The sequence below is a fragment of the Homarus americanus genome, unplaced genomic scaffold, assembly GCF_018991925.1.
Source record: "Homarus americanus isolate GMGI-L3 unplaced genomic scaffold, GMGI_Hamer_2.0 scaffold54443, whole genome shotgun sequence".
NCBI classification, from domain to species: domain Eukaryota; kingdom Metazoa; phylum Arthropoda; class Malacostraca; order Decapoda; family Nephropidae; genus Homarus; species Homarus americanus.
In genome coordinates this window covers 4,915,322-4,978,308 of record NW_024750852.1, presented here as the reverse complement: position 1 = coordinate 4,978,308, position 62,987 = coordinate 4,915,322, and the positions used below count along the sequence as shown (strand labels likewise).

At 38.6% G+C, this 62,987-nt stretch overlaps 1 protein-coding gene across 1 annotated transcript; it reads right to left on the bottom strand.

The window, feature by feature from the left end:
- Positions 1-5,310: 5,310 nt before the first annotated feature.
- Positions 5,311-49,123, bottom strand: LOC121854349. The gene is made up of 5 exons (XM_042348955.1): positions 48,691-49,123; positions 35,687-35,813; positions 19,604-19,746; positions 8,884-9,022; positions 5,311-7,665 (listed from the first exon to the last, which is right to left on the bottom strand). Exons 1-5 carry the CDS (start codon positions 48,722-48,724, stop codon positions 7,419-7,421), a joined length of 690 nt encoding a protein of 229 aa, XP_042204889.1. The 5' UTR covers positions 48,725-49,123; the 3' UTR covers positions 5,311-7,418.
- Between the last annotated feature and the right edge of the window lie 13,864 nt (positions 49,124-62,987).

Genomic DNA, 62,987 nt, shown 5'->3' with positions numbered 1-62,987 from the left:
CCATACTAACATAAAACATAACGGGCTATAATCAATTACTCGTTCCAACAGAGAAAATAATCACACAAATTAATAACACAATTATACATTCATCAGATTATACATGACACAGGAGAAATTAAACGTCATTCAGCTAATCATTATGTATAATTTATAAATATAGGATCATTGTTACTGATACATATTTCCATCAAGAAAAATATTCAACAAGATCTACTTATATAGCTGATCATCTACTCACACATACAGTAATCTATTTCGGCTGGATACAACAGGAAAGAGACAGACAATACAATAACATGTTTACAGTTTGTGTCTTAAGGATATTTTGTAAACACGACGTGAGATTATATGTTAAGAAAATACACATTAAATATATACTAGCTAACTATCTGATCAATTACCTCGTCGTGAAGGTGACTGTAACATGTTCGTGACATGTATCCCAGCTGGTGATAATGTCCCAGTTGATGATATTGTTCCAGCTGGTGATACTATCCCAATAAACCAAACTCAATGAATGGCCACTGAATCAAGCTTTATGTGTGGCCACTAAATCAAACTGTTTGTGGCCACAAACTCTGTGCGGCGAATAAACCAAGTTCTCAGAATATCCACTACACCAAACTCTCTTCTAATTCAAAACAAAACCAACTCTAAAGATGAATGGAAGGCCTCAAGTACTTCATTTTCTAAACCACAAAATAACTTCGACAAACATTTCCTATAGACAAATTCCTCGTTACAATTAGTTGTATGTTGTTGTCAGATCAAAACTTTAATGTGAATTGAAACTCCTTGAAACTGTGTGTGTGTGTGTGTGTGTGTGTGTGTGTGTGTGTGTGTGTGTGTGTGTGTGTGTGTGTCTAGTTAGTTGGTTGTTGTAATACCTTCCTGATGGTTAAACTTGGGACACACTTGTAAAATGTTAATTGCGTTGTGTGTGTGTGTGTGGGGGGGGCACATACTCCTCTTCCACCACACACACTCCTCTTCTACCACACACCTTTATCACCACACACCTCTATCACCACACACCTTTATCACCACGCACCTCTATCACCACACACCTTTATCACACTCTTCTACCACACATCTCCCCCATCTCTAAAGGAAACATTCCAACTCGCCTCTCAGCCACCTCCAAGCAATTCAGTTTCCTCACAACTTGATGTAGATGTTTATTTATTTATTTTTTATTATATGAAGAAACGAAGGTGAATTCCTAACTCAGTGGTGACGTTTTATTCATGAATTTCTCGTGTCGGAATAATATATTTTTTTTTATTTCAATTCGGTGTCGAGACAAGTTTGACAGGAGGAAGAAATCGCTCAATTTTGCTTAAAGAGGAAAAAAATACATAAGCTTGAATGCAAAAACTCTGATATAAAACTCTCGGTGAAGCTAAACTCTGATATAAAACTCTCGGTGAAGCTAAGTCTGGTTGTCGTGTTTACACTACCATACGTGAGGCCTCTATACAGTCTGTCGACACGTATTTGTAAGTTAAATCACTGGCTGGGAACTCGTCGCTGTATCTCTTGTTATTGTAATTGATTTAGGTGGATATTTTTTACGTCAGCGCAGAGAGGAGGAGGAGAAAGAGACGGAAGAGGAGACGGAGGAGGAGAAGGAGACGGAGGAGGAGGAGGAGGAGGAAGAAGACCCGGTAATGGAGAATATTCTTAAAGTAAAGTTTTCCTTAACTCTCCAAGTGGCTCAGGTAAGCTACGACATAATAATAACCTCCGAGATGGAAATGGAATTGAGGGATCTGGAGTCTCGGATCGCTAACTCAGTAGCCAATCATATTGCTCTATATCGACACACCCCAGTGACTCGCCCACACTGATTCTGCTTGATTGACACAGACTCGTCCTGAATTATCAATCAATTCAGCACTTCTGCCTTTGAAAACTAAAACATTTTCAGTGTGATTTGATTTTTAGGACACATGTGTCTTCTGGCGCTGTTTTAGCGTCCAATTTAAGTGTATAAACATTTCTGATAATAGAATGGTAACCCATTCAGCCACAGAGTCCCAATGCATTCATTTACATACTGTAGTTGTCGGAGTGAGGGGAACCTGCCACTACTCTAGGGATCTACCGCAGCTAGAGGGCGTTCATCCATTCTCCATATACGGAATAGAAAAAACATCAACAACTCCTCAGCATTTCACAATCTCGGACCCTGCCCGATACTACAAACAGAGTGCGTCATAAAGCCTCTATAATGATCAATATATTAAATATATTTTTGAGCAAAACTGACAAAAAGAAAAGAAAATTACGCTGATTTTTTTCTTCTTCCTTTAATGAGGATATTTGTTGAAAGGTCACGCTCACATATTTTGTATATTCTTATAAAGAATATTAGATGATTAAGTTTTTTCTCGAATATATCTTTTGATCAAAGTCATTAGTTCGCTAATTAAAAGCTCTAACAATGACGGGAAAATATTGTTTTTTAAGGCGTGGAAATTGGTGGGAAGTTTTTCATTAAGTAAAAAGCCAGGAACATAATTTTAACCCATTGTATCACCACTATTACAATATGTTGCATTATACAGACACTGCTCCACCACACCCCTCCGGTGAACCTTGACCTTACAACCTGGTGTACGTCGGAGTGGGATCTTGCAAGACGTTGTTGTCGCCCCAGGAAGACAGGTCATCAGGAACCTCATCAGGAGGGCGTCAAGTTAGCTCGTAAAGGTCTCTGATTCTGATGGGTTGTGGAGGGAGTCGACTGGTGGGAGGCTGAATGGTCGCGGCTCTCAGCACATGATACTGGCCTGGAGGAGCCTTTTGATCCAGGTGGTAAAGGTGTTTAGTATGGAGGAGAGGCTCACTTATCCCTGGAGGGTGTCGGCTGAACACAATATTGGGCTAGGAACACAACCGCCGAGGGTATCTCAATGGTTGTGTTGGATAAGGTTACGTTAGGTTACTTTAGTTTAGATTTAGGTTAGGTCTGGGTGAAGCCGATAGTGACAGAGAGCAGATAACTATTACAAGGTCCTCTTTAATACAATGGACGTTAGACGGTGTTGGAACTCTTGGGTCGTCTTCCAGATGTAATGGATGACGCCTCCTCTCCTCCTCCTCCCATGAAGCGGCCCAAACTCACGCCCGACCTTCGTGAACTTGTTGGAAATAGTGTGGAAAAATATTAGGGGATTGGACTTAATGCATAGCTGCGGTCTTCTTCTTTTTTCTCCTTTCTTAAATGTTGGAGGTCGAAAGGATAACATTAGTCCGAGTCTGTCTGTCTGTCTGTCTGTCTGTCTGTCTCCTGGCACAAGCAACCAGCGGCGGCCACGAGAAATAATATGATGACATTTCCAGATTTTTTTATTTTTATTTAATTTTTTTGGTATTTACTATTTTTTATTTTTTTTTGAGCAGCTTTGATCATCGTAAGAGGTGAATTGCTCTCTCGTAGATGGACAAATATTTTCACGTTTAGCAACTTCAGTCACCAAATTTTTCGAGTTAAGTAAAGAACTAAACAAACTCGGGAACACATGTAGGTTGGGGCCATGTTAAAGTGTTTACTTCACCAATGGCTGAGTAGTGAACTAAACTCTTCACCTCAATAAAGTTGCCGATCGTTGCGGTTTGTTTGTGTCAACTTTTGGTCTCTGTGAGGAAGTTATCGCTGGTAAAGATCGAAAGAGACTACGGGGGAGGAGAACTGCTGGAATAAGACCAAGTGAAGAAAAGGTAAAGGAAATTTGGACGATAAAAGGGAAGAGATACAGGAAAATTTTAATTAGAGACATATATTAGGAAAAATAAAACGAAAACGGCAATGATTGACATAAATTCAAATAACAATACTGAAAAGGTGAAATGAAGAGCAAAAAAAAAAATAAAACATTAAATGTCAATCGACTAGAAAAACAAAATAAAATAAGAAGATAGAAAAAAAAACGATTCACTGTAAAAAAAAATGAAAAATCAATTAAAAAATGTATTGTCGGGCTTTGTAACCATAACAGTATAACAGTACAGCAATTTAGAAAGGAATTTGGACCAAAATATTTAGGTATTTTATGTAATTGGAATACACAAAAAAGATTGTCTTTTTTTTTACGTAAATATAAATTGTGAAAGAGAAATTGACTGGCTGACTGACTGACTGACTGACTGACTGACTGTAAAGATTATTAGACAGGTGAAGTGAGTGTATTAAAGAGTGTTGTAATAGATGATAAAAGCAAACAATAGAAAAATTGTGTTTATTAGATTTTCGTAACAATATACTTGGTGATAAAAAAACAATAACTTGAAATATAACAGGAAATAAACTAATAATTAAAACAAACTAATTAAAAAAAATAGATGTAAAAATCACAGAGTTTAAGAAATTAGAATAAGTGATGAAATAAAGACGTTCTTAAAAATAACAAATTTGAAAGTGAAATACGTGATGGTGTTTAGATAATGGTGATGTATTTTATTCAAAGCACCAAGACTGGGATCACCATCATATCACACTAAGATTTACTGACTGAGATGGTGATTATTATCGAGAATCTGGCATCTAAGTGACTATTTTTTTAATCTGAATTCCGAAAAAAAAATATTTATTGAAATTCCACGTACAGTACCTCTTCCACCCCTCACCCCTCATCACCTTCCCCTCACCTCTCATCCCTTTTCTCTCACCTCATGTCTCCCTTTCATCCCTTTCTCCTCCCCCTCAAAATTACAACTCACCCGCCCCCTCACTTCTTGCTCTTCCTCCCTGCCCTCTCTGCCTCCCTCCCTTCTTCCCACCTCTCCCCCTCCCCTCTCATCACCTCTCCCCCTCCCCCCTTCTTCCCACCTCTCCCTCCCCTCTCATCACCTCTTCCCAAACCAATAAAAAAGAGGCGGAAATTAGACCTTGATGGGAGGGGACAAAAGCCCAGATAAAAGACTTGACACGAGATGGAATTATTATTATTTTTTTATTAATTTCGATGAATATTTCCCCCATCTCTCACCTCGCGTTTCATCAACATTTTTCACGAGGCGTGTAGAAAGAGAGGGGTGAGGCGTGTAGAGAGAGAGGCGAGGCGTGTAGAAAGAGAGGGGTGAGGCGTGTAGAGAGAAAGGTGAGGCGTGTTGAGAGAGAGGCGAGGCGTGTAGAGAGAGGCGAGGCGTTTAGAGAGAGCCGAGGCGTTTAGAGAGAGAGGCGTGTAGAGAAAGGCGCGGCGTGAAGAGAGAGAGGCGTGACGTGTAGAGAGAGAGCTGAGGCGTGTAGAGAGAGAGCCGAGGCGTGTAGAGAGAGAGGCGTGTAGAGAAAGGCGCGGCGTGTAGAGAGAGAGGCGTGGCGTGTAGAGAGTGGGGCGAGGCGTGTAGAGAGAGCCGAGGCGGAGGATGTTTGTGAATGAAGGTTTGATTTTTACAGCGAAAAAAATCACTGAGGAAAAAAATAAATTTCTTTGTAATGATGATGGAATCCCTGACAAGTATGTTACGCTAAAACATGAAGTGATAATTGTGAAGTAGCGATAACCTCTATGTATGTTTTTGGAAACTTTTGAGTGGTCATAGACGTTCATGTAGATGATTTATTAAGTATATAAATGAATAGATGAATAACCTAACCTAACCTAACTTACTTTAGGTCAATTTAGGCTACCTTATGATGGTAAATGACGTATTATATAAAACCGTTTTTTTTACCATAGCGAATTAATATCCATTAAGTTGTTGTAATTAAAAAAGTTTCCCTTTGTGACAAAAACGTCAGTTGCGTTTTAAAGCTTAATTGGCGATTATCAATTTAGCGACACACACACACACACACACACACACACACACACACACACACACACACACACACACACACACAGGCTTGGTGCACCATTGTGTAATGGTTCTTAATTGTGCCATTTGTCAGCGTTTTACAAATCGGTGGAGTATAGCGGTCAAGTGGATAATGCACTCACCTTCTGCTTTATGGTGGTTCGATATGGGGCAGCTGTAAACTGGTGCCTAACTTTACAAGTTGGGGATTTGAAAGCAGTGTAGTGCCGGTCACGTCGCCTCCCGAAGGTTAAGTGTCCAGTGTACTGTATCCACACTGTCCGTAACGGCCAGGCATGCCTATGAGACTCACAAAACAGTAGTAACAAATTTAGTTATATTTTTCGTTTGGTTTTTACCGTTTCATCAGCTGGAGTCTTATACAGTAAAATATCCTTCAAACATCTCTACAGCAAGATATCAACAGTACGTCTCATTACACACCCTACTTAATAATACAATATCTAGTCTCTTAACATTTACTGGAATAGCATCTCAACCCGGTCTTAATAACTGACTAACACTCTAAGACTACATAATATATCACATATTAATTGTAAAGCAGTTGTCAGAATGTGTGCTCACTGACTGTAAAGTGGTGAGATACACAGTAAAGTATAAAGAGAATGGATGCTCTCCACCGTGTATTTCATCAACACGGTTTCACATTTTCCAATAGCGTGTCTAAAAGATTTTATTCATACCTGGGAACTCAGACACCTTTATATCTTTTCACAGTATATAAACATCAGTAAAATATAGGTGTAATTTCTAAAAATCTTTACTAAATTACACCTTCATGTTCTCTAGTATTTCCTCATGAAATTAATATTCACTCTGCACTTAATTACATAATTCTCTTACCAACTCCCTTAAACTATATTGATTTAGATTAAGATAAATAAGTGACTGATTCTTGTTGATTAAAAATAGAAAACACTTTATTCTCAAACCTTTCTTGGTGATAGTCTGAAGAAATTGAAACCTAAGTAATAATGTAAGGCTTGGACTCCTGTAATTTTGCTGAATTATCTGAACTAAGGCACATATACAGGTACATATATGCCTTAGTTCAGATAATTCAGCAAAGTAAATTAAAAGACAAATGTTACTGAACTTGTTATGAAGTTTTCTGGGTATTTTTTTTTCTTTCTCTATATTGGAATTAACAATCTCTCTAACTTTTATTTTTCTCCATTATTTTAAATTCTTACTCAACAACATTTATTTTAAACCCAGTGTTTTTTAAACTCCTTTTTTTATGCTCTGAAATGATATTATTTTAGAATTAAGCCTCAATAAACACTACAAGCAGACGGTGTACCAGTACTATGCACAGGTCATCTACCTAGCAGAACAGGCTGTAAATAAACAGTGTATGAATACTAATGTTATGGTGGGGTCCCATTAGGCAACAGATAACTTTCATTTAGTCTTTATGTACGGATCTCCAGCATAGTCCCCCGCCTCTCCCTCAAGAGAAGTAGTGATAGCGAGGATCAACTCAATGTGGATAAAACTATGCAGTGGCTTCATCCTCCTGACCTGACCTGACCTGACCTGACCTCCTCGTAGCAAAAACAGCAGAAACATAAAAAGTAACATGAAACAGCCTAGGCAACAGCACCACCTTCCCGAAGTGTAAGCAGCAGTAGCAGCAGCAACAGCAGCAGGCAGCAGGAGGACCTGAGATCTGGAGGAGCAGAGGAACAATGTCGGAGCTTGACCTTGCTGCATTTCTCCTGTTGGACGTCGCTGTAGGAGAGCGTCGCTGTTACCTTCTTCAGGAACACCGCCTGAGTCTTGCCACACTTGAGGTAACTCAGACCGTACACACACGACAGGAAACCCGCCCGGATGCTGTCAGGGAGAGAGGGAGAGAGTATGAGAGATGAGGGAGAGTATGAGGAGTGAGGGAGAGTATGAAGGGTGAGGGAGAGTATGAGGGGTGAGGGAGAGTATGAGGAGTGAGGGAGAGTATGAAGGGTGAGGGAGAGTATGAGGAGTGAGGGAGAGTATGAAGGGTGAGGGAGAGTATGAGGAGTGAGGGAGAGTATGAAGGGTGAGGGAGAGTATGAGGGGTGAGGGAGAGTATGAAGGGTGAGGGAGAGTATGAGGGGTGAGGGAGAGTAGGAAGGGTTAAGGGGAGTAGGAAGGATTAGGGAGACTGGTGGGAATGGAAGGGAAGTGTTGGATGGCATGAGAAAGATTAATTGAATTTTGAGAGAGAGAGAGAGAGAGAGAGAGAGAGCTGAGTACTAGTTATGAGTAACACACACACACACACACACACACACACGTCAGTCACTATTCATCATTATCTTCAGTATATTTTATCTGGAGTTAATGTGGTTCCTACACTGTCTTAATTACACCTGAAAACAGATCACTCACACTGACCACACCTCATCACTAAACATCTCTAATAACATAGCATAACATAGCATAACATAACATAACATAACATAAGTCAGTTTAATCCACAAGAAAGATGAGAATAAAAATGAAGAGATAAAACACAAGTTATTATATATATGTGTAGAACGTTGTTGTGTTCACCTGGTAGTTGATGTAAATTAAACATTGTTGATTTTTATTCAATATTGTTCATGGTATTTAAGTAAACACACTGACAGACCAAATCCTTTTCACCTCCTCACTATTGGAGAAATATTATACTTTATTCAATCGAATTTATCCTCGGAGTCAAAAAAATAGCAAAAATATAATAACTAATAATCTTAAAGATGTATGTAATAAATGATGTGTAAATCAGCTTGACGTGTACGTGTAAGTGTGTACGAATACTGCAGGGAGAGTGAAGGTTTACACTACAGCGCCATCTGTGTGTGTGTGTACGAGTAGGTATGCGCCAGGTGTGTTCAGGTATACGCCAGGTGTGTTCAGGTATACGCCAGGTGTGTTGAGGAATACGCCAGGTGTGTTGAGGAGGTATACGCCAGGTGTGTTCAGGTATACGCCAGGTGTGTTCAGGTATACGCCAGGTGTGTTGAGGTATACGCCAGGTGTGTTCAGGCCAGGTGTGTTCAGGTATAGGCCAGGTGTAGTGCCACTTACCAGCATATGTTATGGTCTCTCTTGGCGTCGGAGAGGTTGAGTCTTATATGCTCTTGGTTGATGAGATATTTGAAGTGTAGGTGGCAGCGATCCCAGTCCTCCTGCATGTCCTTGATACACACCCCGTGAGACAGGTACTCTGTGGACAGGTCATCATAGGTCATCATCTCCAACCCATGTCCAAAAAATCTCCCAATAATTCCTAAGTCGATGTATTTCTCATAACTGGTGAATAGGTAAGTACATTATTTATCTGCCTCTTTTTTTTATACACGAGACAAAGATGGCAGCCAAATTACACAGAGACTCGTACTATATTGGGTAGTTTCAGGGGAGACGTAAAGGGAAAAAAACGAACGAATTTTTGTGAAGAAGAGGATCGGTATCACTTTCGTGTGCCTTGTAAAACGACCCCAAATAACTTTATCTCCTCCTCCGCCTCCTCCTGTAGTGACGGCTCCTCCTTCGGGATTACTTAAGCCCTGACAGCATCCTTCACTCTCACTGCCACCAGGATTATGATAACACTGTCAGAGGCTTTTCCTTTAGGATTGTATTTATTATTTTTTTGCTGACCGACCATACTGAGGGGCTGTGACTTTAATGTCTGAGTGGTGCTTTAGTGTGTGTGTGTGTGTGTGTGTGTGTGTGTGTGTGTGTGTGTGTGTGTGTGTGTTGATAATACTACAAATTCTAATGCTTCCTCTTACATCTTCAGGTTATATAGTTAAGACACCCAAAGTTATATTACCCACATAGTTCATCATGGCAGGTGAGCTGAGTGTGCAGTAATGGATGAAGATTGCGGAGTGGAATTCAGACATATAAGCTTCGGTGTAGAGTCAACGTAATTATAAACGAGAATATCATATAACCAAAGGACCCAAACCCAAACTACTGTTGTACGAGTAAAAGGCAGATGGTAAATAAGAGGCAGTGTTAAAATTCTCGGTGTAGACCATAGTGGGCTGCCAAACACATCAGGTGTGAGGAAAACATTGATCGAGTCAGGAGAAGTTTCTGACGCTCTCCACAGAATTCATAAAGGTAATTGTCACAAGAGTTGGGAACCTACGTGCAAGATATTAATTTCTGTACATACAAAGTTCAGATACTTAGAAAGCCAACACAACAAAATTAAAATACCAGACTGAGATTTAGCAGAGAAATGAGAACGAGGCTTGAAAATGACGAGACATTCCTGCATAATGTCATGTTGAGTAATGCGTCCCACTCTCGGCTTTGTGGTCTGGCTAATAAGCAAGACGTGAGGTTGTGAGCCAGTGAGAACACCCACAGAGAAACTACTGAGTGTAGAGAAAGGTACAGTGTGGTGAGCTGTGGACCAAAAGAACATCGTAGAGCTCTTATGCTTCGAGGAATAGCTTGGAAATCTTCTTTCCCTCACTTTTCAACACTACCAAAATTTAATCCGAGATAAATTTTTGCCAGTATTGAAGAAAAACAGAAGAGAGCGGATGAGGGAAGATGGAGCATCATCCCACACGTCAAATTCCACACTAGAAGACCTACAAGGGGGATTACCAGGTGTTCGTCTCGTGATTACTTTCCCTGGGGCTATTATCATGGATCACGTGTACCAGAACCCTCCACACATCATTAGAATCTTCAAACAGAAATTAACGGAAATGTCAGGTGGTAAATGGACAGGAAGGATCATAGCACATTATGAATTATCTGCCTTGACTGTTTACGTTTTTAACTATGTAGTCACGAGACAGTATAATGATTGTTAATACCATGCATACCTACAAAGCGGAACATCTTATCACCGAATAAAAGGCTGAACACCGTACACTTGAACAATGAACTCTTACACAATAAACAGTTAGTAACACTCAAACACAAAACACTGTATACATCTCAACACTTTAACATCTGCAACTGAGCATTAGACCTTAAACTCCATGTGGTGGATGACATGACACATAAACTCTGTGTTTTTGGGTGACAGGTCCGAACCCTCCTCAGGACTGACGCCTCATTTACCCTGGGCTAAAACTTTTTTCCTTATCGTAAATCGTAAACTCAGCTCAAAGTTATATATTTAACAACTGCTGTAACTTTATTTTGTTATCTATCACCTTTATGAAGAGATGACCAGCACCTGCTTAGCACTACTGTAGACACAAGCTGGGCAGTAACTATGGTACACTTGTTAGACACCCCAGTTTTGTTTGCCTGAGGATTAACCACCTTAACGCTAGCTGGAGGGTTTGGTTAGATTAGATTATCGTTGGGTAGATTAGGTTAGGTTAGGCTTGGTTAGGTAGGGTCAGGTTAGGTTAGATTAGGTTTGGGTAGGGTAGGTTCAGTTACGTTAGGTTAGCGTTCGGGGGGTTTAAGTCTTCAGGTAAATTAAGCTAGGGTGTTTGGTCTTCAGGTGATCCCATTCTACACACAGAGGCTTACTAGAAATGAAACAGACCGTAACCTCTCATACAATACCTGAGGATATATTTCTTTAGAACCTGTAGAGCGATGTTGAGGAAGAAATGTCAAAGTGTCATGAAGATTGATGTTGGTGTTTACAAAATCTGAATAACTTTTTCCAAGGTTATGAAAAAAATCCAAAAGGAAATTCAATGCTATATTTTTGTGTGCATCATCGTCAAAAATACACAAACGTACAGTCTAATAAACAAGTGTCGCCTCAGTCTTCTACTTTTTTTTCTCTCACAATACTGCTCCTGATCTTATTGGTTCTGAGTGTTAATGTCGTTCGGTTTTCTGGTTCATTTTGGTAACGTCCTCTGGGGGTTTTCCTTGCTTTGTGACGGTACTTGGTTCCCCCTCGATCCCTGGAAAGATGATATTGCAGCTTATCCCTCTTAGGACGAGGAGGTTTAGCTTCTCAGGTGGGGTGGATGGTGGAGGAAAAATCCTAAACACCTTAACGTGTTCCACTTGCATGGTTGTTCTTGGTGTGTCAGACGTGCTGATAAAGGAGACTTCGTTATTTTTTTTATTTCTAACAATTCTGTTTTTCCAGTGTTTCTTCGTTCAATTATCCATTCGTCTTTTTTCTGTTTCGTTATCTATTTTCATCTATGTCTCTCTCTACGTACGGACGTTTATAAGAGGTCTCTCAGTCTCTTTTACTCTAATTGGGACGAGCTGTTGATGTCTTTTCATTAACACAGAAGGCGATAACCTCAGGCATAGAAAGACAACTGAGAAAACATAAAAATAAAACACCAGGCCAGAAAAAGTCATCAAACTGTATAGCCTGTGACCTTGAAGTACAAAGACAATATTTGTTTTCCATTTGATATTTTTTTTGTTTTCAGTACAAGTAAACACACCAGGATATAAAGCTACGGAGGATGTAGCTTTTGTCTTGTTTGCTCCAGGGTCTTTTGTTTACATTGAGCTAGGTAGAAATAATCTTTTATAGTTTTTTCGTGTTATTTTTCCATGTGTGCAGTTATGGTCACTGTTAATTGTTTAAGGTTGTTGTAGTTTACTAACGATTGGTAAGGTAATGCACGAATCGTTTGAATATTAGTTGATGGATAATTATATTCTTCTCAGGGATTCTGTCTGTTTGTCCTTTTTTTACATTTCTTTGTCCTCACTTGATGATGTGTTAAGTCTTCCACGGGTGAGGACAATATTGCTGTATATATGAGGCACGGTGAGGTACAGGTGAGGCTCCTCTGTGCACACGGTACATCATCACTCGTGTTAATTAATGATATAGAGTCACTGTGATGGGTTGCAGTATAGTTATTACCATCATCATCGTGTCATTTACCCGAGGCTCCATAAATCTCGTGAAGCCCTGCAATAATATCCGGCCTACAGAGTGGAGGTGATTTAGGTAACAAAAGACTAAGGAAAAGACGCTGAATCACCTGCACTCTGAAGGCCGGATATTATTGCAGGGCTTCACGGGATTAATGGAGCCTCATCTGGATAATTATACTAAAAGATGTTCCATAAGACGATTAAGGTCAAAGGTCCAGGTCGTGTTACTTTATTGTAGCAAAAGTAACATGTAACGTGACGTCCTGTACTGTAATGATTTCTAGGTGTGATTCTTGTACTCCTAGATGGTGGTGTGTTCTAGGGACAGACAGAAAAGCTGATACAAAGAGAGACAGAGAGAAAGGGTAAGCGGTGAGGACGTGGTGTGGGCGTGGCTCTCCCTCACCTCAGGCTGGCGGCCAACACGATTACATTCCAAAACTTGCTTAAATTTTCGATGAGTTGTGGAAGTTGCAAAAGCGGCTCTTCCCAGAGGACGGCCGGGGGACTAACCTAATCTTCACAGGCGATGGGATTTCAAAAACTAACATCATCTTTATTTTGTTTATTTTAATATTCATTCTGTTTACGTATTAAATCAGTAATATAACGCTCTAATGGTTTGTTACATTAGAGTAGTGCTTTTATTCTGCATTACTACATGAAACTGATATTTTTAAGCAGAGGACAACCCCAGAAAGCTCTTGTGGTTGAGGAGGTTGGGGCGGTAAGAGGAGACAAGAAACACGCTACAATAGAATCTTTTGATCATATTGACTGTTATGTCGTTCAACATTCAATATCTGTCCCCACACCCAACATAAATTCATAAACTTAACACCTGTCTATAAATTCAGACTGTGAAATACCCAGCAACCTGTTTATAACTCACTTTTATAAGCCGTATTTAATCCTCGCGTAAATGATATTACACCAATTATATTATGAAATATATTCATCACACTAGAAATACTAATGCTATAGGTTGCAGGTTACTCATTATAATTGCAAAGGTAATCTACACGTTTATATACAAGGCTCCACCAGACAAGACCTTATTAAGGAAGCCAAGGGAAGAACGAAGTGTTGTGAGGACAATTATAAGGTAAATCAAGAAAAATTAAAGAAAACAACGATTTACGATTATTTATACATTCACCAAAATCCATCGAGAACTGTAGTGTACATTCCCTCTTTGTGCTGTACCAGGATAAATGAATTAAACATTTAGAATTTTAGATCGTGAAAATTTCAGCTATTTAACGCTTCCTGTTAAACGAATAACGCCACGATTAAAAAAATGCACGTTTACAATTTAATGAAAGAAATGGGAATAATAGTGTCTTGTTACTGATATTTTTTATTTATAGAGACGAATTATTATTTTTTTCTCTCCCTCGTCTCACTGGTGAAAAGGTTAAAGGTGCAACAAAATTGGTGATGGGGAAAAATACCGGAGTGGGGGAAACCTGTAAGAGAATTTCATTAAAAATTCCGTTTTAGTATTATGTAACGCGATAACGGATATATAAGCCTTTCCTTCTACCTTGACTAATTAACAGGTTTTTTTTTACATGAATAACATCTGAAAATCGTTCTTACGTGAAATAATACATAAATGGACGATATAATACTAGTGTGTTATGTGAACTCTGAATACATGTTGACTAAGAACTAGTTAGGTGGGTTTTTTTTATCATATATCCAATGGGGGAATATATTATCTTAGGGTCCTTTAATATTCTGGTATTTAGGGTATGTGCTTTGAACCTTACTCTTGCTGGTCAGGGAGGTGGATAGTTCCCCCTTTAAGTAGAAAATGCCCTAAACTGTACACCTCTATGAATAATGTATTGTGTTGGGGGTATGCAAGGCTGGTGATGATGGTGATTGTGATGATGGTGATGATGATGGTGATAGTGGTGGTGAAGGTATAGCAATATTGACCCCTTGTTTGTTTATAGTTTGGCAGAAAGGATTAAAAGTTAAACTAGAAAATAAAAGTTGTGAAAGTAAACAAATGAAAGAATGAGAGACAATAGAGATAAAGAAAGAAAGAAAGAAGAAGATATAATTTTACCGTTGAATAAAATGCAAAAAAGGAATACGAATTATAACAAAGAATATAGAGCCAATTATATTCATTCCCTGTAGCGTATTCTAGTTAGTGATATCTAACTGTTAAATATCCACATCTGCCGGTAACAAGCTATCGTGTACCTTGGTTACAGCCAGACCGAGGTGATATTATTCCTGGGTATAGGGCTACACTCCCACCCGCCCATTCTTCAGTACTAAATAGTCATGGATTTACAGCAGCAGCAGTTGTTATGATACAGACCAGGTAAACACAGACCCAACCTTGTTAAATACTGTTCCTGGAGGTGTTATTAACGTGTGTGGCGCTAATGATGTTGATTAGGAGAGGAGGAGGAGTGCGAGGAGGAAGAAAAGTGGGGATGTAAAGGAAATAAGTACGAGGGCGTGATGTGGGGAGGAAGGAGAGGAAGGATGAATGGTAGGATAGAAGAGGGAGGAAGAGAAGTTGATGTAAAATTAAAATATTCAAGGAGAGGGAGGAGAAAAGGAGAAGGGGAGGGGGGTGGAGAGAAAGGAAAGTCAAAGAAGAAAAGGAGGCATAAGAGAGTATAAGAATGGAGGAGGATGTAAAGTTGGGAGAGAAGTGAGAAAATAAAGAGGGAAGGGAGACTCATTGAGGAGGGGGAAGTCGAGGAAGAGGAGGAGCAGGAAGAGGAGGAGGAGGAGGTAATCTTATATGTTTATCGTCAAGGTACAGGAACATAAACATACATCAGGTAAGAGATAACACCTTCCCACACCTGCCCACACCCACCCACACTTGCCCACACCCACCCACACCTACCCACACCCACCCACATCTGTCCACACCCACCCCTACCTGCCCACACTTTCCCACACCTGCTCACACCCGCCCACACCTGACCACACCCGCCTGCCCACACCCGCCTACACCCTCCCACACCCGTCCCCACCCGTCGCCACATCCGCTCAACCACCGCACTATTATACCCCGTTAATGACCATGACCTTTGACCTTCCACGCTATGACCTTGACCTATGTTATGGGGAATGATGTTGACGTTGTGTTTTGTACAGTTTATTTAATGATGTTTATAAGGATGTCTGTATCGAGGGAAGCGGTTATGAGTGAGTTGGCTAACACAGGTATAGATTCAGACAACGAGATATTTGGACATCAAGACACTGGGACATCAGACAACCAGACACTCGAACACCAGATAACAAAAACAATTCCTAATTTTTACCACAACCACCACACCACAACCACCACACCACCACCACCACCACCACCACCACCACCACCACCACCACCACCACCACCAACAACCTTACCCAAATTACACTTTAGAGTAACCATGAGTGGTCATCCATTCCTCTCTCTTCCTCTTCCTGCTACCGTATACCTCTTCCTACTTCCCTGCCTCTCATTCCTCTTTTATACACTTACTGAGACAATCCCTTCTCCCCTGTCTCTTATTATGTCTCTTATTCCTTATATAAATAACCATTCCCTCTTGTCTCTCTAGCTCCCTCCTGTGTAAACATGCTCACACAACCCTAAGTAATTTTTCTAATATCTGTGTTTATTCTGAAGGGGAATTAACATCTTCCCCTTCCATGATAATCGATTAGTGTGTAGTGACCTGAAGCAAGTATCAATAGACTGTGGTCAAGTCATCCCTGTGTTGAGCTGGTCACTGACTTGGAATGTTTGGTTGGAATTTTTTAATCCAAATTTATATTCATGCTGTTTAGGGTCGTAAGAGTTTTATGTGATGTGAATAGGAAATTTGATTTCGTTTACCCAGAGTAATTTTACTTTACAAGATCGTGGTATTATTATTATTATTATTATTATTATTATTATTATTATTATTATTATTATTATTATTATTATTATTATTATTATTATTATTATTATTATTATTATTATTATTATTATTATCATTATCATTATCATTATCATTATCATTATCATTATTATTATTATTATTATTATTATTATTATTATTATTGTTATTATTATTATTATTATTATTATTATTATTATTATTATTATTATTATTATTATTATTATTATTATTATTATTATTATCATTATCATTATCATTATTATTATTATTATTATTATTATTATTATTATTGTTGTTGTTGTGTTGGTGTGAGGGCTGGCGATCGGGAATGAGGTGAGGGCGAGTTGTCAGGAGTGGGGTGAGGGCTGGTTGTTCGAGATCAAGCTAGTAATCCCTCTTTGTGCTCAATTAAAACAATACTGTGTGTGTGTGTGTGTGTGTGTGTGTGTGTGTGTGTGTGTGTATGTGATCCCTGTCACAATGAAGATATAAGTTTTATTTAAAAATTCAATTAACAACAACAACAGAAACCTTGGGAAGACGTAAAAATAATAATTAACACCTGGAGGAGAACTGAGGTAAGGTGAACTAAGCTCTACAAACCTCAAAAGTTTCTGAAAAAAAGACAAAAGCTGATTTTATATAAAAGGTAAGTAATGAGATTTTTGGAATTGAATAAACAAGTTACTGGATATTTTAGATTTTAATAGAAGTAGTGTGTATAAGAGTTGGTATATAATAAAGAACGTGTATTCATTGAGGTGTGGGATTGAGAGAGATGGAAAAAAAAAGAGAAATTCTGAGAAGATCTGAATAACTGCTTTAAAAAAAAATTAGTATATAGCCAGGGGGTTGTGGAGAGGGTTGTGGAGAGGGTTGTGGAGAGGGTTTGAAGAGGGTTTGAAGAGGATTTAAAGAGGATTGTGGAGAGGATTGCGTAGGAAATACATACAGGCAGAAACAAACAGGTACAGGGAGAATCTAATGAGGGAGATATTGCCAGGTGAAGGGTTGACAGTGAGTAAATATTGTCTCCTTTTTTTATCAACTCTGTAGTATAATGAAAGAGGAGCAAATAGCAGTTAACAAATAAAAGTTGAATAGAAAAGAGAGGATATTGTAGTGGTAGGGGAATTATTATTATTGTGAGGGGGTGAGTAGGAGGTGGTTGTGTGAAGTGTTAGAAGTAAACCAGAGAGTTATTTGAGGGCTTTGGTGTGACAGAGAAGGAGGATCATAGCTAAATGTAGTGAAGAAATAATGAGGTTGAGAAGAAGGCGGTGAGTGTAGAGTGTGAGTGTGTGTGTGTGTGTGTGTGTGTGTGTGTGTGTGTGTGTGTGTGTGTGGAAGAGATATTGCTCTCTTACTAGATTTAACAGTTAATGATAGAAATATATATATATAAACACGATTCAAACAAATGTATATAGTGTGTGTACTGACATGTAATTTCTTTCCCCCTCCTCTCTCTCTCTCTCTCTCTCATTATCCCCTAGTTATCTTCTTTCTCTGTATTTTTATCACCTTTGTCTCCTCTTCTTCCTGCTGTCACTCTCCACGTCCTCGCCCCCTTTCTTCACTTCACTTTTCTCGATCCTTTACCATTTCAAAAGGAAACTCACCAATTAGCCTTTTCAAGTTCTTTTTAATGAGAATCATCCGTCTGAGCAAACCTTTCAGCGTTTTACTCGGGTTAAACTTACATCTCTACATTTTCTGCCCCCAATTTTTTTTTTGTAAACAAACTTGTACAGGTCTACTAATTAGTGGCTATTGATCCCATAAGTTTAACCTTCTGCAAATTTGAGAATTATGTAACTTCCTGGATTTTTTTGGTCTGGGTTTTCTTGTTATTATTATTATTATTATTATTATTATTATTATTATTATTATTATTATTATTATTATTAACTTTGATTCCATTTGTAAGTGACGTTTGTACCTGTCCAACAACCAAGATATTTTTTTAATCTTCGTTAATCCATATCTATCAACATTGATGTGATCTTAGTGCAGTACAATATATAAGAACGGGATGACTGGCAGTTCTCTGGAGCTCTTCCCTCTCTCCCTCCCTCTCTTTCTCCCTCCTTCCCTTTCTCCCTCCCTCCCTTTCTCCCTCCCTCCCTCACACGACTCATAGCTGACTGTGGTGGCGGGTGTACGATATGGCGTTGATTTTCTCTTAAGGCTAAACCCATAAGATCAACCTCGAGGAAGTATCGACCCACATATCACACATTAACAAGAGCTCGACTTTAAGCTCACTCACTCACACCGGGCGAACAGATACTTTGAATGGATTAATAATTATGGTTATTAGTATTATAGAAATATTAATTACCAATGCTGTATTACAAACTTTATTATATCATTATTACTTTTATCATTAGTGTAGAGAGAAGGCAGAAAGACAAGATTAATTATTACTTTCATTAAAAACAGATTCTATAAACTTCATCACTAGATCTGAAATACGAAGAGAGAGAGAGAGAGAGAGAGAGAGAGAGAGAGAGAGAGAGAGAGAGAGAGAGAGAGACCATTTCCTCTGTCCATTACACCTGGCTGGTTCTGGCAGCAGTCTCCCCGTGGATATTATTTCCTCCGGCTTTCACACTTTCCTGGTTCTGGCAATAGTGTCTCCGTGGGTATTATTTCCCATCCCACGCACACTTGCCTCGCTCTGGTAACACTGTCCCCCATCGAGTGTGTTTCTGATAACTGTGTCGACTCCGCCTTGCTAAGAATAATAATATCTCTCTTTACCAGAAACTAAAGACTAACTTATGGAGGCACAGTGATGGAGAACAAGACAGCTGATGGGTAAAGGAGTCCATATTGGTAGAGTATTGGCGAGTTAATAAAGTAACACAGAAAACGCAAATTATATCTGAACATTAATATGGGTGACTTTAACACCATGATAGTATGGCAGGTGTCTCATACCAGGTGTCTCATGGCAGGTGTCTCATGGAGGGTGTCTCATGGCAGGTGGATCATAACAGGTGGTTCATGACAGGTGTAGGACTGACCTTTCTGGAAGACGGGGTCATCACAGAGGAAGGCCAGGGTGCTGCGGGCTCCCTTCAGGTGTTCCTCCAGTCCCGCTCGCTCCACTTCAGAGAGACATTGTGCCGTGTAGCCGTCGACACACTGCATGCCTTTCTTGAACGCTCTGTAGGGGGAAGAGAAGATGGAGGTGAGGTTAAGTGCTGTGAGGTAGAGAAGGGGGTGTGGAGGTGAAGGAGGCGTGGAGGTGAAGGGGGCGTGGAGGTGTGGGGGCGTGGAGGTGTGGGGGTGTGGAGGTGTGGGGGCGTGGAGGTGTGGGGGATGTGGAGGTGTAGGGCGTGGGGTGTGGGGGCGTGGAGGGTGTGAGGGGTGTGGAGGTGTGGGGGGCTGGTGGGGTGTGGAGGTGTAGGGGTTGTGGGTGGGGGCATGGGGTGCAGGGGTGTGGGTGTGGGGGCGTGGAGGTGTGGGGGTGTGGAGGTGTGGGGGCGTGGAGGTGTGGGGGCGTGGGTGTGCTGGGGGGATGTGGAGTGTGGGGCGTGGAGTGTGGGGGGCGTGGGTGTGGGGGGTGTGGGGGGTGTGTGGGGGTGTGGAGGTGTGGGGGTGTGGAGGTGTAGGGCGTGGAGGTGTGGGGTGTGGGGTGTGGGGATGTGGAGGTGTAGGGGGGGTGTGGAGGTGAAGGCGTGGAGGTGAAGGGGGTGTGGAGGTGTAAGGATGTGGAGGTGGGGGGTGTGGGGTGTGGGGGTGTGGAGGGTGTGGGGGGGTGTGGAGGTGTAGGGGGTGTGGAGGGTGAAGGAGGCGTGGAGGTGTGGGGGGCGTGGAGGGTGTGCAGGGGGCGTGGAGGGTGTGGGGGGGTGTGTGTGGGGTGCTGGGGATGTGGAGGTGTAGGGGGGGGGTGTGGGTGTGGGGCGTGGAGGTGTGGGGGCGTGGAGTGTGAGGGGGCGTGGAGGTGTGGGGGTGTGGAGGTGTAAGGGATGTGGGTGTGGGGGTGTGGAGGTGTGGGGGCGTGGAGGTGTGGGGACGTGGAGGTGTGAGGGGCGTGGAGGTGTAGGGGGTGTGGAGGTGTGGGGATGTGGAGGTGCAAGGGGGTGTGGAGGTGTGAGGGGTGTGGAGTAGAGTTGGGGGAAAGATACAACAAAGGGAAGGCTGAAGGGGAAGACAATAAAGATAATAATTAATAGAAACTTGGATAATAATCAGCGAATGGAGAAACATCATATGTGGTAGTACTAACTGCATATTGCAATAGCTAGACCCTTTAGAAGTAGCAATATTACTTCACTTTGTTAAGTCAGATGTATGATATTACACCCTTTAGAATTACCGGTAATGAGGCGGGTATAGTGTAGGTAATTAGAGGTGCTCAATTTAACACAGTAATAGTTGTACCCTAAGTTGTTGTTATTATTATTATTATTATTATTATTATTATTATTATTATTATTATTATTATTATTATTATTTACAATCCATCCATAATATATATTCATGATATTTCTACGTTCTATAAATACTTTTCCCTGAACTATATCAATTATAAGTCCATTTTCATAATTTCACACAACAACCATTTAAATTATGATCCCTGCAGAGCTAAACAGCATTTATTCCGCTTCTGATTTCACATTGTAATTTTCCTCGCACGTGTATGTAAACTTTTCTGTGTATTTTACGCATAATAATAATAATGGATTTGGAGCTTATGTTCTTTTGACCCTCTAAACCAGATTAAATTTCATTTTCGTTTCAACATTTTATTTCCCGGGTTTGAGTATTAATGTGGTTTTTTATAGTGAAGTATTTGTGGAATGTTTTTTATATACGACTCTTCATTACTGCGGCTACTATTACTACTATTACTGTAATATCTTATACAGTATATTAAATACCAATATTATTACTATTATACTACTACTACTACTACTAATAATAATAATAATACAACCATCATTACTACTACATCACTACTAATACTACTTCTACCATTACTACTAAGAACACTACTGCAAATACTATTAACACTAACTCCTCATAATTTCTACTTATATTTTACAGTCACACCCTCCACTTATATTTACACCCCTCTATACTTACACTCCCTCCACTTATATTTGCACACTCCCTCCACTTATATTTGCACACTCCCTCCACTTATATTTGCACACCCCTCCACTTATATTTGCACACTCCCTCCACTTATATTTGCACACTCCCTCCACTTATATTTGCACACTCCCTCCACTTATCAACATTTTTCTCTCTCTGTTATTTCTATTTTATTATTTTTTCCACCTCCAAATATCTTTTATCACTGCCCATGCATCAGGTAATTCTCTCTCCCTGTGACGTCTTATGCGCCCACTCCCTGTGTTGTCTCGCCTCCCACTCTCACTCAATAATTCATTACGGTAATAAATGTGTCCTTGTATTTTGTCATTATTTGTCTGTGTCTGTTTGTCCTTTTTTTTATGTTTTTGTATTGTGTGTGTTTGTTTGTTTTTGTATTTCTAGAATTTTTTATTTTATTTTATTATTTTTTTGTTTTTTCTCTTTTTGTTTCTCAGCCTTATAAATTCTTTCTTCTCATTCCTTTTTTGCTCAGCTTCCTCTCTCTCTCTCTCTCTCTCTCTCTCTCTCTCTCTCTCTCTCTCTCTCTCTCTCTCTCTCTCTCTCTCTCTCTCTCTCTCTCTCTTTTCCCAAGGTCTCTTCTCTTTGTCAACTCTACACATTAGTTTTCCTGTAATATCATGAAATAATTAACCAGATCTTCCCAGGTTGTTTATAAAGTCCTATGATGTGTGTGTACAGTCTAAGAAAAAACTATCTTCCTAATTTTTGGTGAATACATCCGCGTAAAGGTTGAACCATCAGTGTACAGTCGGGGTCAAAATTTAGCTTCCGCTCAAAATGAAGCAGTGTCGACCCCAATGAGATGAAACAGTCAGGGTAATACTGTACTTCGTAAACTGTTAGCAGACCTGTGGAACCTTTAAGGGAGCTCAGGCTATACCAGTGATTCACATAATGACTTACTTTCTCAGATGATCAATCATTATTATCATTATACAGTAATAGTATTCGAACCATCATTCGTTGACCAACTCGAAGCTTTTATCTCGTCAGACATACCAACTGGCCAGATGTAGTCACGTTTTCAGTATAATCCGCCAGGTTTCAATATTCCCCGGCCAAGGCTCAACCAACACTTGTTCCTTATACTGTGCACAATCCCCTTGAACACACTACACATCTAAAGCCTCGGTGTGTTCCATCATTTGGTTCACCATGTCCACTACATTGGATTATTGGATGTGTAAGTTTTACGCTAGTTTGAATGGTTACCCAGACTCTGTTTCTCTGACCTACAATACAGTGATAGTTAACCTCTGGCCACATGAGGTTGGAAATGTTTAGTTAGTGTTTTTTTTCACTAAAACCTGCCCAAAATTTTTTGTTGTCCTGATAAAAGCGAGTTATGTGTTGATACAAACTATTACCTTAATTAATCCGGTCATGAATACGATTTGCATAAAAAAACGTGTCTATTAGCCAGTCAAGGTTAGGGGAGTGTATGTAGCTTTAGTAAATTACATAATAAAATAACCTGACCTGCCCCCTAGTTAACATATTCAATTACAAATTTAGATTTAATACAACAGGCTTACAACCCTTACCAAATACTGCAATTTACACATCACTATGGGATAACATTACTCACATACTGGTGAAATTTACTAACTCTAAAACTGCGAGTTACAGTTCAACATTACAGAACACAAATTCTCCAATATTTTTTTTGGTGTGTGTGGGTTATGTATTGTGTATACAAAGAGTAACACGTATAGTACTCGATGATCACATGAGTAATCTGGAGAATAAATATAAAGAGGAAATAAATTTCTTGTGGGAATGTTAACAGTAATATCAGTCACCAGCAATGAGTTACGACGCAGCGCATCAAGCAAAAAAAAAATCATTAATTCCTTAAAGTTAATGTTTGTGGGTCGAAACAATACTAACTTTTTAAAATAAACTCCAGACAGTAAGCCAGAGGTAGGAAAATAACTCCAAGTCTCAGTGGGGCTCTGGGTCGTGTGGTCTGATATGAACAATACTTTCCTTCGTCTCGGCCTACTACATTACCGCCACTCCCTCAAGCTACACCCACTACCCTACACACCGAGGTTCTCCCAAGTGAATAATGGAATTTACAAACCTGACTTTAGATATTTGTTTTAAGATGATACGAAAAATTTGTCTTCTTATATAATCTAGGCTAAGTTAATATGCCTTGGTGGGTTAATAGTAGTGGTAGTGGTGAGTGAATACGGCTGACTTGCATGGTAGTATTTTCGGTTCACTGTAGCAAATTGTGGTGACTGTTACTCTTCCTGTGTAGAGAAACGATGATTAGTGAATTATTATCGTTTGTGTTGCGGAGCTGGTTATTGTACACACATACAATTAAATCCTACGATATTTATTAGTTTTATGTAAGTCGCCATGTAGATCTACAGTGGTGGGCCAAACGTTCAACTATCCACCTTATAAGTCATTATTATTGTGTGTGTATATATATATAGTTACAGTCAGTCAACCTGTGTTAATGTGTTATTTTACCAAATGACCGACAACAATTAATTTCTTTGCGAAATAATTGTTCCTAAGCTAACCTAACCTAACCTAAATTGAGTCCAAATTTTAATGTTCACTTTGGTGATTAATTAAAAAATTCCGGTTATTTCACTAAATAACTGATTACACAGGTTGACTGTAACAGATATACCAGGTTTTGTTATACACGACCTGGATTATTATTATAAAATGTTGGTTAAGCCTTTGTTTTATTAATATGTTCATTGTTCCGAATTCTAATTTCTCATTGTGTTCATTTAATTTTTGGCTCTAGTTTAAGCAGCTTTCCCACAGTAGAGTATCATTATATAAATGGGCAGCATTTCACTGTTAACATGAAAGAGGAGCTTCCAAGAACCCAATTAGGGTAATGCATATACGCGGTTACATGATGCCGCCCAGGGTAATGGCGGGTGTTTGTTGCCTGGCTTCATCGACCAGAAAATCAACTTATTATCTTTTGTGTAATATGAAATAGGGACATATTGATCGTCATTAACTTTATCAATAAAACATGGCGTCGTCTGTTTCTTAAGCACACACACACACACACACACACACACACACACACACACACACACACACACACACACACACACACACACACACACACTCACACACACACTCACACACACACACACACGAATACCTCTCCTCTACGATGATGGTGTCTGTAACATTCACCATCATCGTCCTGTTAACTTATTGTTTTTACATTATAACATTTAGGTGAGCCGTTCAGCCGCCATCACCAGACACTCGTGGTTGGAACTCCAGGTAACATGACGTCGCCCAGGAGGGTTCACTCGAGCTCTCATACCCCCTGCTGTTAACTGTTAATACACTAACCAGTAACTGTAAGCTGTCGGCTATCAACTTCTGGTGTGTGTGTGTGTGTGTGTGTGTGTGTGTGTCTGTCAGATCTAGTCTATCTGCATTTAACCGAGCCTTCACAAGAGCCACATCATCAGTTAAGACTATTAATTGACAGAACGAACTGCAGCTGGTTTAGATTAACGAGATGTAACTAATTTCAGTATAGTTTACGTGTATTTAGGATAACTTTTAAATGAGCCAGGTCAAGTAGTCAATAGAAGCCAGCTGTTACCGAGGTTTACCAATAACACTCTCATAACAGTAAGTCATTTCATCAACGCTGGCCAGTCCATTTCTCTCCACCCTGTCTAGAGCAGATGGTTGAGTATGCAAATCGAATTCATTTTAGCCCTTTGACGCGAGCAGTGAGAGCGATACCCAGGCGTCGAGTGGACTTGCACGTCGGTACCTGTCAGCTCAAAGGCGAGCTGCGTCTATCATGCTGTTGACGACCGATGAATATAAAGGTAATTCCTTATTGCTGATACAGTAACTCAGTGTCTTTTGAATTTTACACTACCAGTAAAGTGCCTCAGTAACCATATAACTCCTCGTACGAGACTATTAGAGGATTAGATAGTAAAAAAAGTTCATAAACCAGATCATATAATTCAGAGTGGATGGGAAAGGACTTTGATTACCTGCCATTGAGAATTACGTGTGATTACTGTGCCACGAGAAGATGTTATTTATATCGTGATAGCCAAATGAGTATTTTAGTTCTAGGGATTTAATGCTTCATTTTTTTTTATTATTATTAATGTAACGTGATATAGTTTTCCTTGATGCTGAGTCCCATTTCCTTGATTCCCGTGTCTCCCGAGTCCCTTTTTCTGATTTGTTGTGTTTTTCTTGAGGCTGAGTCCATTTTCCTGGATTCCTGTGTGTTATCTGAGTCATTTTACTTGAGTTTTTATGTGTTTTCCTCGAGCATGACTCCAATTTCATGTTTTTATTTGTTTTTCCACGATCCGGAGTCCATTTTCCTAGATTCCTCTGTTTTTACCGTATCCCGAGTCCATTTTTCTCTTGAGTTTTGCGTTTTCCTCGAATTTGAGTCTATTTTCCCGTTTTCCTTTGTTTTTTCCTCGATGAGTTCATTTTCCTGGGTCGTAATTTTTTATTAAAATTCATGAGTAAGTTCCGGTCATGACGGGGTAATGTAAGGCGGTAGTTCGTTATTCTTGTCTCCCGTAACGACCAAAGCTCCTCCGGGTTACTCCTCGTCAATGCATCATCTGTAACTACCCCATCTTACTGTCCACGTCAGTAAGGGTCAGTAATCTGCCACAGTCAACCATTATCACGTTCTTAACTCTTCTCGCTTCACCCACAAGAACATTAAGTAAGCGACGTGACATCACAAATCCCTGTCGTGCTGAATCCACTAACTTCAACACTTATTGTATTATCTTTACTGTGATAGTTTTCCCCTGACCCTCCATAGTATCACCTGACTCGTTATTAAGTAATTATCTGCCTTGCTGATGGTCGCATTCAGTGGGACTTACTGTGTGGGTTGGTTCCTACTGGTTGGGTCATTGTTCGCGGCTCTACACATTCACAAAGAAAAATTTTTGTGCCTCAGCGGCTTTGAAAGAAATCTTTTTCCACCGTGTGTGATAATAACGGACTGGTTGAATGAAAACTATATATCCTTTCAACGAAAAATAGGGAATATCCCACATTTCAATGTGGTGACCAAACTTTAAATGGAAAATCCACCAGAGACTTTTTTACTCCCTAAACCAATTTGTTCTCGTTCGCAGAGTATCACGGTATGATGTGCACAGTACTGTACATTTTGATACTGATAAAACCTCGCTTTCTTCTTAAAAACGGTTATATATATATATATATATATATATATATATATATATATATATATATATATATATATATATATATATATATATATATATATATATATATATATATATATATATATATATAAGGTAATATTGTGTATAGCCTCAGAGGGTAAAATATTTAGAATATTTTTAATATTGGATAATTTATGTTTAATTTGTTTTTGATACTGCATACTGCTGAAGTGTGTTTGTACTTAATAGTGATGTACTACTGTTATTATTACTACAATAACCAATAATACTACTTTTATTACTACTACTACTACTACTACTACTACTACTACTACTACTACTACTATTAATAATAATAATAATAATAATAATAATAATAGTTTAACTTTATCTGAAAATTAAGTACAGATACTATACCACCAGACCTCAGGAGAACACTATGTATAAGATAATGGTTTAGGAAATTAAACTCACAAGATCACACATCACAAGAATTTACGACATAAATAATGAAGTCAACACACACACACACACCCAACGAGTCAATATTTATCTTTAACGCTCCTCTGTAGTACAACTAGACCTCAGTGATAACATGAGCGACTCTGCAGCTGGTTGGTGGGAGCAGAGATTGTGAGCCTTGTAAACTGCGTCTATGAGTGGCAATTCAAGTGTGTAGGAGGTGTTTGTGTCTCTAATTAGCTGAAACTTCTCTGAGAACACAAAGCTTGTCTAACGATCGTACCTTCAGAACATTAAGAGGATTTTTACCAACTTGTATGTGTATTCTTTAGTATACTTATACGTGTTTGTACCTTCATAGATAGTGTGTTTAGTTCTCGTATGAGCTCGTCAGTGTCGTACAATAACTACACACTCTAATCCTGGCTTAATATACCACATAAATAATACCAGACTTGTTGTGTGTGATATTTTCCCCAGGTAACTCCACGTAATCTTCTGAAGGTGGGGAGTTTATCGTTCAGGGCTAAACATGTGTGGGTCTGCTGGTCCTTGTGATGATTAGATAAAAAGAACGAAACATTTCTGAGGGTTCTGGATCATGTTTAATAACTTGGTCTTGTGTCCTGGGTGGTCAAGAGTTGTGCTGAGGTCTGGAAGATTTCTGGTGACGGCAACTATAACAAAGTTCTCTGTAAATTTAATAAAGATGGGTAAACAATTCTGGAGAGCTCGCTGACCAGAACTAGGAGGAAAACTGGACCTAATTTGGTCGTTTGTGACATTCCAAATCACTCCAAAGTTACTCCAAAAGCACTGCAATGGTACTCCAGAAGCACTGCAATGGTAATCCATTGTCAATGTGGAGCCAACCTGAGAGGAAACTTTGAGTGAACTAGAATAACGATGGACGACGCCTCAGTAAACATAGTCCCTAGAGAGCAAAAATTTGGTCCAATTAAACAAATATTTCCCTCACTTCTCGTTGAATCTTAAGCATGTAGAGTAATTTCCCCCTCTCCCAGCCACCAACCTCCCTGTAGTGATGTTGAGAGTGTAAAGTGAATACCCATTATCATTCTCAAACATATAAAATTATAAACATTCAGCATTCTATTTCCACCCCACCTTTCCACGTACTCTACTTCACCGACATAAAATTCCTTCCTAACCAACAACACAACTTGACACACATCCAACACCCACAAACTCCAGAATTTTTCACTCGTCTGGATTAATTCCTGATATCCATTTACCGTCTATGATGTTGTTCCCTTTTCTTTTGTTAACCACAACAATTCAGAAAGTTTTGCTCCACGTAATTTTTATTTTCAGCAACAATCATATTGTAATCTCAAACATCCCTGAAGCGTTAATTGCGCGGGGTGGGTGGAGGTCCTCTTATGCTTGGCTGTCCTCACAAAGGTGTTATTTACCTCAGCAGAATTTGTCATTGAGAACATTCCTGGGGGAGATGGGCGGAGGCTAGAGCGTGGCGGAGGTATGAAGAGAACAGGGTGAGAATAATGAGGGTGGAGGGACTAAAGATGAAGAGAGAGAGAGAGAGAGTAGATAAAAATAAAAACGGATGACCATCAACCAGCGTACTGTGTGGCGACGGGTCAAAGAGAACTGTGTGAGGAGAACCACTGGAGTTACACACACACACACACACACACACACACACACACTGTGTCTGTCTGTCTACACACCATCAATAATGACCTCAAATAACCTCCCTCGTAATCTGGTCATCGACTAGTTGGACACCTGAGCCGTGTACAGGAAGGTGCCTCCCACTATCACACAACACAACTTTTATACCAGGAGCTACGACACATGGGACAGAGAAGCAAGTCAGTGTTACGACAAAGACACATTTGTTATTGCTGTAACTATGTTGATTGTTCGTCTTTAACAAACTAACAATAAGTTAGTTTTTTTAATGTTACAACCCTTATTACATTGTTACAACTCTTAGTAACATTGGCTTTGTTGTAACTACTAAACGACACAATGTTACAACTATACCACATATGTTTTGTTTGTAACTCTGACAGTTGTTATACACTGTTTTAACTCTCAACAAAATAATATGGTTTTCTATTATGAAATTCTCCTCCTCACCTGTATTAAAAATATATTTATAAAAATTAACACCTGTTATTAATTTGTTCATGCAAGTTTATTGTTAATTCCAGTTTACTTTTCAAATAAAACAGCAGGAATAATATGTCTACATCAGTGAGTGCCCCTGTGTCTACCTGTAACAATAACAATAAATTCCATGAACAGGGAAGGTGTTTTATAATCTGGCTGAGGATTACGTTCAGGGAAACACCTACGTCCGTCTCACTGCTGAACAACGAGGGCAACTGTATCTTGGCTGAACCCGAGGACACAGTGCAACGATGGAGAGTGTAACTTGAAACATTACTAAACGTGCGGGAAGAACATGGCTGCATTAGTATAGAGGGAGATGAAATGGAGGGAAGTGAAGACCCATATATAAAAAAGTAAGTTTGGGAATTGAAAAGTTACTCTGAAAAATAATCAAATGGAAAGGTTACAGATGATGTGCTACAAGTGGAGACTTTCAAAGCAACATGTGGCAATTGTATCTCATAGCTGAAGCGTATATTTTTAACATTTCCCTGGAGAAGGAAATGTCTCACTTGATTGGCGGAGAACAGTTATCTGCCCAGTATTCAAGGTGGAAGTTAGTACAGACTGCCCAGATTATCGAGAGAGTTTTGAATTGGTGTACTTGAGGGTGATGGGCCATTGGATGTAAAAATTACATTGGACGTAAGAAGAGGAGAAGGCCGAACTTTATCGACATCAAATGGAGGAAACTGACTCCGGCCGACGACTGACAGATCTACCTGGCGTCTGGGTGAGAAAAAACAACCACTTGAGACTTCCACTATTTCACATCAATTAAGTAAGGTGTCTTCTTCAATGGAATATCGTATAGTTTATCTTTCTGGGCAACGGTATGAAATAAGGAGAGTTACATGATTATTTTCTCTTTATATAAACCCGCTACAGACGTGTGGGGTTGACTGCTGTGCTGGTAATACGTGTGCTGATGTCTGGCCATTTAGGGAGAGTAGGCTGATACTTACTTTTAGTCAGTACTGCTGTGAGAAAAATAGTGTGTTTGTAGAGAATATGAAGTGGAATTCAAAGCGACATGAAATCCTGGTAATGTGTTCAGTTTACAAGTTCTATCGTTTGGTAATAATCGAAACAGATAGATTAAATTAGTTGTGAGTGCATGCTTCTCCTAGCTACGTATTCAGGTATTGTTAAGTACAAATTAATATTCTCTTGATGTTACTAGAGATCCGTAAGTGAGATTCATTTTATGTTGAGTAAAATTAATACTTTTCGTGACTCCTGGTCCAAGATACAACTGTCAAGGATCCGATAGGAACTTTTTAACAAGGTCTCTGTAAAAAAAATTGAGAAAACTTTGTTGTGACATGAGGAGAGGGGAGCGGGGTGATGAGGGGGTGAGTGGGGAGGAGAAGGCGGAGAGACAGGTGAAGGGGTGAGAGGGAGGAGCGAAAAGTGTGAGGGGGTAGGAGAGGGGAAGGTGAGAGGAACAGGAGGAGGAGCAGGGTGATGAGATAGAACGAGAAGGAGGGGGGAAGCCTGATGTGGTTGCCTCCCTCGGTTATATAAATATTGTATCCGGCTTAAATACTTCTCATCCCTCAGGAACAATAAACCTAAAATAGAATGTTATTAACAGTGAGTGAAATTGGTGTTATTTGTTCAGCTCATGTTCTTCCAATGCTGTTTACTGTAGTCAATCACTTGTTGACTACAAATTCGAGTATCTACAGAAGTATCACCATCACCCACCCTCTCCTCCCCACCCATACTCACCATCACCCCACCCTCTCCTCCCCACCCACACTCACCATCACCCACCCTCTCCTCCACACCCAGACTCACCATCACCCCACCCCTCTCCCCCACCCACACTCACCATCACCCCACCTCTTCTCCACACCCACACTCACCATCACCCCACCCTCTCCTCCCCACCCACACTCACCATCCCCCTCTCCTCCCCACCCACACACCATCACCCCACCCTCTCCTCCCCCACCCACCTCACCATCACCCACCCTTTCCTCCCCACCCACACTCACCATCACCCACCCTCTCCTCCCCACCCACACTCACCATCACCCACCCTCTCCTCCCCACCCACACTCACCATCACCCCACCCTCTCCTCCCCACTCACCATCCCACATACGCCACATACGGCTCACACGTGGATTTTCATGAATGGGTGAGAGCAATTAAGGCTACAGGTAGAACGAAAGGTAACAAATCCCATGATATATAATATTACTGTTGGAAGGTTATATAATGGAGCCAATCCTATGACTATAACTTGGAATATAGCCGCTGTATATAGTCTTACGAAAACAACCCGGAAATATTGTTTGTTTTTTAGTTTCTACATCCAATATATGTGGAGCGTATAACATGTAGGTGTAGGTGACTTTGTATGTAAAGATTGATATATACGAGAAACAATATTGCGTTTTGTATGACAGTTTGGTCAGCGTGTCATGTGTGCATTTTCTATACCTTCCATCACCGAGAACAATAGAAAACTATTATTTTTCTTGATCATACAGTATCGAGGTATTTTGTAGACACACACACACACACACACACACACACACACACACACACACACACACACACACACAGTGTGGATTGTATTATTCTCGCTGTCAACTCAATTTCATTTCTGCACAACAATTTGTACACGTTAGAGCGACGAAAAGTGCCCCCCAAAAATATGAAACCAACGAGAAAACTTTACAATAGTCTACGTCATTATAGTGTTTACGAAAACTTTCCAAGCGTAAGACACAAGCTGGTGGGTCTTAGAAGCACTCCTAATATCTACAGCAATAGCAGCAATAACACAGCAGTCTATATTACATTTGTTTAGTAACATTCACATGATTCACTTCTTTCTCTCTTGTACTGTAGGATGTTGAGCACTTCACAACCACTACAACGTGATCCAGCTGTGCGTCACACTCAACCAACCGGGTCTGGCAACGGCTTAAGCGTTTATCGTAGTTGACCCCAAACGTGACCAGGGACGAGATTCTCAGAGACTCAGACGTTAATGATAATGACGGTAGAGGGTGATAGACCAAAACTCAATGGGAGTCAAAAATTTAATTCGGACTCGCTTGTAACGAAATTTACCTCATATAACACAATAACTCATCTTCACCTGATGGGACGTTGTCAAGTGATTTAGTTCCGTGTGTTGCAGGAAACCTCATCGACTATAATGCGGCGACCAAAAAACAGCAACAAGCTTTAAAATCTTTTCAAAATTTACCATTGTGATTTATGTCAGCCTTAGTAAGAGATGATGACAAATTGCATCGAAGTTTGACATTGACTTATTACGTGACAATAAACACTGTGATGTATCATTATATCAATTTCAAACATAACTCAGAGCTTTAAAACAACATGAAAAAAAAACATCATCATAATTGGATTTAAACAGTGAGTATTTTAGAAATTATTAACAGGTTATCTCCGTGAGTATTGACAGTCTGGGGCAACATATTGATTGGTTGTCTTTATCAGTTAAATGGAGTAAAAAGCTGACTGTGTTTGATGTTGTTCGTTTTACTTCTTGGAACATCACTACCCCGTTATCTAAGGTTTATGTTGCTGTGATGATCAAACCTTATTGAAAACAGATACATCACCTTTCTATGTCCTCTGCTCTCTCTTCTACACTACAACCTATCATCATCCACCCTCTCCACATCATCCTACACCCACTCCACCCCACTCCACTCCGCTCCACTCATCCTATACCCGCTCTCTACACCCTACACATACACACCACCCCACACACACCCTCTCCACACCCCACACCACCCTACACACACCCTCTCCACACCACCCTACACACGCCCTCTCCACACCCCACACCACCCTACACACACCCTCTCCACACACCCACACCCTCTCCACACCCCACACCCTTCCTACACCCAGCCAGTAAAGTAGGATTTGGGTAAAGAAAACAAGATTTATGGTTGGAGAAAGAGGCCTGTGAGAGTGGGAGGTCGATCACATTATACCGCGTCAGGAGCTATACTCTGACTGATGACCATACTTACTGTCGCCATAAGAGCACCTGTTATGGGGTCTGCTGGGGGTCAGGAAGAAAAACACGAATATTTATTTTGGTTTTAGTTACAGGAGCTTTGAGTGTTAGATTTGTTTCGTTTACAGTAAATACAAAACAAAGCAAAATATTGCATTTATTAGGTTTTAGACACCAATATTTATAAGGGATTGGTATTTGCTATTCTTTTCCTCCCTCCATATTCATTCCCGTATGATTTTAATGAACTTTGACCCTAACAAAAGGTTATGGAATTATTAAAATGTTATTTGGCAGCTGTAACAAGGCCTCTTTGTACTGAATCCCAGGTAAATTGGTTTAAGTACAGCGGAAATTATGGGTCAAAACTGCCAAAGACTTTTTTTATCGTGATTTAGAGTTAATTATAAAGTCTCATGTACAGTAAGCTGGTTAGGTTAGGTTAATGGATACAACCCCCTAAAATTAAGACGATTTTTCACTTCAACAAAATACACAAGTTCACACCTTTAAAAGAATCACTGTTTACATCTAGAAAAAAGTGAACTTATATTTGCGTCAAGTTTCAACGTTATTGTTCGATATATGACCCAAAAACGTCTCAGAATATACGTTTTATGATGTTTGACTTTCGAATTAATGGAGTTTTCAAACTGCTTGAACTTTGACCTTATATGGTTCGTATAAAGTCAGACTAAAAATATTAATAATCATACAAAAAAATAGATTGAGTGTGGAGGAATTCTGGACCAAAGTTGGAGTCTGGAAAGTTTCATATTAATTAACCTGGAAATAAAGGATTTTCGATCGAGATTTAATTGTTCCCGACAAGAAAGAAAGAAAGAAAGAAGAAGTGTAGGAAGACGATTTTATTTCTCTGCTTCTCAAGATAATAATAAACCAAGAATGAAAATTAGACACAAAAGAAGAAAATAACACTTGTCATTCACTCAGAAAAGTAATATATGGAATTGCGTAACGAAGCTTAAAACAAAATAAAGAAAGAGAGAGAACGAGAAAAAAAATATTGAACGTGGGAGGTCGCTGTCCTGTCACTGATTTGTTGAGAATGAAAAATGGTATTTGGTGACGTGTTAACTGACGGTCCTAACATGTCAGGCCAGGGTATCGTGGGTGGTTGTGTGGTGATGGTGGTGGTGATGGTGCTAGTAGTACTGGTGGTGGTGGTGATGGTGCTAGTAGTAGTGGTGGTGGTGATGGTGGTAGCAGACAGTGAAGATGGTGCCGAGATACCGAGGCTTGTCTTCCCTATATAGCGACCTGGTTGCCCTGTCTGGCTCTGACGTTACATCAAGGAAAATTGGATTTAGAGAACCAGGTTAGGGAGGGGTAACGAGCCTTGGTCAAGATTCTCAAAAAGCTTCGTATTGTATGAATCTCTTCAAAGGGTATCTGTAAAACAAGTGTACAAATCCCAGTAAAGATTCGTTTTAGGACCAACACGGAAACTACTAACAAAAATAGGTTTTCCTGGTGCATTGTGTGTTGTTTCAAACGAATCTGACCTTCATTTCCGTCGCAAGTCAGCCGTTATGGAGATATGACCCCCCCCCCCCAATTACCAACAATCACGGATGTTCAAAGAGGGCAGGGCTTTGAAGTAGAGGGAAGTTGCTTCGGGTTAAAATATTAAAAAGAACGCCAAACAGACCTTTGAAAATATTACCTAACCTTTTGTATCCCATAAAAACCCTAAAACTATGTAAAGCTTACCTCATTCGTCTTTTCGGTGTTTAGTATGTGATGGTGGTTTTGTTTTTGGTGTTCAGATTAGGGGGGGATCCATAAACTCGAGAGCAATTCTTAAAATTTTTACAAGCTAGGAAATGTTAGGTAAGGTTTTCAAAGGTTTGTTTAGTGTTCCTTTTAGTATTTTTAACACAAAACAACTTCCCTCTACTTCAAAGACCTGCCCACTTTGAACACATATCCTCCCCTCCCACTCACCACCACCCATCCAACCTCCCACTCACCACCACCCATCCACCCTCCCACTCACCACCACCCATCCACCCTCCCACTCACCACCACCCATTCACCCTCCCCCTCCTACTCACCACTAGTAATCTATCCTCTCCTCCCACTCACCACCCACACGCATACACTTACTTGCACATGGTAACAAGTTCCTTCATGTCGAACGGGAGGCCTCTCTTGGGCATGAGAGGAACGATCCGCTGCAAACAAATGTCCAGCTCCGTCTTGTTGGGACACTGTGTGAAGCCGTGACCCGCCCCTGGGGAAAGGAGAAAGGATCATATGAGAGCAGAAATAGATAACATGTTCGTAAAGGTTAATGAAGATAAACTTATGGTGACATAGACTGAGTGACGGTAATATACAGTCAGGGAAACTCGACCCAATGAAAAGGAAACAACAATTTGGAGGAAGTGAAACAATGTGGGGAAAATTAAGAAAACAGACACATTGATTAGTAGAGAGAATAATTTGGGTGTAAATTAGTGTGACTTCCCATTACAGTTGGATGATGGGTGAAACGTTTGAGTTTGTTTGAGATAATTATAGATTTTAGGCGACCTTGGACCAAAGATCACAGACTCTATTATAAGGTCAGAACACACTAACTGGCTCATACTTAAGGTTACACAGATTGTTGTTTAAATGTCGTCAGAATTGTTCGGAGACTGTAGATTAAAATATGTGTTTTTGTATGACCTAATTATGTATGGAATATAATATTAACTCATAATTTTAATTCGTGACTAGTAACGCAAAATAATTCATAGAAATATTCATTATAATTATAAAAGTAGCACTGATCGCTAAACACCTGACAGTTAATCAACGCTGTTCATAAATTTAGAAGAAAAAATAAATACTATAAATGAAAATGAGCATCAAAACAACAAAAACAATTATTGTAAAACACCAAATACAAAGTAAATATTTCAGATAATTTTATTTTTAATTTCTTGAAAGAATGTCATCAGAATTTCAATTGTTATGTCAGCACTTAAAACAGATCAGTCAACAAGTTCCCAGTCAGCGTGAGGGAGTGGAGTGGAGGGGGGAGAGACTGTCACTAACTTTAGAAACTTTATAACATTCTGTCATGATGTTTTTTATTGTTGGCGGAGTTTGGCGTCTGTCACGGGAAGTTGTTGGGCCTCTGGACACTGGAAGCTCTTCAACATGTCTTGCATTCGAGTGGTTATTTCACTGCACCGGGAGAGGCATTGGTGGGGAGTTATACAGGACAATGCCATTAAGACACACACACACACACACACACACACACACACACACACACACACACACACACACACACACACACACACACACACACACACACACACACACACATGTTCGCATCTTAGACGGCACTCAGAAGACACTGATGTGTTCGATGGTCGGCGTAACTTATCTGGAAGAACTAATTAGTAATCTTGTGTGGGAAATATTCAGGTCATACACAGCGTTATGACGTTACCTCTGACACACCATACTAGACCTCGCCACAGTGAGCGTCACACTTCTGAAATATCACCTGATTATGAAAGTAGGTCGACCATTGTTTGTTGACGTAGAGAACTGATTAATGAATAAACAAGTAAGATATTAGTTACCTGTAGTTCAATGTGTTTAACTGTGTTAAAGTGGATAATTGTATCAAGAGTTCATCACTGTATATGTGTCAAAATAAATTACACATCAGTTAATACTTTAATTTTATCGAGTCTAATTGTCAATAAAACCCACTAAGAAAATATCCTCACTTATTTTTCTTATCTGTTCGCCACCACAAACGATAATCTTTTTTTTTCTCACCAGATAAGTTTTTGCCTAATCTTCCTCGCCTTAACTCTGGTAATGTTTGAGTTACGACAAGTTAAGGCTAATGAGGGTGAGTTACCAAGTTGTGATGGGAACCTCAAGTTGATGCTGTGTGGATAGTCATTGTTATAAGTTATCTCGTTGACTTCAGTATATATCTTGTTTTCGTTTCCTTCTTTATTTCATTTTTCAACTCCTCCTGCTCACACCACCACCTAAACCTGATTCTGTTTTTACTCTACACAACCTAACCTACACCCACCGCTACACCTTATATTATCTACACGATAGTATACCTACACACCACACCACCTATATACGCCAGACCACCTAAACGCCACACCAATTACTCGCCAGACCTACACGAAGCCACCTCCTTTCTACCCATTTCTTCTAAGAAAAACGAAAAAAACAATTTCTTTTTTGTAATGAAACCAGAAAAGTTTTTGACCATCCAATTCTACAGGATATTTATTTGACCTTTGAAGATGAAACTGGATAAAATGTGTTCGTCTTTTTTTGACTTCTGAAGTGAAAACGAAGGTTGAAGTTACACACACACACACACACACACACACACACACACACACACACACACACACACACACACACACACACACACACACACACATGTACCCCAAGTCGATTATCAGGGTTGATTTACTTTAGATATTAAGTTAGTAATTACACCAGGCGCCAGGTAATGGACATGAAATTAGCGAAATTAAGAGAGGAGAAAAAAAGGCACCGAAATTCCTGTCCAGTCTTCTCTCGCTTAGTAGCTGATGAGGGTCACTAAATCCCACCAAAATTACACTTATTATTATTATTATTATTATTATTATTATTATTATTATTATTATTATTATTATTATTATTATTATTATTATTATTATTATTATTATTATTATTATTATTATTATTATTATTATTATTATTATTATTAACTCACTTTCTCTTCCTATTTCTTTTTTAATTATATTTTATCCTCTGTCTCTCTCGTCCGTTATACCTCATCTTCATTTTCTTTCTCTCGTTCTCTCTTCCTGTATTCATATATATATCATTCTCTTTTTCCTGTCTCTCATTCTAGTCTCTGTCCTTGCTTCCTTCTCTCAATCTCGCCCATCCCATTATTCTTCATCCACTATATCACACTCTGCCCTCACACTCTGCCCTCACACTCTGCCCTCACACTCTTCATTCACAGCTTCCCCTCTCTGCTCTCCATCATCACTCAGCAAGGGATCAACCGCTTCATAACACATGAAAGGAATGCCTCTACCCCTGTCTCCTCCTCAGCTACAGGTGGGGAGGGTGAGGGTGAGGGTGAGGGGAGGAGGGGAGGAGGGGAGGCCAAGGAAGGGTGTCAGGGCAGGGCGTTCCTTTTAGACTTAAAATGTGTCGCTCTTTCACTCAATTATGTTTGTCAGGAAAAGAAAAACATTAATCGTTGACGCTGATTCAGAAGAAACTGTAAATTTAATATTGTAATTGTAACACGAAAGAGTGTGTTGTTAGTGTTTTTTTCTGATAGTTTCTTGATGTGTATTTTCACTTTGATGAGAGTTTAGAGTAATTATATAAATTTATCTTTTTTTTATCTCACTTCTCAAAGGATATATTTGATACGGATTTTTTTTAGATAAAATTGTTTCTTTGTGAGAGATATATGAATAAAGAAACAATAAACAAAGAATAATACTGACAACAACAACAATAAAGTGAGACAAGAACTAAGAGGCAATAGTGTTAGGATGATTGATTGTCTGGAAAATAATTTAGGGTGCCTAATATTCAGGTGATCCCTAACAAGTGATTAATATATATATATATATATATATATATATATATATATATATATATATATATATATATATATATATATATATATATATATATATATATATATATATATATATGATAATACAAGGAAAGAAGAAAACACGAAGTTCCAAGCGCTTTTGTGTAATTCACATCTTCAGGGTGAGTACAGACTAAAGAGAAATACATATACCTAGATCACGCGCTCACAGTGATTTGCATATATATATATATATATATATATATATATATATATATATATATATATATATATATATATATATATATATACACTGTATATAAACTAGTTTGTGTATGTTCGGGCTGTTTCGCTGTAATGGGAAGACCCAATTTGTTCTCTCAACTGTTGCTTGTTTCCTGGTGGATTACACTAAACGAGGAGATCCTGTGGAAGTGTTCATATCTCACATGTTCTCGTTGTCAAGAGAGCTTTGTCTGCTTCCTGAAGCTTTCAGAGCACTTGTAAGATTATATAAACTCAAGTTCTTACTTAAATATGAATAAAATAATCTCGTGAAAACACGTCCTTAAGGGATGACACAGACAAACATAACCATACAGTTTGTTCGATCAATCAAACTCAGGTTTTTTCATTACATGTAGACTGTTCATAAGTCCTTTAATATCCCCGTTGTGTTATTTTGGTGCTATGATTAATAGTTTTTTCTTGCTGTAATATGAGCTTAATAAAAAGATTTCGAACATGATATTTAATACCTTGTCGACCTGAAAAGGCAGGCAGTAATCCCAGGTAAGTTGGATGGTAGTAGTCTGTGCCGGGACTAGTTTCAGAGAGGCTTATATTGGCTGACATTATATTGATTGAAAATGTCTATCATAGGCAGTGTTTGGCATAGCGTGAAGTGTATTGAGTCGGCCGAGTGTTGTTGGTGTAATGGTGTAAGTTTAGTTGTGTGGGTGTAGTGATATGTGTAGTGGTTTGGGTGTAGCAATGCAGGTGTAGTGGTGTGGATATAGTGATCTGTGTAGTGGCGTGAGTGTAGTGACGTAGATGTAGTTAGTGTTGTTGGTATAATGGTATAGATATATTGGGTGGGTATAGGAGTATTGGAGTCGTGGTTTATGTAAGGGTGTAGCTAAGACAGTTTTGCCCAGTCACTATCCATTCTTCTCCTCTTTGAAAACTCACCTGAATTCCTCGTTATAGAAAATCCTACAGGTAAAAGTTGTGGTAAAGAAGGAGTCATCTCACAGTGGCGGAAGTCAAAATCTCTCGTGATTATACAACAAATCCCCGACAAATTGACCAGATAAATCTTTGGGAAGGCAAACTACGTTGTTGCAAGTTACGATCGCGTATTGGGAACTGGGATTCATAATTCTGTTGCATATAGATATCCTTTCAGAGACTTTTTTTAATGGGTTAATGTATTTCGTTTCTAATATGGATATTTTATTTTTATTTTTTATGGTTAATTATTTATTATTTTCAATGGATAATGTATTGTATTTTTCCAAGGCATTCACCACATAACATATTGAAGTCACTGAGAGGATGTGGCTCGCTACCCCTTCCTCCTCCCTACCTGTTCTCCCATACGTGTTACGGTGACGTGTGTGTGTGTGTGTGTGTGTGTGTGTGTGTGTGTGTGTGTGTGTGTGTGTGTGTGTGTGTGTGTCCCACCTCTTAGTGTATTTACGGTCTTCTACCCCTCTCCCTCTCTCCCTCCCTTCCTTCCTTCCTTAGTTTATTTTTCTTTCCCCTTATTCCTCTTTCCTTCCTTTCCTGTCTTATTCTCTCCCCCACCTTCCCTTCCTTCCTTTCTTCTTTCCTTCCCTTTATTCCAGCTTCTCTCCCTTCCTTACTTTATTAATTCTCCCTTATTCTCTCTCCGTCCCTTCCCCTTTTATCAGTGTCAATCCTTTCTTCATTTCTTTTCCTGAATTTCCATTACTTAATCCCACAGGTAAGATCTCAGCGGTAGAACTCCCCAGGTAAACTTAATATCCACCTGCCCCTTCACCTGCCCCTTGTTAACTCAATACCTTTATAAGCTTTGTTCAAGGTCCTGTGTAATCCCTCCCTCCCCCCTATACCTTCCATCCTCCTCTTTCCCCTTCCTACTGTAATTTAACGCCCCTCCCCCTTCACCCCCTCCCTTCACGATCATCCTTCTCCCTTCCTCCATTTTTACCCTCCCTGTTTATTTTTTATTCTCCCTTTAATTAATAGCATTAATGTATGCATCATCCTTCCCTCTTACTCATCTGTCTGTGTGTGATTTTATTTAACCTTTATTATTCATTCAACGTAAGTTAACCTAACACCAACCTAACATAACACCAACCTAACCTAACACCAACCTAACCTAACCTAACACCAACGATATCAACCAGGTTCCGAATACTTGTTCGATTGAATAGAGAGTATAATGGAGTTGGTCCCGACACGTCTAAACATGTTATGTACGCTGTTATTCACATTGTTATTCACGCTGTTTTTCACATTGTTATTCACGCTGTTATTTACGTTCTCACCTCCTATCCCGTCGTCTGGAGTTCAGTGGTTGAAACTGCTCAATTATGTCTTTGTCCTGTTCTTTTATGCTTCAATGATTTTATTTATTTTTTGTTTCCTCTTTTACGTATTTTTTGACTTCTCTTATTTTTCTTCTTTTTTATCCTTTCCTTCTGATATCCTTTTACTTCTTACGCTTTTTCCCTCTCCTCTCTTTTTCCTTCTTCTACTTGTTACTCTCATCTCCTCTTCTCTTTCTCCTCTCCGTTTCCTCTCCATTCCGTCACTAATATTATATCTCACCTTTATCCTTTCCTATTTCTCCCTACTAATTCACTGGACTTAATTATCTTTATATTCTCCCCTTCTATGTATTCTCCCCTTCCTTCTCCCTTCTCTTATATATCTCTCACATTACTTTACTTCTTCCCATTATCATTTTTTTTAAGCTTTCCCATCCCCCCTCCCACTTTCTTCTCTTCTCTCAACTTTGTATGATCTCTCTCTCTCTCTCTCTCTCTCTCTCTCTCTCTCTCTCTCTCTCTCTCTCTCTCTCTCTCTCTTTTGTCTTATTCCTCTCAGATTTACACCAATTTTAGGACATTTCTCTCAGATTTACACCAATTTTAGGACATTTCTCTCAGATTTACACCAATTTTAGGACATTTCTCTCAGATTTACACCAATTTTAGGACATTTCTCTCAGGTTTACACTAATTTTAAGACATTTCTCTTAGATTTACACCAGTTTTCGGTAATTTCTCTCAGATTTAGACTATTGTTCCAGTTGTCTTGATAGGTGAGGGGTGGACGCTGACAATATGGTTTGGCAGATTTCATGTCCAGCCACTCACAGAATATGACTTGGTTAGAAATCTAATTACTCATGGTGAGAGTTGGGGTGAGTATGTATGTATGTATGTATGTATGTATGTATGTAGACAGACACAGACGAGAGAGTTGAGTGTTGTAAGCATGTTAATGTATGTGAATATTCGTTACTTATACAAAAATAGTGTGAGTAAAGTGTATGTAGAGTGTGCCAAGGAGGAGTGTGTGTGTGTGTGTGTGTATGTGTTATTCTTTACATATATTGCCGACGTAAAGTGGATCTGATGGGGTTCCAGAGTGAGGTGAGAAACCCAAATAAACTCAATTATCTCACAAAGCCTCCACCTCATATGGGCCCTCGTCATGGTGAAGTCCTAGCTACATTAAGCAATTATGATGTACAGTATATTAAATAGTTCTTCCTATATTTTGTGTGTAATATGCAAATTAATAAAGGCAACGTGTGTATCTCGGTAAGTAAATATTATTTGGTTTATTATTATTATTATTATTATTATTATTATTATTATTATTATTATTATTATTATTATTATTATTATTATTATTATTATTATTATTATTATCGAGAGTGATGACTAAGGGTTCGTCGACGATTTTAAACTCTTTACCGAATAGGATTATGATAACAACCATTCTGTATTTCGTGGTTAGATTTATCGTCCTGAATATAAAAGCGTAACCTAACTCCGCTTTCTTTACCTCTTATGAATGTTTTGAGGTGTTGATCGACGTAGTTTGTTTCCTGGCTACAGAAATTCTTATAAGATGGTATGTAGATGGGACCAGGGGTTACTTCTGAGCCTGAGACCAACATGAATTAAATAACGACTACACAAAGTTATAGACGTGTACTATTAGGTATTGTCACTGTATAAATGTAACCTGTTGTTGTTGAGAATTGAAATATTTTTTTCTTCTACGATGTTACCTTGTTCACCTCTCCCCTCCCTCTTCTCCCTCTCCCCTCCCTCTTCTCCCTCTCCCTTACTCACCAACAGTGTTTATCTCCCCTCCATCACCCTCCAACACAGTATCTATCTCCCCACTGTAGCTCCGTCCTCCATCACCCTCCAACACAGTATCTATCTCCCCACTGTAGCTCCGTCCTCCATCACCCTCCAACACACCGTTCATTATAGCTGACGTAACAGCCTCTCATTGAAAGGATTGACAATTGATGGGCTATTAACCAGAGTGTTGTATATCTTCATCAGGGACACTCTCTTCCTCCTCTCTCCCTCTCTTCCTCCTCTCTCCCTCTCTCCCTTCCTTCCTCCCTCTATCTTCTTTGGTGTTGTGTCCAAGCGACGGTCTATGGCCTGTGACTGGTATTTATAATCAGACATAAATCATACATTCATACATTATTTATATTCATTTATACAGTAATCATATATGCACATAGTTAATGCTTATATAATGTTTATGTGCTCCTGGTAATTAAATATGCACGTAAACTATTTATCATTTACCAAAACTTGAATTGTTGTTGAAAAATTTTATGATATGAAGTAAAGTCTAGATATAATTATTATTTTTATTATTACTATTGTTTTATTATTATTATTATTATTATTATTATTATTATTTGGTTTATTATTATTATTATTATTATTATTATTATTATTATTATAGTAACAGCCAATAGAGATAGAAAAGACAGAGCAACATATATAGAGAAAGAATGAAGGCTAATAGAGTTATATAGATGGAAAGAGAGAGAGAGATACGTCACACATAATCTACCATAATATCGCCCTCCATTTTTTGTGCGAGCGAGGCGATAAAGTCTACGGTTGTCTCCCACCACGTTTCACTTAATCTTATATTATTAGTAGTAGTATTAGTATTTATTATTATTATTATTATTATTATTAATATTATTATTATTATTGTCATCATCATCATCATCATCATCATCATTATCAGTAGTACCTAACATGTGTAATGGTGGTTTCTTCTTTTCTAATAACAAACAAACTATTAACAGGAAAGGAATCGAAAAAAAATGATATAATTAGATATTTATAAATCGTTTTGAGAATTATGAACTTTTAATTTCTAACGAATGAAATGAATTATTGGCAAATTTAATAGACCAGGCAAAGCTGGTCACACACACACACACACACACACACACACACACACACACACACACACACACACACACACACACACACACACACACACACACACACACACACACACACACACACACACACACTACATAACTGTATAATATCTACCATTATAAATCCTTCATGTTTTTATGGTCCAATAGACGAATGAAATGAGGCATAATAAAGCCATTCAACCTTTTACTGAACAATTATTATTGCTGGATAAATCTTTTCATATATCAAATCATCACAATATTAATTAACTGACAATTTTTTCACTTTGACTTATTTTTCTTTTCATTTTATAGCCGGAAGACAAATGCAGATGATACATATACAGGGTGTTTCGAAAATACGATTCGTAGTTCTGAGGCGTATTTCTGAGACACACTGTACGGTACATAACGATAATGGACCCCCTGACTGTCGTATCAATCGGTTTTATTTATTTCGAAAATCTGAATCGTAAAGTCATAATGGTGTGTTAACGTGACGCTCTAGGATTAGTAACTAAAACCAGTGTCTGTGTACCCCTGTGCATCTGACAAAGGAATCTCTCGCCTACAGTACAGTACCTTGTGTATCTGCATGTGTGCTTAATTTAATTTCCTGGCCGGTAACTGCTGCGGTTATTACGCCCGTGACTTGTTAGTTTGACCGCTTCCTCTATTTCTTTTGGGGGGGGGGAGTCAATTGAAAAGGTCAGGTCAATACATAACAAAGGGTCATGTAAGGTCAGCTGAAGAGTGATTTTCTCTATTCCCGGAAGACTGATGGCAAGACACCAGCTGGGGGTCGGTGAGGGAGAGATGGATGGAAATTGTTTAGGAAAAAGGTTGGAAGGAGAGGGAGAGGCGGGGCACTACACGATTCACAGGTCGAGGGTTGGTCCATGAAGATAAATGGTTAGTGACGCGTCTTGTCGGAGAACACGGTAACAGACAGATTGATTTAAGACCTTACCTGGAGGGTGGTGTATAATACCATGTATGTATGTATATATGTATGAGAGAGAGAGAGAGAGAGAGAGAGAGAGAGAGAGAGAGAGAGAGATCCCATTATATCTGAGCTTTCATTGAACACACGTACAGTATATATATATAAATATCAATGACGAAGATATAAGCAGTAATGTGGGGACTAGTAAGAGGTGGCAGTGTAACTCCTGCCATCTCTTACTTAAGCTCCAATTATTAGACCCCAAACAGAATAACAGGCACTATAGGTCACTTTGTGTGAATCTATTTAGTTTTCAGTCACATAAATATTAATAATAATTCATAAAAAAATCTTTATCTCTCCATCTAGACAAAAATCTGTTATAAGGTGTATAAAGTGAGGTCATAAACAGTCTTTGAAAATATTGAAGTGAATGGGTTTAAATGATTATATATATATATATATATTTAAATCTACCAAATATTTCCCTTTATATTAAGGTAAAAATATCTCGGTGTTTTAAGAGTCTCATTTTAGTGAGTATGGAGCCATGACGATAGTGAGTCTGTTTTGCTGATGATGATGATGATGAGGAGGAGGAGGAAGAGGAGGAGGAGGATGATGATGTGTTCAGGTGGTAAGGGGATTGTGTACCGCTGGCGTCAGGGGCCTTACTAGTGTGTATTGTGGTGTGGCTGAGGTGTGTGTGGGTTTGTGTAGGTGTGTATTCGTGTAGGTGTGTGTGTGTAGGTGTGTATTCGTGTAGGCGTGTGTGTGTGTAGGTGTGTATTCGTGTAGGTGTGTGTATGTGTGTGTGTGTGTAGGTGTGTATTCGTGTAGGTGTGTGTGTGTAGGTGTACCTGTGTAGGTGTGTGTGTGTGTATTCGTATAGGTGTGTGTGTAATATATGTATTCGTGTAGTGTGTGTGTGTGTGTGTGTGTGTGTGTGTGTGTAGGTGTGTATTCGTGTAGGTGTTTGTGTATGTGTAGGCGTGTGTGTGTGTGTGTGTGTGTGTGTGTGTGTGTGTGTATGTGTTTGCAAATGTGAGCGTTACAAATACACAATTTCAACATGCACAAGATAAACACACACACACACACATACACACACCCCCGAGATATAATGATGAAAAGGTTTTAAAATATACGAGAAAAAAAACTTGAAAGTGAGACAAAAACAAAAAGAAGTCGAGAAAGAATTTGTAATTTAGCTGAGTAGGAACATTTCGCTCACAATTAAAAAAAAATATCTTTCGCCTCATTTTTTTTAAGTTTCTAATATATTTTACAGTGTGTTTATTTATAGAGCGTATTTTACAATACATGCATTTTCATGTGTTTTAGTTATGTCATTTATTATTTTTTACATCATTTATTCTTAATATGTTTTACAGTTTCAGATTGTTTTATTTATATGATTTTTTTCTACACATTTGTTTGAAGAGAATGATGACACACTTAAAACAACTATTAACTTTATTGTCAACAGGTCATAGGTCAAGTTTCTGTCGAGGGCAGATGGTTAAGGTCAGTAGGTCAAGATCAGTAGGTGGTGAGTTAAAAAGTGAGGTCACAAAATACATTTATATATAAAGGGAATTCACATTTTAACAGTTTATCACACCCAACAGGTCACGTCTGTCAGCAGAGTAATTGGTAACATGGTTCAACAGATTCCTATGAATAGTATTTTGTTTTATTATACTTTTAAGCGTATGTTAGTGCAAATTTTTACCCTGCATATATATATATATATATATATATATATATATATATATATATATATGAACGGGTAAAGTATGTGCAAATGCTTAAAAAACACGTGTTTACATCCACATACTTGGGATCACACACACACACACACACACACACACACACACACTGTCTATACATAGTATGGTAACCTCCACCACCGACCCCACATAGTGACTCCAATAACTGGTCTCCTCGGTAATAAATCTAATATATTCCATTCGTCCAGTAAGGCGCCGAGGCTCTCTCAGGGACCAGCGGAGGTGGTCATCCTGTCTCGCTCGCTGTTGGTCCGAGTTTAACTTCTGCTGACACCCTGAGTGTTATAATTGTCAAGGGAACTGGACTTCTAGCCTTTAGTAAATCGATGTTGCTACTGACAGAGGTGGAGATGTACAGTCGGGGTCAAAAGTCTTGAACACTTGACAGTATTTGGCATATGTAAGTACCCGAAGATTTGAGGTATTATGGAGAGTTTTATCCCATTTTGTGGTTCAGGCATAATATGTGATGACAAGTAGTGTTATTAGTATATCCCAATCATATATGTATAACTCAGAAGAGATGCCAGTTATTGCTAAGTGTTCAACACGTTTGACCCCGACTGTACGTCCAGGAAGAGGAGTAAGAGTGGGAGTAATGGGAAATTCACTTCTAATCAATCCTCTTTAAGTGACATTTTCTGTCTTAATCCTTTGAAAAAAAAATTATAATTACAACTCTTTAATGATGATAATTAATTTTAGTAATAATTATGATGCGTATATATTGTATTTCGGTGTAAAAACTGTATGTTTGGATTAATTCCTGCATATGTGTATAACCTGATTAGGGTACACTAATTAGAACCTGTTGTAAAATAGGTGCATCAATTTACATTTTGAAAATGAAAGACTGTACAGTGCAGTGCCGGCCATGCTGTCTCCTCGTTTACTGATGGCATTGTCATCAGTGTGCTGGGTCACACCGCCCAGCCTATGAGACCCACTTTCACAGTGTTAATCATTAACATAAACAAGTAAACAGTTTATAAACAAATAAATTAATGACAATATTCAAAACATGAAAAAAAGAGGTGAATGAACATCATCAAGCGAAAAAGATTGTCAGTTAGGTCAGGAAAGGCAGACATTGGGATGACTATTCGTGGCCAACAGATTTTGGAAAGCAAATGAATTCTGTCCAAACTATCAAACTGATTATCTGAAAAATAGATCAATAAATGAGTCAATGTAATATGGACATAAGTAAATAAACCAATGAACAATAAAAATTCTACAAACATAATGTAAAGAATTATACACACCAAGTTAAGAGTCTACAACACTCACCTATCAAACACACGAGGACAAGGAACGACTTCATATATTTGTTTGTGGAGGTCAGGTGACGGTATGAAGGACTAACACATCAACACAGGCCTACACGTTTACACTACACCGTTATCATCTTTATAATCCCTTAATAATTACTTTAAAACGATATAATACTACTATAGTATATTCACATTTGCAGTACCTTACAACGCTCTAACGTTTGTTTTGAAATCCTGACTCACATTGCGTGCACGTGATGCTTGCGTGTACAGACAGAGTTCATTCAAATAAAAATACACTGTTTATGGTAACTAGTTTTCCCAGCAGGAAGTATTGATAGATATTAATGATTAAGAAGAATATATCGCCTATATGTAAACACGACTCAGAGCAGAAAGACGAGGAGGACAGTGTTTTGGTGATGGTGGGTCCGGGAGATCACACAAACGCGGCGTCAGGGGTGAGACTGACTGAATCGTGGCCACCACATTCTTTTATACCTTGTAGTGGCGCGCCGGCTCAGTGCTGGTGATTGTTGTTCTTGCTACTATGTGTACTTAGTAATGCTGATGTTGCATGTGTGTGTTTTTGTTATAAGCGTGTGGTACTGTTATGTTTGTTTTACCCGTTACTTGCGTGTTGTTGTTGTTAGTGTGTGTTACTGCTTTGAATATTGTACCTGTTACTGGCGCGTGTTGTTGTTGCTACTGACGTTACTATTACTGTTGTTTTAGATGTTATTGATGATGTATCTCGCATCTCCTGTTACTGGCGTGTGTTTCGTATACTGTTGTTACTGCTGTTATTTACCTGCGTTGCTAGTGTTGTTAGTGTGCTGTTGTTGTTGTTACTAGTGTGTGTCGTTGTTTCTATCTGTTGTTTGTGTCGGTACCAGAGTGTGAAGAAAAAACGTAAACAAAATATAAACTGCAAATCGATTTTTATTTTATTTAACTGTATTTGGAAGAAAAAATTCCTATCATAAGCAATTGAGTTTAGTGACTGTTTAATAAAGCCCTTCATCCTCCACACCCCCAGAAAAGTTAAGCCTCCTCGTCCTGAAGAAGTTTTTTTTACTTCTTCAGGTATAGAGGTGGGTTTGTCCGTCGGCCTTCGGTGACTGAACTGAGCAACTTAAACTGTTAAAGTTATTAATGACGTCCCCATTACGGTGAAAAATAACCACGATTACAACGCTGTGTGGGGAGACATTTCTCACACCGAAATACAACATATGGAAGTGAAGGAAATACAATAAATGATAGAAAAAGAAAGAGACGACGTAATCGTGTGACTTAAACTGAGCAGACAAACCAGACGGAAAATCCACCTCAGCTGTAGTTGGATTTCTCCACCATCTTCCAACGACCGTGACACTGGGATGGGACACCGTCTGAGTCAAATCTTACGTGGCACTACCGACCAAATGTTTCAAGTGTCAGCGGTATGGTCACCCAGTTAAATTATGCAAGACTACAGAGGACGTATGCTCGAGATGTGCGTCCCCTGGACACCAACATTCCGACTGCAAGATAAAAATCAAGAAATATGCAGTTTGTGGAGGCCCTCACTCCTCTGACCAGGAGTGTCTCAAATGGAGGAAAGAGTGTAGGGTAGCTAAGCTGCGAAACGTGAAACAGCTGAGCTATAAGGAGGCTCTCCTTTAAGTGAAGACAGGAGAAAAAAAGAAACGAGAACCAAAGAAAACGGAAGAACAGGAAGAAAGGAGATACGGGAGATACTAACATTAAGTCGAACAGAATTTATTAACACCTACGAGCAAGAAGAACAAAGATATTTGTGGGTGGACCGTCCAAAAGAACAAAAACAAAAGGAGAAGAATACCAAAATAACAAGTCTACGGCTGTAATGGCCTAAGATGTCCTCGGCCAGAAAAAACAAATCAACAACAAGCCTTGTAAACCATCAATAACACGCAAAAAAAATTCTTGTTAGTACTTTCCGAATCTTTACCAAAGTATTGACTTGAGGTAATCAATAGTGTGTCTTTCGTGTATAGAGATATATACTGTGGTTTTATTAAGATTTTATAGAGACAAGAGTAACAGGACTGTGGGAGGACTTTTGCTGGCAACTGTACATATGCAAATTACATATTACATGTAAATTTTGTATCGTCGATATAAAATTAACTCCTGACTAATAAAACGAGGAAACTAGTATTTATGGTTGTGAAAAATGATCAACAGCTTCCAGTACGGATTCCGGATCCTGCCAGATACTATGAACGCTCGCACTTGTTACCATAAGAACAATTAATTGCTGTTATCGTAAAGAGGTTGCTATAGGCCTTTAAGTAACCAGACCTACGACTGTTTTCTTGTCTTGCTTGAGGATGATGGGTGTTCTTCCACTCACCCTCGAGAGTCAGAGCGAGGATCATCCCAGATCTCCATCCTTTGTGGTCGTGGTTGTGCTGTGTTCGTTCAAATAAGACTTTATGGACGACAAGTAATTTTTAGACTACTAAGCAAACAAATGGTAACTATTACGATGCTGGTTTAATAAGCATATTATGTACAGCCAAAGATTACTGACAATTATTATTAACAATTTATTCAAGCTAAACACCGATATAAATTAAACAGTGAGAGTCATTTGCTCTTATAATAGTGTAAACTAAACATTGTAATATAAGAACCTCTCTGGTGGACTGCGGCTCAAAACAGCTAAATAATCTCTCCTCACATTGAAGGGAACAATGCTAGATAATGAAAAATAACACTCAATAGGTATCGACCAGCCTATTGTTGTCGCAAATATGAACCACCTAACAGTATATTTGTGAATATTACATCGATATAATTATAGACCGAGATTAGCACAGGTAATATGAAATGATATAATTCATTAGCTGTTGTATTACTCCACCAAGGTGTCATACAATCAGGTAAACCAACCTGTGTCGTATATCAGGAAGACACCAAGAACCCCTGTGTCAAAATTAGGTGTTGCTTGATTCCTCCAGTTTCCCAAACCCGTATATAACTTAATGTCGTAAAGGGATAGTCTCAGTAGGTCTGATATAACTCTTAACCCCTTGTGTACGGTGTTGCCTCGAAGCTGGATAAAATCGCCTGGCGTTAGTCACATAAAGTATTAAAAGTGGAGTCCCTGTAGTGAATGGGTTAATATGACAGCTTCTATTTCACTCACAAAAGCGCCTTCAGAAGTAACACCGAGTCCTCATATACTACAAAAGCCCCAGAGATATTGAATAAAGACAACCTGAGATTATTATTTTTTCACCCGTGATTCATCAACACACCAGTAAAGTTGTTGTAGCGCCTGATTTAAGCCCGTGGGAGCCCTGTGTGGAGCTCAGATGTGTGGAGCCACTGAGCCCCACACTAATTAATTTTAATGACGCGCACAAGCAAATTTGTATCGTGGGAACTGATACTGCGATTATCTTAAACCATAAATAAAACGTCTAGTGTAAAGTAACTTGTTTAACTATGAATGAAAAAACAACAAAAAACTTGCTTAACATTTAAAATATTGTGATGGGAAAGAACGTAATTTTACTCTAACGAAAGAAAAAATTTATTAATGATATCAAAAGAAAGAAATTCTTAACCAGCCACAAGAATTCACGAGTAATGGTAAAAACGGGAAAACATTATTTAACCCCCCCAAAAAAAACATTCTAGAAAAACATATCAACCCCCCCCCATCCACATTGCTACACAAAGTATATACTGTAGATCTCCAAATATGTTACAAGACACACATTCTCTACTTTCAGATTTTTCAGTTAAACTATCACTTCCTCTTTAACTGATATCAGAATCATTTATTTCACGAAGATCATTTGCTAATGCCTAATCTAGATACGTTCAGGGACTAGAATCTGTGTCCTAGGAGTGTGAAGAATCTTTAGTTCTGTCTACTACTACTACTGCAAGATAATGATAATAATTAAAACTGATAATTAAAACTGGTTATACGAATGATGATGATGATGATGGTGGTGATAATTATTTCCACAACTTATAAAACTTTGAAAACAATAAGATTAAATATTAAGTAAAAAAACAAAACTGAAGAATAAGATAACTACGAAATATCTCTCCCGTTAACTTGCATATTTTCTTAAAGGTAATTCTCTCGGACTGATGAAAGTTTAATTAAGTTTATGCATTTGATTTCATGAAACTTATTGGAGAATTAATTCCCAAAGTTGTTTTAAAATATAAATCACTTTTGCATCACCAATAACTGCATAACCCTTTGAACTATCCCCTGTGTTGTAAAACTATTCGATACAATACTGTAACATCAGTGGCTGTGTTGATTATGTATCTGTCGTGGTTTATGTGATTACAGCTATGAAATACTGTATCTAATGGCTTATACCTTCTCACTAGTTGTTTGTATTTTATTATTTGTTGGCATTGAATAGTTGTATGTTGGGAAGGTGCAGGATATTACACACACACACACACACACACACACACACACACACACACACACACACACAAAACGTCAAATTTCCTCCTCTGAAAAAAATTAATTATTTACCTGAGATATTTGTCATAATGTAAGAGGAAATTACATGATATTGTTTTTCTTTTCGTTATTTTTATCGAATATCATCCCTTTAGTGCAGTATAAAGAAAATTACAACAAGAATAGATACTCAGGAATTACCATTTTCTTTTTACGTTTTATCCAAAGAAAATGGAAGAGGATAACTTAAATAATATTCCCAAGTACCATTTAAAAGCTCAATATACAATAAACTCAAACAGCCACACATGTAAAAAATATCACGTGATGTACATTTGAACGTCTTGTGTTATGAACCTGGTTATATTATGATAGAAAGGCCGATAAGTAATTTAAAGATGGAGGTGTGATAAAGTTTAAGTACCAGAGAATAAGGTACTTAATGAAAAATGAGAGTATTACGTTTTTCCAGAACCTTGAAATAAGCACCTTGTATTTATCGGCTATCCTTGGTTAAGTTGTTCTCCATCGTTGTTTACATGCACTGTCTAGACACCCAGGAATCTATATACATTTTAAATATTCATGCTGGACTGTATAACTTGCTCAGTTTATAAGCATGTTCATCAAATTGTAAACCTGTATGATTTTACTGAATTATTATTATTATTATTATTTTTACAGGAAAAAAGCCCATATGAGGGAATTTAAATGCTACTTAGAATAAATGAGGCATAATGGTATAGTCCCAATGGCGAATATTTCTCACTTAAGATTAAATAATCGAATGTTGAATAAACTGAGATAGTGAAACGGTAACACGAAAAAAGTTGACATTACACTAAATAAACAATTGAAGTTAAAACGTTATTGTCGATATGAAATAGAATGTAAACACCCATAAGGCAGATGTAATGATTAACTTTGTAAAATCTATGAATGTATTTACCTTTATGCATGATATCATTTTACAATAGCGACACCTGACAAAAGGTTTTACTGATACACCAGGAAACTGTAATTAATATAGGAGTGTAATTATGATGCTTATTAATAGCTGTTATATATTTCCATGAACTGCGGGACATATTTGTAGTAATGATTACGTATAAGAAAGTAAAATTCACGAGATTAAGTAAGTGATTAGATGTAATATTAATAATGATGATGATGATGACAACGATGAAGAAAATATCCACAAGATCGTTAAACGCCATTAGGTCAATTATTAGCAACAATGACCTTGACTTATGACACCCTCCCCACACACACGCATGACTTGAGTAACGATAATGACCATCGGACACAACTGGACGAGGTTTAATTGTTTATAATTATGATGTGGACGCATTGTGATTGGTGGACGTGTGTCAATCCACCTGGAGGGTTCCACCAATTACGCTTTGTGTCGTTGTTCTGCAGCCTGAAATGTAGTTGTTTCATTATTATTATTATTATTATTATTATTATTATTATTTTATTATTATTATTATTATTATTATTATTATTATTATTATTATTATTATTATTATTATTATTATTATTATTATTAATTATTATTATTATTATTATTATTATTATTATACTTTTAGTAACGCAATAGAGATAGAAAAAACAGAGCAACATATATAGAAGAATGAAGTAATAGAGTTATAGATGGAAGAGAGCATACGTCACACATAATCTACCATAATATCGCCCTCCATATTTTGTGCGAGCGAGGTGATAAAGTTACGGTTGTCTCCACCACGTTCACTTACTCTTAGTAGTAGCATTAGTATTTATTATTATTATTATTATTATTATTATTATTATTATTATTATTATTATTATTATTATTATTATTATTATTATTATTATTATTATTATTATTATTATTATTATTATTATTATTATTATTACAACGCAGTAGGTTGGAGATAGGTGTTTACTGGCACTCGTTTAATTAATCCCTCGAACACAATAAGATTCATGTAGTGTTCGTCGTCTGAATCCGGATTAGTCCTTGGAAGTGTTTTACAAGTCTTGGTTATTATTATTGTATTTTGGTTCATATGAGCTGGCTTACTTACACGTATTAGGCGACATACACTCACATACATGTATAACCACACACACACAGACACACACACACACACACACACGGAGGGGAGATGAAAACCAGGTAACAGAAGGTTAAAGATGAGAAGGTCGGATGAAGAAGGAGAGAGAGAGAGAGAGATTGTTGTTTACTCTGTTTCTGTTCTCCTTCGTTCACATCTCAGGCTTAAAGTGGAGAGGGTTAGTGGTGGACGGTGTGGTATATATAAGTAGAAGAGGGAAATGATAGGGAAGAGGCAAGAGGACAAAGAGGGCAGAAGGAAGTATAAAAAAAGGGAAGGAGGAGGAAGAAGGAAGATAGGAATGAAATGGAGGATAAGATAGAAAGGAAGGGTAGAGGGAAAGGAGGGGGAAATGAGGAAATGGTGAGAGAAGAGGAATGGTATTGAGAAACAGAGGGGGAGAGAGAGAGAGGAGAAGAGAATAGAAGGGAAAGACGTAAAGAGATGAATAAAGAAGAGAAAGAGAAAGAACTTGGATGAAAATAAGAAAGAAAGCGAAGAAGAAAAATAGTAAATAGATAAAAATGATGAAAACAAAGAAGATAAATAAAAAGAAACAGGAAAGGAAAACGAGAACAGAAAAGGAGAGAGAAAAAAAAACATAACAAAACAAAAATTAGTAAGAGGACAGAAGGGTAGTGGTATTTATTTTCTTGTTACTGTCTCACATACGTCATTCACTTGTCAAACTTAACACCAAACTTTCGGGAACTTGGAATTAGTTGAGAGAGAGGAGTGGTGGGAGATGGACGTGCCAAGACTCCCTCTCCCTATACTATATTGTACTCTTTGCATCACCCTCTCCCCACCCCACCCACCTACCTACCCACCCAGCCTGCTGAGGTGGGTTAGAGGGAGGAGGAAGATGGAGGAGTGAAGAGTGTGTGTGTGTGTGTGTGTGTGTGTGGTAGTGTTTTGTGTGTCACAAAACAGAAAAAAAAATCACAATCAATTTTACCTTCATTAATTACAACAGGTGAATCCCTTCCTTCTCCTCCCTCAAAACCAAGACTTCTAATCACACACAAATAAACAAACACACACACACACACACACACACACACACACACACACACACACACACACACACACACACACACACACACACACACACACACACACACACACACACACACACACACACACACACACACACAGAAAACAAAACCAAATAACAGTGAGACAAAATATTAAAAAAATGAAACAGATCCCCAACTCACACTAGCATCCGCAGGACAAGGGGGGACGTCACCTGCCAGGTAAAAATCAATTATTGGTCGGCGTAAGTGAGTTAGACCTATACCTACCTGGCGACTGAGGTAGTAACGTAGCCAGGCCTCACAACAATACCACACTGTCTGAAACATTCTTCTATATTAAAAAGGGGAATATTTGTACGAGAACTGCTGCAGGTCTTATTTCCGTACAGGTGTAGGTTTAAATTACAGGTTATTGTGTGTATGCAGCACAGGTGTAGGTTTAAAGTACAGGTGTGTGTGTATATAGGTGTAGGTTTAAAGTACAGGTGTGTGTATGCAGTACAGGTGTAGGTATTAAGTTCAGTCCTCTGTATATAAATTATAGGTGTCGTTATAAAGTAGTACAAAATACAGGTACAGTAATTCCCATTTGGTGATGGTATCTAAAAATACGAAAACAGACACAACAATATATCTCTACCACAGGGTGAGTGAGGATCATTGGTGACACAGCTATCATGAGTGTTTACCTATATAGTCTTACCTGTGAAGTAATTTCATACGGTGGCAGTATCATATAGTTGTCGACCTCATCTAGATATGACGTTAATGTATAAATAAGCAACAGAACGAAGAATTTTACCATAAATTTTTAGTAACATCAATAACTTGTGTCAAGACATAGTAGGGATCATAAGTAATAGGTAATATATTGATGGATTTTGAAAGGATTTAAGAGAACAATAACTGTAGTTTCGGCCTGAAAATGGGGGATAAATAACACTCAACCACCGTTTCTTCCCCAGCTATAAATTGAGGTGCCCATTCATGTATTGGTAGACGCGCGCGAACTAATGAATCTTCGGATATAGGCGAGCGGCCATATCCACTTAGCCACGGCACCCCATAAGGTACACCATCTGTCTTTATTATTGGATGTTTTTGAATCAAATTTCTTTTAAGACAAGCTGATGGTCTGCTGTTAATGCTTACCATACTTATTATTTGGTTGAATAAATAAGGAATTTGCGAAGAAGTGGTGGTGAGAAATAAAGGATTATTCATTTCTCAAGCCTAAGATGTTTGTTTTAACCCTTGTAACGCCCAGACTACCCCCTCCCTCCCAACCGTGATACCACCCCATCTCCCGTACCACCACGACATATAAACAAATGGGCGGGAGCCTTTTTGCCGTAATGGATAGGAGGAATCCCGTCTCTTGTAGAAAGGTTTAAAACCTACGAGGAGCCATAAGTCTCAGTTTGGCCACATCCCAATTTTGTTTCACCTCCTGAAGCTGTGTTTTTTGTCCGACTCGTAGTTCCTTCACCAGCCTGACTCACTCTTCCTGGTACTGACTGTCTCCTCTCGTCGCTTCATATACAAATGTTATGATTATTTTTATCTTATTCCCACACTCTCACATAATTATTGTACCCACTATACTGTACAATGTGTTTGTTATTCTTCCTCACCATCTTGAGCCCGAGTCTTTCCCTCTGAATCGTCCTTCTTCCCGCCTCATAACAAAGCTACATAGGTACAGTTTATATAGTTGTTGTTGACACAGTGGAGTATTTCCCCGATACTTAACTATAATTGTGTTTTTCTCGAGGTCAGGTTTGCGCCATAGTCCATACCTCTGTTTATGACGTCTGTAAACTCCAGTCGCCATATTCCGTTGACTACATTCCAATGTTTCCCGGACACCATGACACGTACGTTATTTTTACTCACACTGTGAATTATATAGTAGAGATACGAGCCATATTTGCATAAGCGCCAGGTTTCCTCTACAACTCATAGTGTAGTTTGCAACCTCAGTCACCCTCGAGCAAGCCATCAGTATCGACAAATCCGGCCAGGAATCGGAGAGCTGTCTCACTCACCCTCTAAGTCAACGACACACGAGATGTGATAAAGAATTCTCTCCTCTCCTTCTCTCCCTCCCCACCCCCTCTCTCTCTCTTATTGTTCCTCCCAGACAGTGAAGAAGGCACCACTTACTGATCATTCTTCTCTTCTTCCTCCTCCTCCTCCTCCTCCCATCCTCGTCGTTCCCTCCAGGACTCCACCACCTGCCCTCCTATGATTAACGACTCGCTATGCATAAACTGAAGATCCATCAAGAGACTGGCGGTGCTGCAGTGGTCATACCCCCTCCCCACACACACCCTCCGTCAGAGTCGTGCCCTGGGAGATCTCTCAAGGGGTAGGAAGGTTCTTGCCCTCCATCCCAGACTTGTGGTGCGTTTCCTGGGATGACCTTCTAACTGCTGCCACTCCTGAAGATACACGATGGGATTGGTGGTGTTGCAGTGGTCATAACCTTCCTCCTTCTTCCTACACTCACTCTCCCATTGGATCCATCAACTTTACGATTCGTCTAGGGGAGGATCTTGTACCTTGGTAAACTTGGACTATACATCCTGGAGAAAACTTCCCTAGCTGCACCCTTGTCATAAAGTGAGGAGAGGGAGCTTCAGATACAAGACAAGGGGGGAAGGAACATCCATCTGACAGAACAACCATAAACATAACATTGCCGAGTGGAGGGAGAATACCACGAGTGTGTTATAGAATGAATGCCCTGCGGTAGAGAGAGACGGAGAAACGGGCTGAACCTTCTTGTAGCGGAGGTTCTATAAGTATGTCATGACTGGGTTGGAAGAGAAAGGAATGCCGGGCGCTGTTAATTGCTCGTGTTGGTGCTGTTTTTACGGGGCAGGCCACTTTGTCAAGACTACAAACTTCTCCACTAAATCTTAAGGCTCCCAGACAACACCAGATTTGGGAGGAGAGAGAGGATGGAGAAGGAGGGAAGGAAGGAAGAAGGAGGGAGGGAGGGAAGAAGAGGACGGGGAGAGGGAGAGAGAGAGACAGAATTAAAGATGAGACTAAATCTTTACATCTTGAAGGAGCTGAACTCAAAACTCAAGTTATGAATTATGGGAACATTACTAATGCTTCTTACGATAAATTATGCTTCTATGATCTCTTAAAATATTATTATTATTATTATTAATGAAAGTTGGTGTGTTATGAATGAGGTGTGGAGCTAGGTGAATTATGATATATATCGAGAGAGAGAGAGAGAGAGAGAGAGAGTCACAAAAATATACCTCCCCATTATGAAGACAAACGTTTACACAGCACAATTCACCGCCGTCAGCTGTAAATCACTAAAGATGTAAAAAAAAAAAAGTCATTTACAGGACCTTAACGCCAACCTCACATATCATTTTTTTTACACTATTCGTAAAAAATATGGTGTAATTTTTCATGATATATCGTCGTTTTCTTTATTCCCCTCGCTAACAGGCATTATACCTAGAAATCGTTGTTATTACGAGTCGCTTTGTCTGTTCTCGGTGTCTAGAATATTTTGTTTTTTCTTTTATTTACATGATTATTGTTAGTACATACTTTCTCTCGTCCATAGTGTTCATACTGACACTTACACCCCCCGCATCTACTTCTCTATATATTTATCTCTTTATATTTTCTCTCTATGTCTCTCTTTCTCTCTCTCTATGTCTCTTTTATCTTACCGTCTCTTTTTTATTTCTCTATATTTGTTATTCTCTCTTTTTCTCTCTCGTGAAAAATAAATCTTATTAACTGAATCGCTGACATGTACAGGCACGTAAAATATACATAAAATATTGTCAAGCGAGGAACAAGTTAACACAAACCGTAGTATTTGTAGGTGAAGGCAAGCATAGCACCAGATCACCAGAGTGGGACCTCTCCCCTCTCCTACAGTCATCAGGGAGTGTAGGACCTTTCACCACTCTCCCTACCTCCACCAGGGAGAGTGGGGACCTGTCGCCCTACCCCTGCTTTTACCACACTCGTCCTGGGTTAAGGAAGGTGTTGACGTTTGGTGCTTCATCTTATCCTTTTGTTTTATGGCGATAACCTTCCATAGTGTGTGTGTGTGTGTGTGTGTGTGTGTGTGTGTGTGTGTGTGTGTGTGTGTGTGTGTGTGTGTGTGTGTGTGCGTCAATCATTCCAAAGTTCCACAGACCTGTACATAGCTTCGTGCGTCGGTTGGCTCAACTTTTCCGCGATGTATTCTATTTTAAACATTACCTGTAGAACATTTTTTATTCTTCTGAAAGTTAGTAAATACACCTGCTTGCAACATCGTTTAATTCAACATATACTGGTACATCAAAGTCATAAATAAAACCAAACGGTATTTCTACTCTCACTGTAATCGGGAAAAGTGAAGCATATTTTCACACGCTTCAGTCCTCCCCCCGTGTAAGAGTTCACGTTATCTTATTAATGCGACGATATTTCTCCCGTGATAAATCCTCAGTAACTTTACGATAGCCAGTAAACTCTTAGGAAGATTCACACCACATTTCACTAATTCACTCTCTCGAAGATATAAAAGTAGATAATACGATAAAAGTAGGAGATAAGTAAGTGAATGAGAGAGAATTATGATAATTGAGGAGGATGTTAGTATTTAGTGTCTTATTGAGATAGAGATTAATAGATAATTGTTAGGGGTTAAATGTGATTAAATGAATGGGAATAATGGGTTAACTTTTTTTTTAGGAATTTGAGTTATTTTAACGTAAGTGTTCACTAATGTGTGATTGTATGAGTGAAAGATTAATAAATGAAGGATGAATATATTAATGAATAAGAGATATATATGGAAGTACAATCATAAAATATAAACACTAATGCACAAACCCACGCACGTACACACACACACACACACACACACACACACACACACACACACACACACACACACACACACACACACACACACACACACACAACACATGAACATACCACAAACACAAATACACGCACAAAACTACAGTACACTTGGGTCAGTGCCAATAAAAAACAGCTTTTGTTGAAATTGTCCCATAACACGTAATAAAATATTTTAATGGACGTAGAATGAATCAGCTGGGAGAGGCAAATTGTAAATAAAAGTACCTGGTGGCATTCATTTTACACTGGTGTTAGTAGATTTACATATATTTACATAAACGTTTCCTTTTACATTTATTCTTTACTTTGGGTCCAGTTTATTGTTTCAGAGGAGTTAGGGAGGGAAGGTGGGAGAGAGGAAGAGAGAGAGAGAGAGAGGAAGGGAGGAAGAGAGGAGGGAAGTGAAGAATGAAGAGAGAGATGAAGAAGGAGAGGGAAGAGAGAGATGAAGAAGGGAAGAGAGACGGTATGAGAGGTGAAAGAAGGAAGAGAGGAGGGAAGAGAGAAAGGATGAGAAGTAGGAAGTAAGAGAGGGAAGATAGAGAGGAAGGAAAACGAGAGAAAGAGAAGGGAAGAGAGGGGAAAAGGTTAAAATTAATAAATGTTGTTAAATGAAATAAATAAAATAAGAATGAAAATAATTACAAGAGAGAAAACAAGAAACCAGGAATGATAAGAGAATGAAGGTGGGTGGAAAGAAGAGAGATTAAATGAGAACTATGCAAATATTTATGTATTTCTATACGTCAGGTGAACAAGAAATATAACTTCATATGAGAAACAAATAAATTCGACGAATCATTGAAATAAATTGTAAATACACATTGGATATATTCAATTAAATAAATATTAAATAAAATAGCCAATATTACCCTACTAAAGGACACCCGACACGACAACAATATCATAGAAAACGATGAATCTTATATAACAATTTCCTTAATGAAAACGACACAAACGGTAGAGAATTTCTTTATAATGTAACTATGTTTAAGTTAAAAGAAAATTTATACTTTCGTGTAATGAATCCTTGACAAGACTTAATTCCGTCTCCTTGTAAAAATGTTCAAACATGAGAAAATATTATCTTGGTGTATAAATGTTAAAGACTACCTCACGAGAACTTATTATTAATGCAGAAATATTTAACTTTAGAAAATCTCAGAAAGTTTTCGTTTTCCCTGTAAGAATAATAATGAAAACTCAAGAAAATTACTCCTAATATAAAACTGTTTTTGACTTACGATAATTTCAGAAAATTTCGTATCAAAGTAATAATATTTTGCTCTATAAAATCCCATTATACTTTATCTTACTGTAAAAAAAATGCATAAATAATAAAAGCAAAAAGAAAATACTCCTCTTGAAATAAAAGGACTTTGAATTAAGAAGCAAATTTCACGCACCCACAAGGCAAACTTTCCAAAGCTCTTGTGAGTTTTTCTCCATTACTTATTAGTGAGTACGAAACTTCACCCGAAAGATTAACATATTTTTGGTCTCTTAGTCTCGCGTGAAAAAATACCGCCTCCTGTTGGTGACTTATGATAGTGAGGAGGTGGGGGATGATGGTAACTTGTGAATTGTAGGGTGAGTTTTATATGGTGACGTGGGTGAGGATAGTGATGTTGATCTTAGGTTGATGGTGAGGAGTTGGTGATGATTATGGTGAAATATGTCCGTGTCCTGATGATGTGATATGGTTGATTATTATTATCATTATTATTATTATTATCATCATCATCATATTCATTATCACTACTACTGGCTTACCAATAGTTAATATATGATA

What these genes read in the sequence shown, in the direction of transcription:
- LOC121854349 (XM_042348955.1), bottom strand. Translation starts at nt 48,724, where the DNA reads ATGAAGTCGTTCCTTGTCCTCGTGTGTTTGATAG. An exon ending in GAACTTGTTACCATGTGCAA is followed by an intron (nt 19,747 to 35,686) that starts GTAAGTGTATGC and finishes TTCCCCCTACAG; the next exon opens with AGCGTTCAAGAAAGGCATGC. An exon ending in TGACCCCGTCTTCCAGAAAG is followed by an intron (nt 9,023 to 19,603) that starts GTCAGTCCTACA and finishes ACCTGTCCACAG; the next exon opens with AGTACCTGTCTCACGGGGTG.